This window comes from Bos taurus, chromosome 21 (assembly GCF_002263795.3).
Source record: "Bos taurus isolate L1 Dominette 01449 registration number 42190680 breed Hereford chromosome 21, ARS-UCD2.0, whole genome shotgun sequence".
In the NCBI taxonomy this organism is placed as follows: domain Eukaryota; kingdom Metazoa; phylum Chordata; class Mammalia; order Artiodactyla; family Bovidae; genus Bos; species Bos taurus.
The window spans coordinates 66,466,300-66,536,392 of NC_037348.1; the positions used below are offsets into that span (position 1 = coordinate 66,466,300).

General features: G+C 56.3%; 1 protein-coding gene, 2 long non-coding RNA genes and 1 other non-coding gene across 4 annotated transcripts; 2 read left to right on the forward strand and 2 right to left on the reverse strand.

The window, feature by feature from the left end:
- The first annotated feature begins 15,456 nt into the window (after positions 1-15,456).
- Positions 15,457-17,176, forward strand: LOC132343393 (uncharacterized). Its single transcript, XR_009492228.1, has 2 exons — positions 15,457-15,594; positions 15,790-17,176. It is a non-coding gene; the product is annotated as an uncharacterized lncRNA (long non-coding RNA).
- A 7,099-nt stretch (positions 17,177-24,275) lies between these two features.
- Positions 24,276-27,096, reverse strand: DIO3OS (DIO3 opposite strand upstream RNA). Its single transcript, NR_159950.1, has 5 exons — positions 27,003-27,096; positions 26,107-26,257; positions 25,367-25,563; positions 24,639-24,786; positions 24,276-24,477 (listed from the first exon to the last, which is right to left on the reverse strand). It is a non-coding gene; the product is annotated as a DIO3 opposite strand upstream RNA (long non-coding RNA).
- On the reverse strand, positions 27,068-27,145 carry MIR1247 (microRNA mir-1247). The gene has a single exon (NR_107770.1). It is a non-coding gene; the product is annotated as a microRNA mir-1247 (primary transcript).
- A 951-nt stretch (positions 27,146-28,096) lies between these two features.
- On the forward strand, positions 28,097-30,198 carry DIO3 (iodothyronine deiodinase 3). The gene has a single exon (NM_001010993.3). The coding sequence runs from the start codon at positions 28,237-28,239 to the stop codon at positions 29,140-29,142; it is 906 nt and encodes a 301-aa protein (NP_001010993.2). The 5' UTR covers positions 28,097-28,236; the 3' UTR covers positions 29,143-30,198.
- The last annotated feature ends 39,895 nt before the right edge of the window (positions 30,199-70,093 follow it).

The window sequence follows — 70,093 nt, forward strand, 5'->3', positions numbered from 1 at the left end:
AGGGAGGAGGACGCGAGGGAGGTCACTTGCTTCTTTCCCAAGAGCTCTAGTCCCGTGCATGAGGGCTCCACTCTCACAACCCAACCACCTCCCAAAGCCCCCCAGCCCACTTACACCATCATCCTGGGGGTTAGGTTTCAACATCTGAATTGGAGGGCGGGGGAGAGTCAATCCTAAAGGAAATCAGCCTTGAATACTCACTGGAAGAACAGATGCTGAAGCTGAAGCTCCAATACTTTGACTACCTGGTGCGAACAGCCAACTGTTTGTTTGGAAAAGATCCTGATGCTAGGAAAGACTGAGGGCAGGAGTAAGCAGCAGAGGATGAGACGGCTGGATGGCATCACCAATTCAAAGGAGATGAACTTGCGCAAACTCTGGGAGCAGGTGAGGGACAGGGAGGCCTGGTGCGCTGCAGTCCATGGGGTTGCAAAGAGTCAGACACTACTGAGTGACTGAACAACAACACTGAATATTCAGATCACAGCCTCATCCAAGTCCAAAGGCCTGGGACCCAGGGGAGCTGATGGAGCTATTCCCATCCAAAGGCCAGCAGGCCCAGTCCCCAGAACTGATGCTTCAGTCCCGGTCCAGAGGCAGGAAAAAGATGACATCCCAGCTCAACGCCTGTCAGGCAGGAAGAATTCTCTCTTCCCCAGGGAGGTTCAGCCTTTTGTTCCAGTGGACTGATTGGGTGTGGCCCACCCACCTTGGGGAGGGCAGTCTGCTTCACTCCAATTTAAAGGTTAATCTCATCCAAAACACCCTTACAGAAACACCCAGAATGATGTCTGACCAAATATCTGGCCACCCTAAAGCCCAGGCAAACACACACATAAAATTAAAGACACAGCGGCCATGGGCCGTGACGACAGACCTTGTACTCCGGGGTAGGGAGCCCTGTCTTTATCCTGAGGGCCATGGAGGAGTAATGACAGGGAGGCATTGGGAAAGACCTCGTGCTGTGACCGAAAGGGGAGACCCAGGAGGTGGTCCGAGCAGGTCCAGGTGCTGAGGGACGGGAGAGGAGGGGACATGTGGGTCCCCGGGGCAGGCATGGGCAGATGGCCATGGAAGCATAGGTCCCTTTTAGCAGGGGGTGACCTAGGGCATCGTGGCGTCGGCCCATCTCCGCCCCTTGTCAGCCCAGGTACCCATCCTTGGGATGTTCTCATAGGGCAGAGCCACACGGGGTGCCCACAAGTGCAGCCTCAGGAGATGGGGGCGTGCCCTCATGCCAAGCATGCACGCTGGAGTGACCTTCACTCCAGCCAACTCAGGGCTCAGAGGGCCCCCTTAACTCTAGCCCTGGGGGAGGGGCATGGGAAAAGCAACTTTTTTCACTGAAGAAAATGGAAAAACCTCACCTCACCTCAGCTGTAATAAGCTAATTTTCTCGTCTAAGTGGGGCGTAATCAAATTCAGCCCCATAGCCTCATTTCCAGGCAACTTTATTCATTGTTATTTTTATTCCAAGAATTCTCTGGCATTTTCTGGGAGCCACTGAAGGGTTTAATAGCTGCCTAAGTAGCAATGTACCCTGTTTGGAGCAAAACCCAGGAGCAAATAGTCACAACCCAGGAGGGCTGGGGGGTGGTTTCCTGGGAGGGCAGGGAAGGTCACCAGCTGGCTCGGCGGGTGGAATGCCAGCTGGGTCAGGGGTCTCTGAGTCCCCGGGTGGGGTGACCGGTCTAAAAAGGCCAGGAGCCTGCACAGAAGAAAGAGTCTGGGGTCTTGGGGTTGATGCGGACGACAGCAGGCAGAGGGGTCATGCCTGGGGTGCTGAGGGTGGGGCTCTTCAAGCCGGAGGACTCGGGTCCCTGGGGCCTCTGGCTTCCCTGCGACACAGGGCTCCAGGGACCCGGGGCTGGGGTGCCGGAGCATGTGTGTTCTGTCTCCCCATTAAACTGAGATTCACAGTCCACAGCCTCTTGGGGAGGCCCCAGCACCCAGCAAGGATGAGAGTCACCATCCCTTTAATCCACCTTCTCAGTGGCCAACCTGAGGATACCTTGTACCCAAGCGTGTCCCCAAGAGCTGGCCAGGGTCTCTGCATCTGCCCGGGGTCCTCTGTGTCCAGCACGGGAACCCCCGCAGGTGGTGGAGGGAGGCCAGAGAGAGGAGAGCCAGAGACCAATGAGGAGGCTGCCACCACGGTCCCCTGGGCTGGGGCCTGGGGACAAGGGACACACAGGATGGTGTACAGGTGGAGCCACCAGGCTAAGGGGCCGCGTGGATGCTGACACTTATACAGAGACCGTGGCAGCTGGGACTGAGGCTGGTACATGGGCGGGCCGGGGGCGGCGGGAGACAGGGTGTTGGGGATGTCAGTCCAGGGAATCCCAGTAGAAAATGGGGGTGTTTCAGAGGCCCGAGGGGGTTCCAGATGCTGGAGTTGGGAGAGGGTTTGGGTCGACGTTAGACTCACCTGGGGGTCTGCCCCGGCCACCCCAAGCTCAGGGTCCCCCAACACCACCAAATGCCTGTGTCCCACAGAAGGGCTACCCTACCCTCAGGACTATTTTTAGCTTCTCCGGGTCCCCTCGGTCCACATCGCACGTGGCCACCAGGTCCCTCCAGGCTTTGTGAGTGTGTGAGCGGTCCGAGGAGGTCCAGCCGGTATGTTTCCCATTTGTGTTGCTTAAATCACTAAATGGCTCCTTTGTAAGAGTCATTTGACGTTCAGGAAGTCTTTTGATGCCTTTCAAAGGGCTTTTTAATAAGTGTTTCTAATCCTTTTCTCTTAAAAACAGGAAGCTACTCTTTGTCGACTGTAAACACCAGAAGTTCTGAGTCTAGTCAGAGATGCACAAGCCACAGGCTCGTGACCGTTGAGAAACCCACCCAGGCCGGCCAGGCCCCGCACACGGGGCGCTGCAAACCAAGGATGGAGCCCGGAGCTTCTGCCCACATCCCCGCGCCCAGCACTGGGCCACAGACCACCATGTGGGGGACCCCTCCCCACGGCGGGGTGCCAGGACTCACGCCCGTCCTCAGCAGGGGCATCTCCTCAGGGAACGGCCCCACCACTGCACAAGCCAGGCACCCCGCTCATCCTCAGCGACCCCCTTCTTCAGCCCCGTCCCCCTGCTGCTACCCTTTCTACCCTGTAGATCCGGGCCCCTCTCCCCTGCAGAGACCCTCCTGGCTGCCCCTGCCCCGAAAAGGGGCCCAGAGACCTTGTTTGCCTGAATGGGACCCCTAGGATTGGGCTGGACCCCAACCACCAGCCTTCCCCCCTCTGCTCCAACATCACCAAACAGCCTGTGAGACCCTAACATCTCCATAGCTTCGCAAGCGCTGTTTCCTCTGACTGGAAAACTCACCTTCCGCTCTGCCACACAGACAGTGCCCCCATCCCTCGTGCCCTCCTCTCTGAAGGCCTTTCTGACTCCCTAAGCGACCCTTCCCCTCGAAGCCTAGAGCCTGGCGCTCTGCTTCAAGCCTCTGTGCAGTTTTGCAGGGTATACACTGCAAAAGTGATGTCGCCCTGCTAAACCCAAAACCCCTCAGAGATGGAGCTCTGTCTTTTTATCTCCGCCCACAGATAGCCAGCATAGTCCCAGGCTGTCCGTCAGAGGGGCTGTCCCCAGCTCGGAACTCAGACTCTGATTCCAGCCAAGGGCCTGGGCCTCCCCAGGGAAGGGATGGGAGTCCATACCTCCAAGCTGGCAACAGAAGAAGTTGGTAAAAGGAATTTGGCCTCTACGCACCTGTGCCCATACCAAACCCCCACCAGGAGACCAGGAGCTCTTGGTCACGTTGCCCAGCGCTATGCCTGCTGCAGCATCTGCTGGGTGGCAGCTCTGGGCAGTAGGAACCCACCCCTCACCGGGAGGAACCAGTCCTTTCTCCCCGAGAGCAGGATGCCAACAGATGCTGGGGTCTGGAGTTGGGCTGGGGCCAGCAGGGAAAGGACCCCAGGAACCCTGCAGCCCAAGGGAGTGGAGGAGAGCCATTCTGCCTTGGTAACGTGCAAACCCAGCCCGGTCATAGGAACACAGTGGACACTCAAACCCCAGCTGGATCTGAAGCTGTCTCAGCTCCCTTCTAACTTAGGCATTGATCATTCATTTATGCATTCATTCAACAAAGATGCTCAGCCCTGTGCCTGGGTGCTGGGGCTCAGAAATGGACCAGGGAGCATCCTGCCCTCCACAAACCCCAGCTCACGGGCAGATGCATCCGGAAACAAGCCAAGGCCTTCTCCAGAGTGTCAGGAATCATCCTGTTCACCGCTGCACCCTCAATGCCCGGCACAAGGCCCAGCACACAGCAGGTGCTCCATCCACAGAGCTTTGTGGACTAAGCGGGCTGAAGGCCCAGAGACAAGGCCCGCAAGGGAGTCGGGTGCAGCCCCTAAGACATGCGTGTGTTAAGCAAAGGGTTGGGGCCCCATCGAGGGTGCAGGGAGATCCTAGGTTGTGGGATCAAGGAGCAAAAAGGAGCCAGGTTTGTCTTCATGCAGCATGGGAGAGGCGCAGGGGTGGGGTGTGTTGGGCGGGGGGGCAGATGTTGTAGTAGAACTGTGTGTCACAGACCCCAAACGACAGTGGCTTCAGAAAAGAAAGGTTCCCTTCTCAGTTAGCTTCCCTGGTGGCTCAGGTGGTAAAGCGTCTGCCTGCAGTGCAGGAGACCCGGGTTCAATCCCTGGGTCAGGAAGATCCCCTGGAGAAGGCAATGGCAACCCACTCCAGTATTCCTGCCTGGAGAATCCCATGGACAGAGGAGCGTGGTAGGCTACAGTCCACGGGGTCGCAAAGAGTTGAACACACAACTGAGCGACTTCACTTTCTTTTCTCATTTAGAAGCCTGGACTGAAACTGGAGCTCTTCTCCACGTGGTCGTGGGGGTCAGCCTCCTCTCTGGCCGCTCTGGCCATGGACTCCTGCCAGCTCCAGGCCAGCCTGCCCTTGGCTGCAGGGGAAGCTGAGAAAGGCCATCTCCTGGGGCAGCCAGGTGCTGGAGGAGCGGCCGGTGGGGACAACTAGCCGGGTCTGCCAGGGCCAGTGATGAGGGGGAAATTTGTGCTTCGGTTCTGGAGAAAGGCAGGCGGCCCAGCAGAGAAGGGGGGCCGTGGGATAGAAGGTCCGTCGGAAGGAGCTGGGGTGGGGGCGAGGGCAGAGGAGGGGCGGATCTGGGCAGAGGGAAGGTGGCGAGAGACACCGAGGTGTGTTTGGCCATGTTGAGTGTGACGTGCCTGGGGGACAGCCTGATGAAGCAGCTCAGGGGACGCGGTGGGTGGGGGACACCCCCCCCAGGGAGAGGGCAGTGCCCAGTGGTGACTGGGCCAGAGACTGCACCAGATGGGGAAGGCCACAGGGAGAAAGGTGGCAGGTTAGGGTTAGGGTTAGCTTCCCTGGAGGCTCAGATGGTAAAGCGTCTGCCTGCAACGCAGGAGACCCAGGTTCAATCCCTGGCTCAGGAAGATCCCCTGGAGAAGGAAATGGCAACTCACTCCAGTACTCTTGCCTGGAAAATCCCATGGACGGAGGAACCTGGTGGGCTACAGCCCATGGGGTCCCAAAGAGTTGGACATGAGATATTACTTTGCCAACAAAGGTCCGTCTAGTCAAAGCTATGGTTTTTCCAGTGGTCATGTATGGATGTGAGAGTTGGACTGTGAAGAAAGCTGAGCGCCGAAGAATTGATGCTTTTAAACCATGGTGCTGGAGAAGACTCTTGAGAGTCCCTTGGACTGCAAGGAGATCCAACCAGTCCATCCTAAAGGAGATCAGTCCTGGGTGTTCATTGGAAGGACTGATGCTGAAGCTGAAACTCCAATACTTTGGCCACCTCATGTGAAGAGTTGACTCATTGGAAAAGACTCTGATGCTGGGAGGGATTGGGGGCAGCAGGAGAAGAGGACGACAGAGGATGAGATAGCTGGATGACATCGACTCGATGCACATGAGTTTGGGTGAACTCTGGGAGTTGGTGATGGACAGGGAGGCCTGGCGTGCTGCGATTCATGGGGTCGCAAAAAGTCGGACACGACTGAGCAACTGAACTGAACTGAACTGAGGACTTCACTTTCTTTTCTTTCTAGAGTTAGACAGGGCTCTGGGGTGGGAGGAGGGGGGCGGGGAGGAGGGCAGGAACTTGCAAAGGGCCCCATCCCCTAACCTGAAGGGGAAAAGATGCAAGCAAGTTGATTGGGAAAGGGGCTCCCAATCAAACTCAAGACTGACATGCGGCCTGAGAGTCTAGGCAGGAAGTGATGCTCCGGAAGCCGGAAGACCATGGAGAGTGCAGACAGCAGAAGACGAGGAGGCCAGAGGTACAGGGGCGGGAACAGCGCGGTCGCCCCAGCCCAGCCTGAGGACAGCCGCAGGGGTAGGGCGCCCAACCCTACCTGGGGACGCCGAGGCCCCGCCTCCAGGCCTTCCAGCCCCGCCCCTCCCCGAGCACACGTGGCTGGAGGAGGGGCTCCAGACCCGCTTCTTCTTTCCTCTGAGGGTGGGGGTGCCGTCCAGGGCCGGCGTCCCCCTCCTGTTTAGAAACCCGGAAGCGGAGGCCCAGAGAGGCCGAGGTCACCTGTGTTGGGCCTGCCTCCCAGGCTTCGGTTTCCCGGCGGGCCCCAGTGCAGCTGTCCCTTCAGTGACTGGAGTACAGAGTAGCCAGGACAGGAAGGGGAGACCCCGGGGGTGCCGGAACCCCGGGAAGGCCCAGCTGGCCTGGGAAGCCTGCAGGGGGTCACCCTGGGGACTGGGAGCTGGGCAGGGAATACCCTGCTCTGGAGCACTTTCTAACCTATGCCCCCAACCCCACCCCACACTAGCTAGGGAATCTTGGCTGCCCACCCCCCACTGCGGCCTGTGCAGTTCCGGGGGCTCGGCCGGCCAGCGCCCGGGCAGTTCCTGAAAAGGCTTGTGGTGGGACTCGTTGGCTCCCCTGCCCAGGTCACTGGAGCCCGCAGCAGGAGGAGGTCAGACCAGCAGCCTGGGCCCCCCTCTGGGGAGCATTCACATTTCCAGGAAAATTGCAAAACATTTGAAAGACAAATGGTCAGTTCCTCATAACCCTTCCTCATTTTCCTGAAAAGAGGTGTTAGGGGGAGGGAGTGTGCTGGTGGAGAGGGTACCATGAAGGGCTTCCTGGCCGCCAAACCATGCCCATCCCCAGGCTGGCTTGTAGGCAGCGGGGGAAGGCCAAAGGGGTGGGGGGAGCGGGGCAAGGAGGAGAGGAAATGGGAGTGCTGGGAGGTGCCAGCTGTGAAGCTCCAACACCTCTCCATAGCTGTCACCCAGGATGTTTTCATGCTCCCTTCTTGTCACCACTCCAAGCCATGACCCAGCACTGCCCAGCTTCAAAGGGGAGAAGCCGGGACAATGACTTCCCTGGTCCCATGAGGCAGGGAGCAGCGTCCAAGGACGGCCCCCATCCAGGGGTGCACCTCCTGTGTGAGCCCCTCCCCTGCAGGGCAGGCTGGGCCCCTGTGACTCATTCTCAGAACTGATGAAATGTCATTCCCACAACTGGGCGATGAAGGGCTGGCCTTCCACCTTGGGGGACTCTGCCGCTCGGGCCCTGGGATAAAGCAAGCTGCTGTGTTGGAGGGACCCATGTGGCCGAGACCATGTAGCCTCCAGCCATAAGCTCTCGAGGGCTCCTGCCAGCCGCCACCAAGGAAGCTTGGAAGCTGATCCTCCCCAGCTGGGCCTCAAGATCAACACAGCCCAGGCGACACCTAGATTATCGCTTGGGAGGGACCCCGTGCAGGGGACCCAGCTAAGTGATGCCCAGAGTGAGGGCATAAGTTTTAGGCACTAAGTTTTGGGATACTTTGTTACACGGTGATGGGTGACTGACACAGGTGGCGTCAGATAAGACAGGCAAATGCAGCGATCTGAGGCTGTGACCTTGAAATCGTCAAGCAGTGTCCCCCTCTGTAAACTGGCCATGCCCACCTCCCCACAGGACGCCAAGAAATAAATAATGCGATGCACTCAGGCACCCAGCCCAGCACCAGCCTCAGAATGGAGAGGTGTGCTGTGCTCACCTACTCCTCCAGGAAGTCCTCCAGGAAGCCCTTCACAATCCCCCAGCTGGATCTTGCCTTCCCTCCCTTGGGCACCCCGATGAAGTGGCTGTGTCTCCATCTGGAGTGCTTTGCTTTCTGCTGAGCTTCCAGTCTTTCGAATCCAGGTCTGATGCTCCAGTGACCCCTACCGCACCCAAGGGCTGTCATAGTTCTTCCCAGTCCAGCAAGAATGAGGCCTGAGGGTCCCACAGCAGGTATTCAACCAAAGCTTGCTCAGAAGAAAATGGGAAGACCCACCAGACATCCCTGTCTGTGAGACAGGACCTGGGATGGTGACCAGGACAGGCTGGGCAGGTGAGACAGAATCCCTCTGCTCATTACTCCTTATCCCTGAGCCCCTAATCCGGATTAGGTGGGGGTGCAGGGCCCTAGGGCATTGAGGATGAAAATGGAAGGTTGGGGACCCTGACCAGGCCAGCTGCAAATACTAGATGCCGCTGAAGGGCTCAACAGAGCCGTAGAACGTAGGACTGACTGGCCAGGGCAGGCTTCGGGCTAGAGAACAGTGAGACTGGATTCACTTCCCAAATCGCTCTGCCCCTGAAGTGCTCAGCCAGGAGGCAATGATGCAGGTGCTTGGAGGGCCGGAGGATGGTCTGGGCCACTGGTCAGCTGGACCACCGACTCAGGAATGCTGAGTCACATGACATCCCCTCATAGAGCCTCAGCATCTCTAGCCAGGTGGTTCAGGATTTCTCAAAGGAAGGCTTTGCACCTGTGATGGCCTATTGAAGCAGTTATTCATTCTGAGAAACCAACTGTGTCTCCAGAGACAGGAGACACCCCCACCAAGGGGCAAAGACTGTGATAGCTGTGTGTCCCAGCACCCAGCCCCCATCTGGAAAAAAAAAAGTGGTCTCAATGGGAGTCGCTGAATAAATAAAAGAGGGGCCCCCAGGGACCGTGACCTGTGCATCCGAACACCCAGTGAGCAGAGGGGCAGTCATGTTCAGAGGGCATGGAAGAGCCAGGAAAAGAAGACCAGGGTGGCACTGGGCTCCCCACCCTTAGTGGTAGGAGTCAGGACTGGGCGGCTGAGGGCAGCAAGTGCCAACACCGAGGTGGGGAGATGGAAGAGGAAGTGGGGAGGGTCACAGAGTGGGGCTCGGGCAAAGGCACTGCTGCTATGTGCCCCGAGGAAGGAGCCGTTACCCACCCCCCAACCCCCACAGTGACTAGGGCCCCTGGGAGATTTCACCGTCTGTCTGACCTCAGCAGCCAGGGCCTCTGGGGCCACAGGCTGGTTCAGCTCAGGGCAAACTCCAAGCTGGGAATAAGCAGCAGCCTTCCTCTCAGCTAGTGAGCTGGGCCCCAGCCCTCCTCAGGGGGATCCACCGCCCCACCCAGTCCTGGCCTGCCTACTTCCTACTCTGGACCCTAAGCATTCCTGTCGATAGGATGCCACTGGTGAATTCAAGCCAGGCTCCTGAGTGGGCCCCAGAGCTCACCCCATGTGCTGGCTGTTCCTGAACCCACTCCACGGACTGGGGCCGGGGGTTGGTTTCGGGGTGATTCAAGCTCATCATGTGTATTGTGCACTTCGCTGATAGCTCAGGTGGTAAAGAATTCACCTGCAATGCAGGAGACCCAGGTTCGATTCCTGAGTCAGGAAGATCTGCTGGAGAAGGGATAGGCTACCCACTCCAGTAGTCTTGGGCTTTGCTGGTGGTTTAGCTGGTAAAGAATCTGCCTGCAATGCTGGAGACCTGGGTTTGATCTCTGGGTTGGGAAGATCCCGTGGAGAAGGGAAAGGCTACCCACTCCAGTGTTCTTGGGCTTCCCTTATGGCTCACCTGGTAAAGAATCCACCTACAAGGTGGGAGACTCGGGTTCCATCCCTGGGTTCAGAAGATCCCCTGGAGAAGGGAAGGGCTACCCACTCTAGTATTCTATCCTAGAGACTCTATAGTCCATGGGGTCGCAAAGAGTCAGAAGGGACTGAGTGACTTTCACTTCTTCACTTCACTTCTTATTTCTATTATTATTGCATCAGGTCCACCTCAGATCCCTGGGCATTAGATCTCAGAGTTTACAGGCCACTGCTTTAAACCACACCACGGTGCAGGGGGGAGGGCCGCCCTGGGCTGGGCCTTGAAGGAGCAGTGTTAGTGTTCCGGGAGGAGAATGGGTGCTGCTGGGGGCTGGGCTGTCAGCTGTGAAGGTGCCTGTGATCCCCCCACCTCCATGGAGGGTATTTGGCCCAGCATGCCCTGGTCCCGTGGGCCCCACAGCTGTAGCAGCCTCCTGAAGGGATGTTTCTCAAGGCCACATCTGATCGCCACTTGCTTCTGTTTGACACTTTCAGTGGCTCCCCGTCACCATCCAGAAAAGGCTCAAGCCAGGAGTCAGCAGAATCAACGCCCCAAAAGATGGCCTTATCCGAATGCTGGGAGTCTGAGAACAAGTTCTCTCTGGCAGAGGGGGCTTCACAGAAGTGAATGAGTTAGGGATCTTGAGATGGGAATGGGGGGTGATCCTGGACTGTCTGGGTGGGCCGAGTCATCACCAAGTCATCACCAAGGTCTTTTACCTTTTAAAAAACTGTTTACCTTATATTGGAGTATAGCCAATTAACAATATTGGGATAGTTTCAGGTGGATGGCAAAGGGACTCAGCCACACATGTATACGTGTCCATTCTCCTCCAAGTCCCCTCCCACCCAGTCTGCGATGTGACATTGAACGGAGTTCCACAAACTACACAGTGCGTGCTTACTTGCTCAGTTGTGTCTGAGCCTTTGCAACTCTTTGGACTGTAGCCCACCAATCTCCACTGTCCATGGGATTTTTCAAGCAGGAATCCTGGAGTGGGTGGCCATTTCCTCCTCCAGGGGATTTTCCCAACCCAGGGATCAAACTGGGGTCTCCTGCATTCCAAGCAGATTCTTAATCCGCTGAGCTATCAGGGAAGCCCAATAGGCCTATTTTATTTTATTTTAAATATTTATTCATTTACTTGGCTGTGTCGGGTCTTAGTTGCGTCATGAGTGATCTTTCTTTGTGGCACATGGACTCTCTCATGGCTTCAGTAGCTGTGGCTCAAGGGCTTATTTGCCCAGAGGCATGTGGAATCTTGGTTCCTCAATTAGGAATCAAACACATGTCCCCTGCATTGCAAGGCTGATTAACCACTGGACCACCAGGGAAGTCCCTCGTTAAATAGTCCATTTTTAAATAGCTGAGGTCGTCTGAGTGAAGAAGCGGGGACAGGAGACTTGGAGCCGGAGTGAGGGCAGGTTGAAAGGCGGCCTCTAGAAGCTGGAAAGAGCAAGGAGATGGACCCCACTCGTTCTGCAGCCTCCAGCAGGAACCTTCCCCGCCGGCCCCTTTTGAGCTTCTCCAGTCCTGTGAGGTGATATATGAGATTCAGACATAAAGAAGGCTAGGCACCAAAGAATTGATGGTTTCGAACTATGGTGCTGGAGAAGACTCTTGAGAGTCCCTTGAACACCAAGTAGACCAAACCAGTCCATCCTAAAAGAAATCAACCCTGAATATTCATTGGAAGGACTGATGCTGAAGCTGAACCTCCAATACTTTGGCCACCTGATGCAAAGAGCTGACTCACTGGAAAAGACCCCGACGCTGGGAAAGATTGAAGGCAAGAGGAGAAGGGGACGACAGAGGGTGAGATGGTTGGATGGCATCATCGACTCAATGGACATGAGTTTGCGCAAACTCCTAGAGACAGTGAAGGACAGGGAAGCCTGGAATGCTGTAGTCCATAGGGTTGCAAAGAGTCAGACGCGACTTAGCAGCTGAGCAACAACAGTTAACAACAGCCCCACTCCGTTTGTAGTGATTCGCTGCTACAGCAGTGACAGGAGGCTCGTACAACCCCAAGCCCTCCCCCGGACCCCCAGGCCTGCCTGGCCATTTTCCACCCTGGAGACAGTTGCTCCCCTCCCCTACTGCCCTGAGCGCCCAGCCCCTTCGGCCTTCAACCACACTGTTTCTTCTGCCTGATACAACCGTCCTTGGCCAGATGCTGGCCACCAGCTCCCACACAGCACTCACCCCAGGGTCCCATCCTCGCTGCAGCCTTCTCGATCCTCAGGACGCTCTACCTTGAACAGGTGAATGTGTTGGAAGTTAGTGGGATCCATGGCCTCTAGCTCTTCGATGGGATAGCTTGGGGTTTCTAAGGGGCCTGAGCCTCAGGAATCAAAGGACAGTCCCTAGAGGGTCCCACCAGCAGGTGGCTTGGCAGTGACCATCCTCTGGCCTTGCGTTCCCCTACTAAAGACTCAAGTTCTGGCTTCATGGGCTTCCCAAGTAATGCTAGTAATAAAGAGCCTTCCTACCATTGCAGGAGATGTAAGAGACACAGGGTGGATCCTGGGGTGGGAAGATCCCCTGGAGGAGGGCATGGCAACCCACTCCACTGTCCTTGCCATAGACAGAGGAGCCTGGTGGGCTACAGTCCATGGGGTCACAGAGTCAGACATCACTGACACCATGTAACACACACACGACCACTTAGCACACCCGTATATGCCCATTCAGGTTCAAAATGGCATGGGACACTTAACTGCTGACCCTGATCTGAGGCCACAGAAAGGGCAGGAATTTTAGAATGAAGACTCAACAGGTGGCCCTGCTCCCTCCTGGTCCACCTCCCAGGGCTCAGTCACCCCCTGGCACCCACATGGCCCCTGACCCAGCCAGGAGCCCCTCAAGAGCAGGTGGCTGAATGCGCATCCCCTGCTCAGGGGACCCCTCCTCAGCCAGCGCACCTGCACCTTCCAAAGCAGGGCTCTCAGGAAAGCATCCAGACGTGGGTGCCGGCGGGGGAGGGGCACGTGGGGACCCACCTCCTGCCGCTGCAGGAGCTCGGGAGCCGAGGGCCTCCCCCAGGACGACCCCTAGCTGGACAGAGGAGCCTGAAGGCTGCACTCCCCGAAGGTCCCCACCCCGGACCCACAAGCAGCCTTGGAACCAGCCCGCAGCCTGCATCTCCCTTTACCCCTGTAAGAAGGGAGGCTCTGACACCGTGAAGATGGCTACTCAGAAATAAAATACCATGCATGCGTGTTCAGTCGCTTCATTGTGTCTGACTCCTTGCCACTCTACAGACTGCCGCCCGCTGGGCTCCTCGTCCGTGGGGTTCTCCAGGCAAGAATACTGGAGTGGGTTGCCGTGCCCTCCTCCAGGGGATCTTCTCGACCCAGGGCTGGAACCCGCGTCTCTTCTGTCCACCTGCGTTGTCAGGCGGGTTCTTTGCGCCTAGTGCCACCAAACAGCAAAGAGAAGGAAAAGAACAAGTGTGGGAGGACGTGAAGACACAGGAGCCCCCGTGTACCACTGGTGTGAATGCCAAGTGGGGCAGCCAAGGTGGAGAACAGGATGGAACTTCCTCAAAAAATAATCCCCAAACTGCCATTTGACACAGCAATTGCACCCGAAGAAACTGAAATACGAAGGAGATGTTTCAATGCATCCGTGTTCCTAGCAGCAGCATCCACAGCAGCCAAAAGGTGGAAGCTGCCCAGCACCTGCCAATGGCCAAATAGCAAGTGGTGTTTGCTAGAATGCGGCGTGATTATGTTAGATTTGGTCTGAAGAAGGAAGGAGCCTCTGACACAGGCCACGAGGCCATTATGCTGGATGAATCTCGAGGACATTACGCTGAGTGAAATAAAGCAGTCACCAAAGGACAAAGACTCTCTGCTTCTACTCCGCGAGGTTCATAGAGACAGAAAGGACAGGGGTGGTTGCCAGGGGCTGGGGGAGGGGGCGCGTGTCTCACGGAGACAGTCTCAGTTTTACGAGATGGATGTGTCGTGGGGATGGATGGTGGCCTAACCCTGCGAGTGTACTCACGGCTGCAGGGCTGCACACTTGAAAGTAGTCAGGGTGGTGCATTTTATGTGTCTTTTACCACAATTAAACTGGTTTAAAAGGGGGGTGGTGGCTTGGACCTGCACCATCTCCTCTCCGTTGTTTTCAAATCCTCTGTATCTTCTTGCAGCTGAAAGGGAAACCCTGTTCCCAGACCACAAGCAAACAGGGCTGCCCAGGTGGATGTGGGGCCAGACCCCCCTTGGCAGCACCCCCCCGACCCTCAGCACCTCCAGCATTAAGCGCCCCACTTGGTGCCTCCTCCAGTCCCTTCCAGGCTGGTGGGTCCTGGAGTCCAAAGTCCCAGAGATGGAGACAGGGCTGAGGGAAGCCTCTTTCTGACTTTGCTGGTCAGCGTTTCAAAGACCCTTTGGTCATACCTGGAGGTTGCCCAGGGAGCAGGTGTGGCCCGAAGGGCACCATACCGCCAGTGAGGGGTGGGCAGAAGCCTCCAAAGAGCCTCCTCTTCCTAAGGGTCAAGTCAGGACAGCTCCCTGTGGAGGCAGCCTTGGGGGCCTGTAACTCCACAATATTAAAAGCAGCTTCTGGAAAAGATTCTCCCCTTTCTCCTCTGCAGCCCTTTCCAGAGATTTCGAGATCATTAATTTAAGTGCAAGAGAAGTCCTGGTGGAAAATATTCATTGTTACAAGCTGAATGTTTCATGTGGGCTCATTAAATCCACCAGCCCTCCCAGGAAAATGCTGGGGGGGCGGGGGGCCGGAGAGGGCCGGGTGGAGTGCAGGGGAGAGGAGGGTGGTCACTTTGAAGAGGAAACGGGGAGGGCAGGAGGCAGGGCAGGCGAGAGGAGGGGTGACCCCTCAGCTCTCACTAAAGCGAGTTGGCTCAGCCCAGGAGAGGAGCCAACACAAATGAGCACCTTTGAAACTGGGTCCTTTCTGTGCGTCACCTCATCTCAGCCTCCAGTCACAGAAGAGGCATCTGAGCCGCTGGGCTGTTATGCAGACTTGTCCAGGGAGCCGCAATTACAACGGGTCACGGCCAGCACGCAAAGCCGTGGACACATCCCTCTAGGACCGCAGAGCGCCACATGCTCCGAAAAGCAGCCTCCAAGCTGAGGCCCCCTGGCCTGCAGCTGGTAATCACTTAGTCATCTTGCAAACAGTTGATGAACTTTCCTATCTGTGTCTCTATTGTTAGGAAACATTTTGGCTGTAATAAATACATATTTGCTGTAATAAATGCCAAAAAAACCACACTGGATTAAACCAGATAGAGGGGTTCCTAGGTGGCACTAGTTAAGAACCCACCTACCAATGCAGGAGACATGAGACATGGGTTCAATCTCTGTGTCGGGAAGATCCTCTGGAGGAGGCCTTGGCAACCCACTCCAGTATTCCTGCCTGGAGAATCCCATTGACAGAGGAGCTTGGCGGGCTACAGTCTACAGGGCTGCAAAGAGTCGGACACAACTGAAGCGACTTAGCATGCACAGAAGCCAAACAAGATAGAAGGTTGTTTTTCTTTCTCCCCCCTCTCATGTAGCAGTCTGAGCTTCAGCATTCTAGAGTCCTGTTGTGGTTACCCAGGCGCTTTCCGCCCTGTTGCTCTGTGAGCCTCAACACCCAGCTTCCATCATGTCCAGTCAAGATGGCTGCTCTGGCTCCTGCCATCACATCTGTCATCCAGCAGTGGGAGCAGAAAGAAGAAGGGGAAGCCACCTCTCTTCCTAGTGGGGGAAAGTCCCAGAGGTTTAACAGATCTTGATTTCTTATGTGTCATTGGTTAAATAGATACATATAGCTACCAGGGAGGCTGAGAACTTGAAAGAGTATCCATGTACCCAGTTCAAATTTGAGGTTTCTTTTACTTTTGGAAGAGTGGAGAGTGGGTATTGGGGAACAACTAACAATCTCTACCTAGAACACCCTCTCCCCTCCCTCCAGGGTCACAGTGAACCAAAGGTCACGAGTAAAAGGCCGTGCAGACTGCAGGAGAGGAGAGAGGTGATATGAGGAAGAATCTGAGGGGTCAATGTCTGGACCAAGGCTTGAGGGACAACTGGAAGACCATCTGGAAGGAGTTTCAGGAGAGGTGGTAGCAGATAGCGAATGGAGCACCTGTGCAGAAACTGGGCTTTGTTGTAAAGAGCAAAAACTCGAAGCTGGAGACAGGGATCCACGCTCAGATGCGGAGTCAGATGGAGAGGCGTCCCATCTCCCCAAGCCTTGGCTGGCGCCTCGTGCAAAGGCTGGTGGTCTCCATCACTGCTCACGGGCCTGGCATTCGTGGAGTTGTGGCTATGACACTTGAGTGGTGGGATCACTGGGTCAGTGTCAGACAGGGGCAGGCGCTGGACCGGAAGAGGGAAAGAGAGATCCCACCTGGAGGCCTCCAAGGCCAGGCTGAGTGGTTTGGATGTTACTCGGAAGCTGTGGACGTTTGCAAGTGGGACAGCATCCTGGGCAGAGAGAGGATTTTCAAACCCGGCTCTGGAGGATGGAGAGGAGGAGTGAGATCGGAGGTGTCAAAGCCTAACAGAAGGCAGCTACACACGGTGCCCGGAGAGAGACAGCGTGGCACAGACCTGCCAAAGTCAGGATACCCTTCAAGCATCTGGGAAGACTTCCTGGAGGAGGCAGCCCTGCAGCTGTGCCAGCCAAAGCAAGGGAAGGGGAGGGGGGAGGGGACTTGCCCCGGAAGGGACAAGAGAGGGAAGGGCAGATAAGCTGAAGCTTGGCAGTGCCCCCAGAGATGCTCCCAGCCACTCAGCACCCTGGCAGCTCTAGCTGTGCCTAGCAGTACATCCATGTCCCAGCTGACCCTCCCAGGAACCAGCGAGGTAGAGATCTTGCTCCCATTTACCAGAAGAGGAAGCTGGAGCCCAGAGAGAGCTGACCACTTCCCCGAGGCCACACAGCAGTCATGCCTGGAGCCCTCGGCACCCTTGAACCATCCTGGGTCCAATAGGATGACCTTCAGAAATGTTCTGACGCTATCTTCCTGGACTCAGGAAGGCTTTTCGTCCTGCTTTACCCGCATCCTAGCCTCCAAGCATCACTCGTGAAGCAGAGAGGGACCCACTGACTAGGAAGACAAACTGAGGCCAGAGAGGGCAAGTCGCCTTCCCGGGTGGCACTGCCCGTGATTGCCGGCCAGCAGGGTCTGCAGCCAGCTCCCTCCAGCTCCTCGTCCTGCTCCCACGATCCTGGCCTGGCTGGGGCCTTCCTCCCCTCCCCCAGCACCCCCGCTGTTTTCCTGGCTCTTTCTGTCTCCGGGAAGGGAGCGTGCTCTGAGTCTGTTTCCCTGGGAGAAATCCATTTTCAGAATCTGGAGGTGTTGAAATGTGTTCTTTTTTCCTCTCCAGAGAGCCCTTCTTGAGGACAGAGGTACCCCGAGAATCCCTCTGGGGCCACCACCAGCCGGGGAGGGCAGTCCATCAGGAGGGCCTGACCCCAGCCAGGGTCGGGGGGTGCCCTGCAAGGGGTCTGGGGAGGTGACCTATCCATCCTGGGACAGTGGGCAGCGGGGCTGCCCTGGACACGCCCACACCTGCACCCTGACTTCTGGAGACGCTCAGCTGCTACCCCCCAGCTGGGGCTGCAGCCCTTCTGGTCCCGAGAGCAGGGTGGCTCCTGAGCCCACCTGCCCGGCTCGGGGCGGGAGCCTCATCTGGGGAGGGTGGATCTTATCATCGTCTGCCAGTGGGGCCTGTGGAGGTCACAGAAGTGCTCGCTCTAAAGGGCTGTGAGCATCCGCTGACCCACGGAGCCAGCCCCCAGGGTCATGGGCACAGGGGGTTGCTGGCTGAGCGAGGTGGGGAGAGGAAGAGGGCGCAGGAGTGGAGGCGATAGAAGGGGAGACTGCAGAAGGGGAGGGGGGAGGGCGTGGCCCTCTGCCCCAGCACACTGACCACACCCGCCCAAGGCTTGCCATGCCTCCGCTTTCAACATCTGCTCCAGAACGAGGATCTGGCCTCGCCTTCCCCACCCTTGTCTCCGCAGGCAGCTCTGACCACACCTTCCTGCAGCTGACCCATCCCCTCCCCAGGGCTCCCAGGCCCTCCCCGGGGGCTCCTTCTGTCTGGTGGAGGCCTTGTATGCCGAGCACCCACTCTGGTGGTAGGCCTGGGGTCTTGGGGAGAAGTTCCTTGAGCTCCAAGAATGCACATCCCAAGTCGTGGACTCGTGGGCCACCCAGACTGAAGCCCGGAAGGGTCCTGGCAAGACCAGGCTGTCCACGGCCTAGCCCTGGGGCCCACACACCCGGGAGATCTCAGCCTCAGTTCTAAGCCTTCAGGACAGGAAGCAGCCTTGGCCAGGGACACCAAGGGACTTCAGGGAGAGGATGTTCAAGGACCCCCCACCCCCACCAGGGGAGTCTCCCCACAGGTGAGTCACATGATGATTCTGCCTGTCCCCGTCCAGCCCACAGCCAGCCCCACCATAGCCCTTATATCCCCAAGCAAGTCACCCTGAAACTCCAGCAGAGCCGTTTCACTGCGGGTCCCGGGAGGGCTGGAGGAAGCCAGGTCCCTCTGGGTTGGGCTCTCTTCCTCTGTCAGCCTCTGCGTCTTGGCCTGCTGGCCACAGGGTAAGGACCAGGTTTACCCAGGCTTGTTGAGACTTCCAGCCAGCCCTGGGCCAACCTCCAAACCGACCTGGAATTCCAGCTCCCACCCACAGACCGGAGGCCCTCCAAGGCAGGGCTGGGGTGGTCCTCAGAACAGCTGAGCGCTGCAGGTGCTGAATGAATGAATGAATGAACGAATGAATGGACACGCCACCCTGCACAGCATTGGCGGGACTCCCCCCTCCCTGCCACCTCCTCACCACGGCTGAGCACAGAGGTTCCCACCCCAGGACTAACACGTGAAAACACACTTGGCTTCGGGCCTGGCGCACAGTAGGGACTTGATGAAAGTTCCCCAGCATCCGCGCATCCCTGTCCTGTGTACAGATGGAGCAGCCAAGGCAGTGGGTACTCTGCTCCTCGGAAATAGAACAGACTTTGCACAGTCCTCCTGGACAACTGTACCCTCGGCGTGTTGAACTGCTTCGCAGTAACAGGCTCCTGTCCTGGATAAAGCCCCCTGCCCTACCAGGAAGCACCCCCAGGCAGGGAAGGGAGGCAAGGTATGGCCCCTAATTCTGAAGGACCCCAGCCTCACCTCCAACCTCCCTTCTGCCTTGCCTCTTTTGAGAAGCTTCTGCATACCCCTTGGTGGGGGTGATGGGTACAAGGATGTGTATTAATGACCCCTTCCGTGACACTGACAACCCCACCATTTGCCTATCAGCTGGCCTGCTGGGCAGGTCCTTGGGCAGACGGGAGTGTGGGGACGGGGTTGGGGGGCCCTCTGAAGCAGGGGCCATACTTTGCCCTGCTTCCCTGGGTTGTCAGAGTCACAGAGACAAATATCAGAGGCAGAGGCGAGGCCTGCCCCCCAGGCTCCCTGTCTCTCTCTCGGTCCCTGTCTCTCAATGGCACTCCCTCACCCCTACTGTCTCTCTCCCTGAGACCCCCTGCCCCCAGCCCTAGATGGAAGTTCCTTTACAAAACACGGAGCTCATCCTCACCGAAGAGATGAGAACAGGAGGCCCATGAGAGCGGGAATGGACCCCAGGTCATGCAACAAGGTCAGTGTCCAAGCAAGAAACAGGGATACCCCAGGGACTCGCCAGGTTCATCGGTGAGCCCTTGGGGCCATTCAGACCACAGGAAACGGGTCCTCCGAGAAGGCTGCTGACCAGCCCTCCAGCCTCATGCAACTGCTGCAGTGGAAGGGCAGGGGGTGGATCTGAGACCCTACAGAAATGCATCTTCCCTCGACATCACACTTCAGAGTCAGGCTGGGTCTGGTCCCGCTTGGGTCCGGCTAAACCTTGGGCCAGGTGCCAGGAGGGCTGGGCTGAGGGTTCAACCAGCTGCAGTCTGAGGCTCCATCCTGGTAGGAGACAGTCCGTCACACTCCCGGTGCCCCGAGTTTCCCCAGGAGCTCGGCACGCCCGCCCCTGACGGGGTGCCCTCTCTGAGCTGACGGGGTGCCCTCTCTGAGCTGACGGGACGGGAGCAGGCACAGAACAAGCAGGGGCTAAAAACGAGCCACGCGTCAAGACCGCTTCCTTTCTGTGCCTCTGCCATCCCCGCGGGACCCAGCCAGGCGCACCCACCAGAGCAGGAGGGGCCCGTGGAGCAGAGCATCCCAGACAGCCGAGTCTACTCTGACACCAGAGCATCCCTGGGTCAGCTGAGACTGGTGGACACCCAGGCACGCCAGGGAGCCTGCCAAGATCAGGAAGGCACCCCAAGCCGCCCACAGGAGGTGAGGAACCCTGCTCGCTGCTGTGTGCCTGTTTGTTACCAGGCGCCGGGCGGCAGCGAGGGGCTGACAGAGCCTAACTCACCAGGAGCGCCATCTGCTCTGAGATGCGCTAGCAGACCCCCCTCAAGTCACCGGGGCTCAGAGAGGCCCAGGGACTTACTTGAGTTCACCCCGGGAGTGGGCTCAAGTCCAGAAGCTCTCTGGGGCTCCACCCCACCATGCGCTGGCCAGGCAGACCGCTAAGTCAGTCCGTGTGCCTGCAGGGAGTCCCTGGTCATCGAGGGAGACACGGGGGAACGGAGCTCTCTGTATTTGGGGGGTATAAGGAGAAAGGGCGGCTGTGCCAAGCCCCAGAGGAGGAGACTAGCTTCTGCAGCTGGAGAAGGAGGCGGCAGAGTGGGCCTCCTGGGTGGGCAATCAGCAGGAGCAAGGCAAGACCCTCTCGGTCCACTCCAGCTGCATGGCCATCGCCACCACCACCCCACAGAGCCCTGTGACCCCACGGTGCCCGTGGACTTCACCCCCCTCGGAGCTGAGCTGCCGCCAACCCCCTCCATCAGATACGTCAGACGCCAGCCAAGGAAAAGCAGCCACATTTGCACAGCCGCTGCTTGTCCGGCCCCTGTGTGCCAGGCACGCCTCATTCACGCTTCCCGGGCTCTCCATCAACCCCCAAGCAGAGGGTACTGACACCCTCGTTCACAGATGAGCTCAGAGAGGGTCAGGAATGTGCCCAGCGCCATACAGGAAGTGGAGCCAGGATTTGAATCAAGTGTGTGAAATCCCAGAGATCCCAAAGGTCAAGTGACCCGTTGGATGGAAAGGCTCGGTCCTTACGGGGACAGCCTCGGCTATGCCACCCGCACCTGCCACCACCGAGGGCCCTGGAGACGCCGTCCTTAGAGAAGTGTTTTCACTGGCCAGGGGCCAGCATCCCAGCACCCAGCTCTCTCGATGCAGGGTTAGCTGGCTTCGAGACCGTGGCTTGTCAGCAACCATCTTTCCCCAACAGTGTGAAATTCCAAAAGTAAAGCTTTATTATGCCCACAATGCCAAGGCCCACCCCTCTGCCACCCCCCATCCCAGTCTAGTGCGGGAATCTTCTCCTGAGACCTGCAGACACCGCCAACTCGGTGTGTCCCCAAAGAACGAGGCAGACTCCCCTTCCCCGGAGTTCCCATCCCTCTGAGAAGCCAGGTTACCCCCAAGCCCTTCTCCCAGCCTCCCCACACCCCATTCTGCCCCCAGTGTCACCCCACTAACCACTGAGCATCTCTCATTAACTAGTGAGGGTGAGTTCTGGAATCGGACACTAGTTCTGTGTCTTTAGGCAAATCATTTCTCTGAGCCTCAGTTTTCTCATCTATAAAATGGGGTAATAAAAGTTGCATATAGTCAAAGCTATAGTTTTTCCAGTAGTCATGTACAGATGTGAGAGTTGGACCATAAAGAAGGCAGAGTGCCAAAGAATTGATGCTTTTGAATTGTGGTGTTGGAGAAGACTCATGAGAGTCCCTTGGACAACAAGGAGATCAAACCAGTCAATCCTAAAGGAAATAAACACTGAATATCCATTGGAAGATCTGGTGCTGAAGCTGAAGCTCCAATACTTTGGCCATCTGATGTGAAGAACTGACTCATTGGAAAAGACCCTGATGCTGGGAAAGACTGAGGGCAGGAGGAGAAGGGGACGACAGAGGATGAGATGGTTGGATGGCATCACTGACTCAATGGACATGAGTTTGAGCAAACTCTGGGAGATAGTGAAGAACAGGAAATCCTGGTGTGCTGCAGTCCATGGAGTTGCAAAGAGTTGGACACAACTGAGCAACTGAACAACAATAACAACCTCCTTAAATGGTGGGGTTGAATGATCTGCCCATTTTACAGATGACTAGATGGAGGCACGGAGAATTCAAGTGACTTGCCCAGGATCACACAGCTCGACCATAGTAGAGTGGCACACGGAGGCTGCTGGGACACCCAGAGCTGCATAGACCCTCCTTTCCCTGCGCCTTCCTGTCTCCTGCCAGCTCCAAAAGATCTCACTGAGGACCAGGGCCCTTTCCCAGGGGCCTGGCCAGTCTCGGGGGCTCCTGAAGGGTGGACACCGAGCCTGATGTACTGTGAGCCCACTGGGAGCCTAGGCTAGACAAGGGTTTGGGGGTGGGGGTAAGGGGTCAAAGCAATTCAGGAGGGCACCCTCAGCAGACAGCAGAGCTGAGACCCTCGCCGCTTTGTTGGCCATCTCTCAGCCTCAGCAACGCCAGGCGAGGGTCCCTCTCTGCTCTGAGCTCCTACACGCTGGCAGCCATGAGCGTAGTGGCATTTAATCTATACACAACCCTGGGTATCTGCACCGATGTGACCCCAGGTTCAGAGACGGAGGCTGACTGGGTCAGAGACGGTCATGCCGGGATGTTGTCCAGTGCAGGCACACCCACAGCTGCCCATCTCGGGCAGCTGGACAGTCATTTCATCTTCTGGACACTGGGAATCACAGCATCAGGTCTAACTACCAGGATGTTGGAGGCGCAATGGGCCCGTGGCCCACGAGGAGGCTGCTGGGGTGGCCCTGGGTCCCCAGTGAGGAATAGGTCCTTCCTCACGGTTCCACTTTTTCTTCTCCCCTGTGGCGCCCCCTGCTATTCCACGGCTTCCTGCAAGAGGCTTGACGTGCACTTCAGAGCAAGGCTGGGTATAAACAGATACACCCACACGTGCCCTCGTGTAGAGTGGGCACTGCCCGGCATAAAGAACAGGGCAAATACAACGCGGTCACAGCATCACGCGCACCTCTCGGTCAAGGAAAGAGAATCGTAGAAGCAAAGCAATTTAGGGTGCCAGTCCGCTGGCTGATCGTACCCTACCTTCTTCCAGAGACAGTAAGAGATGGACAGGACAGACTGACCCAAAGCTGGCTCTCCAGCCCGCTGGAGGCCTCAGAGCAGGGTCTGCCTTTCATATGAATGACCGAGCATCCAACATCCCTCCAGCCCCAGGCAGGCCGCGCCCGCAGGCAGCCTCCCGTATGGGCCTCGGGGAAGGAGTCACCCGCCCTCCGCAGGGGCCTGGTCTGGCACCAGGAGGCGTGCAGAATGCTAAGTTGTGTCTGTGCTCAAGGCAGGAGCCAGTCAGAGCCAGGCTGGGTCTGAGAGGTAGGACTGGGCCCACATACGAGGCTCTGAAGGGGCAGGCGAAAGACGGGCCAGGAGCAGTTCCATCGAGCAGGGGTTCTCGACAGCCCCAGAGCGTATTGAGACCCCAGCCCCAGAGCAGCATCCAGGTAAGGACCTATAGCCCTCCTTGAATCTTCTGGGATCGTGGAGGCGTAGCACAGGGAAGGCGTGGAAAGCAGCCACCCAGTCCCCATGCAATACATGATGAGGCCGGAGGGAGGGCGGGACACGCCCAGGTTACCCACTAGGTAGCCAGGGCTTCACCTCCAGGCCTTCCCTTCTCTTTGGCCGGAAGCCCCAGACCTCCCCCGGCTCAGGAACGCTGCCAACACCAGCTCCATGCAGGCCCCAAGGCCCCAACAAGCTCTCCTGGCTGGGCTCCCAGGCGGCCAACCACCCCAGAGCCCAGCCGGCAGCTCCCGGGAGGGTGCCCAGCCGAAGCATGTCCTGTGAAGATGGACAGAGACCTGCTGGGTCAAGGACACCTCTAAGACCCCTAAGCCCGGAAGCCGCTGAGCCCGCAGCCGCCACCCACCAGCAGCGCATCCACCCTGTTGAGCCGAACCGAGCCGAGTCGGAAGAGGTCGAGTCAGAAAGAAAAAAGCGTCTTTGAAGCAAAAGCAAAGGGTGAGCACAGCCCTCCCCCCGCCCCGCCATGGGGGTTCTCGGGTCCCCGTGAGAGGACTCCCAGGAAGGTCAGCGGCCAGGGGGATGAGGGGGTTCGCCAGACGCTCTGCCCGAAGGGGATCTCCCAGGGACTGTGTGCCCCCGGGTCCCAGGTCCTCGAAGACCTCACTCTGCCCGGCCGCGGACACGCCCTACCTTGCTTAGGGCTGCCCGCCAGCGTGCAGAAGGGCAGGATGAAATGTTTGGAAATTAGATGTTTCCAATAAGTCCACACTGCACTCGGGTAGCTGGTTTCACAAAGATTTATTGGATTCCTCGGGGGCGCAGGGGGCAGGCTCGTCACTGCGGAGGATCCTGGCTGGGCCGGCCTGGGAGAGGCAGAGTCTGGGCAGCAGCTGACACAAGACCAGTAGTGAGAGGTGCCCGGCCCTCGGCCACGAGGAGGGAGACGGTGGGGGTGGAGCAGGCCTGACCCAGAGGGAGGTGCAGGCCGAGGAGAAGGCCTGCGGGTCCCAGGGGAGGGAGGAGGCAGAGGGAACAGTATGCACGGAGGCTCAGAGGCAGGAAGGCAGCTGGGATTCCCCCAGGGCCCCAGGAGGCCCGGGGAGGGGGCTGGGGAGACGGAGCGCTGAGGCCTCCGGACAAGCTCACGGCCAGGACACACCTGTCACTCTTCAACACGCTTGGCCAGGTGTGTGGGCTGCCCCTGCTCCCCCCCTGAAGCCCCAGGGGGGCCCTCCTGCAGGGGGGGCCCTGAACACCCCACGGGGAGTCTCAGCATCCATCTATCTGGCAGCTGGGAGCTTCGTTACCTGGGGGTAGACACAGGCCGGGAGGCCCCTCTCCCACTGCCCGCACAGGGCAGTGTGGAGGAGGGGCCGGAGAGGAAAGTCTGGGGAGCATGGTTTCTGGGGAGCAGCGACGTCCTCCCTGCCCTGCCTGGGGGTCCCAGCCACCTGTCCAACCCCCTCCCCACATCCAAGTTGCTCCTGGATACCCAGGAGACCCAAGCCAACTTGTCCATCCCTTTCTTTCCCCGGCCCGCCCCCTGCTGGAGCTGCCGCAGGGCAGGCAGGAAGGAGGCAGTCGGCCTGGCCAGCCCACTGGCGTGGGCACAGCCCAGGCTCCGACTCTGGTCCCCCAGGGCCCGAGGCCCGGCTCTTCCGGGTCCCAGGTAAGACTTGGCCTCGGGCGAGGGCAAGTCAGGACAAGACGTGGGCAGCTAGGAGAAAGCGGCCCGGGGAGGCGGGGAAGGGGGCAGGGGCTGCTTGGGAGGGAAAAGGGTTTAGGAGACGGAAGAGAGGGAGGGAGGACCGGGCAGAGGCAGAGGAGCAAGAGTCTCCGCACGGGGCCTGCGTCCCAGAGGCCACTTGGAGCTCAGGCTGTCCTCACCTGCACAAGGCGTGGTGGGAGCCAGATGTCCGATGTCCCGGAATCCAGAGACGCGGGGTGGAGCCGGCTGGCCCGAGGAACAGAAGCAGATCCGCCAGAACGGCCAACAGTCCGGAGGACAAGCGCTGCTCACCTGAGCCTCCCTGGGGCCCAAGGGCCTATGGGTTGGTGGTCTCCCTGGGCTGCCCGCAGAGGCTCTGGAGGGACCAGACTCACCTGTGCTCCAGGCCACTCCTTCCCCACACCACTGCCACTACCACCTCCCCAGGCAGCGCCAAAGGCCCTCCCAGCCAGGCGACGTCCCTGTGCCTGGGGCGGCAGCGTTGGCTTTTTGATCTTCCGAGACTAAATGTGGGAAGGGGGTAGGGAGGACAGCCCCATGGCTCCGACCCGGCTCCTGTGTACGTGCGGTGGGGACAGGGCACAGGTCTGAGACTGCCCCCTCCCAGAAATTAAGGAATCAGGGCTGGAGAGTCTGTCCAACAAAAGTTGGGACTCCCATGACCCCTGCAGGAGGGGGCAAACTCAGGGCCCCAAAACGTCCTTCAGGGACTAGCCAAGTAGAAGGCTTCTCTTCTCTTCTCCCCCCAGCCACGACCCTGACTCCCCGGCCCAGCAAAAGATAAGTCAAGGAACCACCGATTTGCCAGCTCAGAGATGCTCTGCGGCGGGGTGGGGGAGCAGGCAAGGGGGACGCCCCCCATTCAGGTTTTGGGATCAGGGAGAACCCCCTAACTCACCTAAAGACCCCTACCCACGGTGCTGATGGGCAGTGCCGGGGGCGCGGAGAACAGCGGGGTCCGGGATGAAGCGGCCTTTCCTCTGGGTGGGAAGTTCCCGGGCTCTGCAGCACCCAACGCCGCCGCCCCAGGCCGCAGGGGCATCGCCTGGCTGGGAGAAAGAGAAAAGGGTCTACCTTCAGGCCCCTGACCTGCCTTCCACTAGGGATCTTGACCTGCCGGAGCCGCGGTCCCAGGTGGGAGTTTGCAGGGCAGAGGGTCCCGCCAGGGTCGCGAAAACCGGAGGAGAGGACCTCTGCCTGAAACGCGCATCTCTCTCCGCGCCCGCTGGGGCCCGCCGGGTCCTGGGTGGGGGCTCGGTGCCCTAGGTTGACTCCCCGAGACTTGTTCCCTCGCCGCCGCCGCCGCCGAGAGCGGTGCCCTCGCCGAATCCGGATCAGCGAGCTTCCACCTCTGCCCGGGATGCGAGCGCTGTGTCCGTCCCGGGAAGAAGTTAGGCGGCCGGTCCCCAGGCGGGTAGCGAGCGCACGGGACGCCGGCGGTGGCGGCGCCGGACTCGGGCTCAGCCACCGCCGCCCCAGACGAGTCCCCACGACCGCGAGAGCGTCCCAGGCGGGCTGGACTCCCCCGGCATCAAGATCGCTCTCGACCCGGTTCAGGCCTCGCCTCAGGGGTCAAGGAGGCCCGAGGCGAGGCGACCTGGCTACCAGCTTCGGGGACCCCCCAGGTCACGGTACTCTGCGCCCCGCCGCCCCAAGTCGCCGACCCCGCGCCGCGCGCAGCGAGTCATCAGATCTCTGACGCGGCGGCAGAGCCGACCAGGGCCCCCATGGAGTTGGGGAGTTACCCCGCACCCCTAAAAGCCTCCACACACATTCCCCGTTGAGAGTACGCACTTCCCCGCGTCCCAGCGCCTCCGTGGTGAGTCGAGCCGCAGCGCTCTGGGTCGGTGAAGGTGGCTCAGCGCGGGCGCTCCAGTCCCGACGTTCCCGGGGCAGACAGCGACGTCCGGGGACGCACGGGACGGGTGCGCCCGGCGGCCGGGGCTGCGCCGGCCGAGGCAAGCGGCGAGAGGGGAGCGCTCCGGCGTTCAGGCAACAGCTACCCCTAGTGGGAGAGCCGCCCGGGGCCGCCGCCGCCCCGCGCCCGCCGCCCCGCGCCCGCCGCGCCCAGCGCCCAGAGCGCTCCCGGCTCGGCTAGGGCGCAAGGACGGCGCTGCCTTCCCCGGGCCTCCGCGTTTCTGGCGCCGGTCGCCAACCCTCCCGCTAGCCCTGCCCTCCGCACCTCCCCGCCGGGACCCGGAGGCCGCTGACCCGAGAGCTGCGGCGCAGAGCCGGGGCGCGATGGGACGGGGCGGGCGTGACCCGCGCGGCGCGCGGCAGCCTCGGGCGACGGCGGGGGGCGCCGAGCGCGGTGTGCGTGGCGGGGCGGTGCGGGGGGCGGCCGTGTGCGAGGCGCGAGTGTGAGCGCGCGCGGGAGGCGGGCGGGCTCCGGGAGGCGAGCGGCGCCCGCGGGCGAACGCGGCAAGCCGCGGGGGCCCAAAGTTGCCTCCTTGCGGGCCAGCGTCCCCGGCGGGGCAGGAGCCGGGGCCAGCGAAGCGGCGGCCGCCGACCCAGGCTCCGGCGGCACCTGGGCAGCGGCCCCGCACGAGCAGCAGCGGCGGGGGCGGCGTTGGCGGCGGCGCGCGGGAAGCGAACCGGAGCTCCGGCGCGGCGCGGCTGTCCGCCGGGGATCTCCGCTCAGGTGCGCGGCGAGGGGCGCGCGCGGGTCGGGGCTGGGACGCCGGGATCGGGGCCAGCTTGGTGCCTGCGCTAGCCGGAGGACCTCCGCCGCGGACTCCCGGGTCCCTGGTCCAGCTGTCTGACCCGCGCCGCCACCGAGGTCCTGATCGCCCGTCCCGGCGAGCGGGCTTCGGGGCCCAGCCCCGCCCCTCCGGCCCCCGGGCCGGGCCGCCCCGCCTTCCAGCCGCTGGTGCTCGCCCTCGGCCGGCGATTTCTAAGGCCCTGGCCGCGCCGCGGGGTGATCCCTTCGGGCTCAAGTTGCAAGGGGGCGGGCCCCGGCCGGAGGTGGAGTCTCCCGCCAATTGATGCCTCGGCTATAAATTGAGCTCTCCGAACAGCCGAAGCCCAGATGTCTCGCCAGGCTGCCCCGCGGTGGGTGGTGGGGGAAGGTAGGGGGACTTTGGGGGGCGCCGCCACCATGCTGCGCTCCCTGCTGCTTCACTCCCTGAGGCTCTGCTCCCAGACGGCCTCGTGCCTCGTGCTCTTCCCGCGCTTCCTGGGCACGGCCTTCATGCTCTGGCTGCTAGACTTCCTGTGCATCCGTAAGCATTTACTGGGCCGTCGACGCCGGGGTCAGCCGGAAATCGAAGTGGAGCTCAACAGCGATGGCGAGGAGGTGCCCCCCGACGACCCGCCTGTCTGCGTGTCCGACGACAACCGCCTGTGCACCTTGGCGTCGCTGAGGGCCGTCTGGCACGGCCAGAAGTTGGATTTCTTCAAGCAGGCGCATGAAGGCGGGCCGGCGCCCAACTCTGAGGTGGTCCTGCCCGACGGCTTCCAGAACCAGCACATCCTCGACTACGCCCGAGGAAACCGTCCGCTGGTGCTCAACTTCGGCAGCTGCACCTGACCACCGTTCATGGCGCGCATGAGCGCCTTCCAGCGCCTGGTCACCAAGTATCAGCGCGACGTCGACTTCCTCATCATCTACATCGAGGAAGCTCACCCTTCCGACGGCTGGGTCACCACAGACTCTCCCTACAGCATCCCGCAGCACCGAAGCCTGGAGGACCGGGTCAGCGCCGCGCGCGTACTGCAGCAAGGGGCTCCAGAATGCGCTCTCGTGCTCGACACGATGACCAACTCCAGCAGCTCGGCCTACGGTGCCTACTTCGAGCGCCTCTACATCATCCAGAGTGGCACCATTATGTACCAGGGCGGCCGCGGCCCCGACGGCTACCAGGTCTCCGAGGTGCGCACCTGGCTGGAGCGCTATGATGAGCAGCTGCACGGCCCACAGCCCCGTCGAGTGTAAACAACCGATGGACACGTGACTGAACTTGGCGGGCCATGCCTTCGAGCCTTCGAAGCCCACGTGCAAACAACTCCCAGACAGGCTTGGCGTGGGCCCAGTGACACAGCTGAGCTGAGCCATGCATCGCAGTCTGAGTCTGCCTCTCAGCCAACACCTGAAGATTCCCTTCCACCTCCCCAGACTCTGCTTTCAACTGTCCCTCGCCTGTACTTGCTTGGCTTGCTCTAAATCCCCTTCTGAGAGTGGAGGCAGCGCCGCCCTTGCCTGCGTGCCCCTGGACTTGTGCTCGCAGAGGCCCCCTGCCACAGCTCTCACACGCCCTCCCCAGAAGAGAAGAGCCAGCGTGCCTTTAAGCAGGCGCGCTGGCCCGGCGCAAAGAGACTTAGGCTGCGCCCGCGCGCCCTGGGCGCAGCTGGGTTCCAGCAGCGCGAGCCGCTCGCCTTAGTTGCCTGGCACCCACACCTGTCGCGCGCGCGCGTGCGCGGGGAAGGGATACCCTGCTGCTTTTGTATCTATGTCTTGTTCCTGCCTTGGGGGAGGATGCTTGAGGTGGGGAAGGGTGGGCAGGGTTATTTCCCCCCCTTATTTTGGGTGCTCACGAGCCCCACTGCTGATGAAGAGCTGTCTCTAACTGGCCTCGACCACGAGCTGGTTCTGATTTGCAGGAGGCTCGCAGCAGCACCTAAGACAAGAGGGGAAAGTGCTCTGGGTTTCCATGAGGAAACCACATCAACGGGGTGGGAGAGGGAGGTTGGGGGACTGCTTAGGGACAAAGGAAGACCGCTTAGGAGGCGGGGTTCACGGCGCCCCGGGCAGAGGGAAGGGGCCGGGGCTCCTGCGACCCGGAGTTCGAGTGGTGGAGTCCGGAGAAGAAAAATGAAGGGAGAGCCTGGGAACCCCGAAAGAGGGGTCTCCCAGACAGAGCTGCCGACTGCGGGGCCGGAAGGGGGGGGGGGGCCTGATGTGAAGGCTATTTAGTGAGTGTTTTGCTGGAAACGTTCCCTGTATATAAACTTCTTTTACACTACAATAATAAAGGCTTGAAGTAAATTGCTTTCGGGTTGCCTTTGGTTCCTTTATTTTTTTCTTCTCTCTGAATAGCGGCAAGAATTAAACACAAATCTCTCCCTCGCGTCCCCATAGTGACCCTAGGGGGAAGGGTGGAGAGAAAGAGCATCCGCCAGCGGGGGTGCGGGAGGGGAATGAAGAAGGAAAGGGGGTTTGTGCCGATGCCCGGGATGCGCACAGGCCCGGGGTGGGGGACCCAAGGTGATGAGAAGAGCGGAGATGTGGAGCCCGGCGGGGTCTCTAGGGAGGCGGTAGGCGGCGAGGCCCGCACTTGCTGCCGCGCGCGCGTGCGCGCGCGCACGCAAGCTGTGACAGCTGACCCTGCAGCCGCCCATCTAACTTCTCCCGGCGACCGTCGGTGTGGAGGCGGGGAGTACGGAGCGAGGCAGGGCCCTGGGGCTTTGGACCAGGTTGGGCCGGTCTCCCGCCCACCGCGGGCGCTTCAGCACACCTGGCTCCTCCCTAAGCCACTTCCAGCACCTCCTTGCTCCCTCGCGCGCTCCTCAAACCCGCAAAATCGTCTCCCCTACCCCTCCGATCCCCGCCGGTCTGCTGGGGGGTCCCCCCGGGAATCGCCATGGAAAAGCGCAAGGTGGGGGAGGGCGGGGCGACCGGGGAAGGAGAGGCGGCCTGCAGCGCCATCACTCCAGCAGCAGCTCCTACCGCGGGGCGGGGGTGGCTGGAGGGCGCCCCCCCGCCCATAACACCCCCTCCTCCGCTTCCCCAAGTTCGAGCCAAACCTCATCACCACCACCCCAAGGCGCTCAGTGCTGGGAAGCGGAGGAGAGCGAGGTGGCCGAGCCGAGAGAGACGAGAGAGGGATGGCGGTGGCCGGCACCCGGGCTGGGAGAGGAAGGGGTCTTGGCGTTTGGCACAGAGCCCCCGCGCCCCCCGCATTCCGGGCCAGGCGCCCCCTCGCAGTCCCTGCCCCCACCCACCCACGCACCCCCGGCTCGCGTGTTGCTCGCTAGGTGAGGACGATGCCGGGAGCGCGAGGTTAGCTGGTCTCCACCTCCCTGTGCTGGTGACGCCTAGAGCAGAACAGTGGGTGGGGGGCGGGAGAAACAGAGAAAGGAGAGCTGAGGCGGGAGCCCGGGGACCAGGAATCCGGGGAGCCGAGCCGCCGCACTTCCCCATCCCCGGGACCCGGGACAGTCCCAGGCCCGGGATGCGGAGGCGGGCGTTGGGGGCGCGGTTTCTGTGAGCGCCTGGGTGTCAGTGCGCGCGCACGTGAAGGGGGAGCCGGGGAAGGGCAGGGCGGGACGGGACGGGGAGGGGGGGTGGTCTGCGGGACAGAGGGTCCAAGCAGGCTGGAGGCAGGACGGAGCCCCAGCTCCACCTACGCTGCCTCCAGTCCCGCGCCCAGCCCCCACGCCGCTCCTCCGTGAAACTTTCTGAAACTGACACCTTGAGCTGGAATTTTTTTTTTTTTTTTGCTTTAAAAGTATTTACATTGAAAAAGCTACCTTTAAGAAATAAGAAAAAATTGGCACAGATGGTGTTTCTGCATCTCCTCCCATCCCCCTCCTCCCGAGCTCTTCGTCTCACCCCGAAACCCCCAAGAATACTGAGCCAGCGGCGGGGTTACGGGGTGAACTCCGACGCGCACGGCCGGAATGAAGCGCAGGGAGACCCCGGACGGCGCGGCGCCGCCGCAGGGGCCCCCCTGGGAGCCGGGGTCGCTGTCGGCCCCAGTCCTCTACCTGGGGATCTAGCAGGAGGCGCTGCTCGCTCCCCTCCGAGCCTCCTCCGGCTTCTGGCACCAAAATCCCGAGTGCGCGGCGCTGGGACCTGCGGCTCCTGCCTCGGCCCGCGCGGCCTGGCGCGCTCGCCTCTCCTGGGCGCCCCAGCATCCACTCCTTCCTTTCTCTTCTCTAGTCTCCCTTCCTCCCCCTCATCTTTCCGTTTCCTTCTCGCTCTTCCCTTTCCCTCCTTTTCTTGTTCCTTTCTTTTCTCCCATTTCCTTTAAAATCTCCCGTTCTTACAAAAAGAACGCACGCTCATTGCCAAAAACAGAGAAGTCCCGAGAGTCAACCCTAGGTAACCTCCCGGTGTGTGCACTTTCTAACTTGCCTCTCCCATTCACCCACCCTTGTAAAACCAGCGAAGGCTTATCCTTTTATAGGCTGGCATTAACTGTTGACTCCCTGGCACCTCTCTCTCCAGGATCCCTGCCCCTTTCGACGTCAGTAACTGAGTATTGGGTGACCTCAGGCCAAGGATGGCTCCATGGGTGCCCCAGGTCAGGGATGTTGTTTCATTTTATAAACATTCTTCACGAGGTGCTCAGGGCTTTACTCCCCTCTGCCCCATGAGCATATTTCTTAAAGTGAAACTGCTAGACACACCCGTGTCTGTGTCTGTTGTGCCACATTTTGCTAAACTGCCTTCCCGAAAACCTATTTAATTTTATTGTTTTGTATTTTCCCAGTGCTCTCTCTCTCTCTTCCTTATTTTGAACCGAAAACTATGAAGAAAAGACATAAATGTATCTTCAATATTAAATTTTAAATACAGGGGAACATACAGCACAAAGTGTCAGGCTTGCTTAGAGCAAGCGGTCTCAAACCGCATTTCAGATCCCAGTGGCGGCTCATGAAATCAACTTACCAGATCAAGTCAGCCATCTTTGAAATGGAAGACATGCAATGTAAATACCAATGTTCACGTCATCTAAGTTAACTGTGGCTTCCTGAAACCTTTGTGCGCGCGCGCGCGCGTGTGTGTGTGTGTGTATGTAGACACGCACGTGCAATGTGGCTGGTGTGAAATGCGGCTCTCCAGGGGGATCTACAATGTTTGGGAAGGTTTGACAACCACCCCTGAGCATCCCAGGCCCTCCTCCTCCTCGGGACCGCCCCTGTGATCTGTTTTGTGAGCCTCCTTCCAGGCCCCACTTCACCTGCTGACAGCCCTACCTGAGCACATCTTCAGCTCTAGTCTCCATCAGGCTATCATAGGGATCACGCCGCGGCGTGTTCGGTGATCACCCCCACCCGCCCCCACACATTTCCCATGCCATTTCCTATCCTGGCATCCTCGGCCTGGCCATCCGTCTAGTCTGAGCAGGTCTCTGCCTGCGGAGTAACTTGTGCCAGGCACCGTCCGGATGTCTGAGTGCCCCCCTCCCGCCCCCAGAAGGAACTCATCTCAGCCTTCAAGGAATGCTCAGACGAGAGGGGAGGAGGGGAAGGAGACAGTCATCTAACCATCACCAGCCTCCTCATCATTAGTATTTTCAAGGTCTGTGTCAGCTTAGCACACGGTTTAGCCCTAAGCAGGGGAGGTGGGGCATGATAAGAGATGTAGAGGGTCTTATTTACTCCTTTGAAGACACAAATGCCTCCTCCAGGAAGACGAGGAAGGAAGGACATCCTTGGAGGGTACTTCCAGTGCAAAGCCACGGAGGCTTAAAAAGTGCAAATTGTGTTCAGAACACAATACCTCCTGGTATTTACCGGACAGAAATAAACTGTTGGGCAAAGGGCTAGGTAAGTACCAACAGGTCCATGGCCTCCTGTTGAGAAGTGGTCCTGCAGAGAAGTGACCTTCCCAGAGGTGGGACTACCCACACGTACCACAGGGAGAAGTGACATCTGTGTGTTTGATCTAGGGGCCAGGCACTGGGCTAAGGGCTTCATCGGAATTATTTGATCTGGTCATCCTCATCTCCCTCTTTAAAAAAGAATGTTTATTTATTTATTTGGTGATGCTGGGTCTTCGTTGCCCTGTGGATTTCTCTAGTTGCAGAGAGCAGGGCTACTCGCTACTTGCAGGGGCTACGCTTCTCACTGTGGGTTCTCTTGTTGCAGAGCACGTGTTCTAGGGTACTCAGGCTTCGGTAGTTACGGTTCCCAGGCTCTAGAGCACAGGCTCAGGGGTTGTTCAATCATTAGCCCCATTTCAGTGATGAAGAGATTGAGACTTGGCATGGTTGAAGCAGGTTGGCCCGGTGTGTTATGGGCTGAATTGTGTCGACTGCCAAAAGTCATGTGCTCAAGTCCTGGCCCTAGTCCCTCAGAATGTGACCTTATTTGAAGACAGGATCTTTAAAGATATAAGTGAGTATGGGCTTCCCTGGTGGCTCAAACTGTAAAGAATCCACCTGCAACATAGGAGACCTGGGTTCAATCCCTGGGTCGGGAAGATCCTCTGGAGAAGAAAATGGCAACCCGCTCCAGTATTCTTGCCTGGAGAATCCCATGGACAGAGGAGCCTGGTGGGCTACAGTCCATGGGGCTGCAAAGAGTCAGACATGACTGAGCGACTTACACTGACTCAAGTTAGTACGGGGTCATTGGGGTGGGCCCTCTTCCGATCTGACGGGTGTCCTTATGAGAAGAGGAGGTCGGGACACAGACAGGCCCGGAGGGACGACCACGTGAGGATGGAGAAAGAAGACATCCATCATAAAGCCAAGAAGAGAGGCCTCAGGAGAAACCAGCTCAGCTGGTAACCTTCGTCTCAGACTGACAGCCTTCAGAACTGTCAGGAGCAGAGATTCCTGCTGTTTAAAGCCTTCGGTCTTCGGTACTTGGTGATAGCGGCCCTAGACATGAGAGACAGGGCCGTGGACTAGAAAGCAGCTTTGACCACCGGCCTCCCTGACCCTGGGGTCTAACATCAGACTACACAGAGTCCCTCTCTCGGTGGCTAAGTGATCCAGGACCTTGACCCTCCCCACGCAGACTGTTTCTTCCCTCTGCGGCGACAGGAACACGAAGCTCTCATAGGACAGTGGGTCTGAATTGGGCTCTTTTTTTTAAATATCTGCAGAGAAACACACGCATGCAGCTCTGGAAAAATCTCCCCCGAGGAATTCACAGTAGCTGTCTCTGTGTGGGCGAGATTATAAGTGTTTTCTTACTTTCTTCTTGTTACTTGTCTGGAGCCTGTGATTTTTCTGTAGTGAACATGTATTGCTCTTATGACAGAAAAATAGGGTTTAAAACAGCAAAAACAGTGGCTGTAGTGAGGAGAAACCCAGAGGTCAGGGCAGAGAGGAGTTCTGGGTGGAGACGGGGAGTCCTGGACCAGACCCAGGGGTGGGAGGTGGGGATGCTGGGAGGGTTTGGTGTGGGGTGGTGCTGAGAAAACAAACATTTGAAAGGGAGAAAGGGAATGGGGTTGCTGAATAAAGGACATCAGTTAATTTGAATTTCAGGTAAACAACAAATAATGTTTTAGTAAAAGTATGTACCAAATAATGCATGGATATACTTATACTAAAAATATTGTTCATTGTTTATCTGAAGTTCAAATTTAACTGGACATCCTGGGTTGTTTGTTTTTCTAAATTTGACAGTCCTGGGACTTCCTCAGTGGTCCACTGGTTAAAACTTCATGGCCCCGATGCAGAGGGTGTGGGTTCTAAGATCCTGTGTGTGGCGCGATGCAGCCAAATAATCATTTTTAGGACTTCCCTATTGGTCTGCCTGCCAATGCAGGGGATACGGGTTCAATCCCTGGTCTGGGAAGATCCCACATGCCATGGAGCTGCTAAGCCCATGTGCCACAAGGACTGAAGCCTGTGGGCTGCAACTACTGGAGCCCAAGCTCCCTAGGGCCCTTGTTCCACAAGAGAACCCCCTGCAGTGAGAAGCCCCCATACCGCAATGAAGGGCAGCCCTCGCTCACCACAGCTACAGAAAGCCTGCGTGCGGCCAGAAGGACCCAGTGCAGCCAAAAGTAAAATAAGTGAATTAATCTTTAAAAATAGTAATAGCAATAATATTTCTTTAAAAAAACTTTAAAAAATTAACTTGGGGGAGGGAGGTGGTGACAGTGATGCTGACAATAATGCAATCTCTCTGGGCCAGTCAGGGGCAGACTCAGAGCTCAAAGGACTGTTGGTGAGACTGTGGTCTCTGAGACCTGGAGTTCCACCTTCCACAGCCAGCTGGGACTCTGTGACCAGACAGGGGCTCCCAGATTCCCCACGTACCTGGCAACCTGCAGCCAAGGAAGAAAGGACCAGCAGTTCCGCCAGCTGGGTCATCTGCAGGGCCCAGAGCAAAAGGAAAATGCGGAACCCTTTGTTCAAAACGCAGAAAGCTTCGTGCCAGCTGTTGTTCCGTCGCTCAGTCGTGTCCGACTCTCTGCTTCCCTGTCCTTCACTGTCTCCCGGAGTTAAGGCACAAAATAACAGGCTGTTTCCTTTCTTCCCTGGCACCTCACCGTGTGGTGTTTATTTGTTACTTAATGTCATTATCAGTAAAGAAAAATTAGCTATTTGAATTGTGTGCTATCTGGGTTCTCCAGGGAAATAAAGCCAAGGGGAGAGAGGGAGAGAGATTTAACTATAAGGAATTGGCTTATGTGATCATGGAGACTGAGAAGTCCACAATTTACCACGGGCAAACCAGAGACCAGGAGAGCCAGTCATATGTTAAGTTCTAGTCCAAATCCGAAGGCTCAAGACCCAGGAGAGCTGATGGAGTAAGTCCTGGTGTGAGTGTGAGGATTCTGAAGGCAGAAGATGGATGTTCCAGCCCCAGGACAGTCAGGCAGAGCGAGTGGATTCTCCCTCCCTCCATCCCTTACGTCCTGGTCGAGCCCCCAGCTGATCTGACATGGCTCACCCACGCTGGGAGAGCAATCTGCTTTTCTCAGTCCATTCAGATTCCACTGTGCCCCTCATCCAGAAGCACCCCACAGACTCACCTGGAATCACGTTTGGCCAAATGACTGGACGCACCACAGCCCTGTCAAGCTGACGGATGAAGTTGGCCTTTTCAAATTTTAAGCATGTTTACCATTCATTTTTCCAGTTTTAAATGCAAGTATCAGAGCACTTGGGGTTTCACAGGTGGTAAAGAACCTGCCTGCCAATGCAGGAGACATAAGAGACACAGGTTTGATCCCTCGGCTGGGAAGATCCCCTGGAGGAGGACATGGTAACCCACTCCAGTATTCTTGCCTGGAGAATCCCACAGACAGAGGAGTCTGGCGGGCTACGGTCTATAAGGTCACAGAAGAGTCAAACACAACCGAAGTGACCTAGCACTCGGGTACCCATCAGAGCATTTAATTCGTAACACACAAGCACTGAAATACCCTTCTCCAGGGGATCGTCCCATTGTAGGGATCAAACCCAGGCCTCCTTCTTTGCAGGCAGATTCTTTACCATCTGAGCCACCAGGGAAGCCCTCTTTCACTTTCACATGTGTGTTAGTGGCTGAGTCATCTGCAGCTCTTTGGGACCCCATGGACTGTAGCCCACCAGGCTCCTCTGTTCACAGGATTTCCTAGGCAAGAATCCTGGAGTGAGTTGCCATTTCCTCCTCCAAGGGATTTTCCTAACCTAGGGATTGAACCTGGGTCTCTTGCTTTGCAGGCAGATTCTTTACCACCTGAGCCACCTAGGAAGCCCTCTTTCACTTTCATAAGAGCATTTAATCCACAACACACAGTCACTAAAATTACACAATTCTTATTTCGTAGCTCAGACCTGCACCTGTGTTTCATCCTCGCCCGCTCAGTGGAAATACTGCGCAAAACTGACTCAGCCGTTTGCATCTCGCTTCGTGCCCGTGTTTGAAGGACAGGCTGCTGCTGAGGAAGGCAGGGTGGCGGGGAATGGAGCTGCGGGTGCCCGATCGCCCACTCCCCTCCAGGCCATTGTTTTCAGGGCAAGCGGACAGCTTCTGAACACACGTACCGGCATTCTCCTTGCTCTGAGTGCGACTCTGCCCCCGGGTGCTGCGGCCCCTGCCATCCTCCGCCCCCTGCATCACGAATGCTGCATGGGAACTCGGCGGCAAGGAGCAGGGCAGCACTATTACCATTTCCTCTGCTCGCCCACGCTTCCCAGTCCCTTCCAGTTTCACTGACAGTCAATATCTTGAATAACCTATAATGGAAAATAATTTCAAAAATAATATATGCGCATAGGTATAACTGAATCACCTTACTGTGCACCTGAAACATTGTAAGTCGACTATCAGATCAGATCAGATCAGATCAGTTGCTCAGTCGTGTCCGACTCTTTGCAACCCCATGAATCGCAGCACGCCAGGCCTCCCTGTCCATCACCAGCTCCCAGAGTTCACTGAGACCCACGTCCATCGAGTCAGTGATGCCATCAAGCCATCTCATCCTCTGTCGTCTCCTTCTCCTCCTGCCCCCAATCCCTCCCAGCATCAGAGTCTTTAATGCAATGCAAAGACAAAAATGACTTAAGAATGTCAGCTTGTATCTTTTTCTAGATTTCATTTGTAAGTGATGTCATATGATATCTGTCTTTGTCTGACTTACCTCAGTTAGTATGATCATCTCTAGGTCCATCCAGCTTGCTGCAAATGACATGATTTCATTCTTTTTAAAGGCTGAGTAATACTCCACTGGGTATATGTGTGTATATGTCTGTATACATATCACAGCTTCTTTATCCACTTTGTCAATGGATATCTGGGTTGCTTCCATGTTTTGGCCGTTGTAAATAGTGCTGCAATGAACACTGGGGTGCGTGCGTCTTTTTGAATTATGATATTTTCCCAGATATGCACCCAGGAGTGGAATTGCTAGATTGTATGATAGTTCTATTTTTAGTTTTTTGAGGAATCACTGTACTGTTCTCCACGGTGGCTGTACCAATTTACATCCCCGCCAATACTGTGGGAGGGTTCCCTTTTCTCCACACCTTCTCCAGCATTTATTATTTGTAAACATTTTGATGATGGCCATCTGACTGGTGCGGGGTGATACTCATTGTGGGTATCACTTATTTACAAAACAGAAATGACATAGAAAACAAACTTATGGTTACCACAGGGGAAGGGGGAGGAGGGGTAAATTAAGAGTTTGGGATCAACAGATACATACTACTATGTACAGAATAGGTGAACAATAAGGACCTACTGTAAAAATCAGGGAACTACATTCAATATCTTGTACTATACTATAATGGAGAAGAGTCTGAAATACACATAGACACATATATATTCATTGATGTATACGAGTCACTGCATCACTTTGCTATATACCCGAAACTAACACGGCATTGTAAGTCATCTACACTTCAATTTAAAAAATAAAAAGAACTTCAAAGCAGTGACCACAGAGCCTTGAGTCCAGTGTGGGGCCCTTTGAACAAGGGGGCCCTGCCTAGGACCTGCGCCCGGGAAGGGGATCCCAATGGCCAGAGTAAAGGGCTCTGAGACCCTCCGGGCCAGCCTCCTCATTGCACCCTGGCCCAGACCTGCACACGCTCCTCTCATTGGCACACTCAGACACACACAAGCCACATGCCCACACTCAGACACACAAGCCGTGGGTCCCGGGAGCGGGGTTGGCTGTTCGGAGTATAGCACAGTGGACCGAGTTGCAGTTGCGCCCAGTTCTCCGGGAGGAGAGTGGAGCTGGGAGAGGTTAGATAGCGTCCTGGGGACACACACTTTCGATCCCCCTGCACTTGGCCACTTCTCCGGGGACCAGCCCTATGGGGTGTTTGCTCACCCCAGACCGGGCGCTGTGAAGATGGCAGGTGGACACTCGCCATCACGCTGTGCTAGGACCCCACTGGCTCAGGGAGGCCTCAGGCTGAGGCAGAGCCAGGTGGGTAGAGGGAGGGGTGTCAGGGCAGGGGGAGGAACCTGTGCAAAGGCCAGGAAACTGAGCAGCCCCTCGCTCAGCCAGAAACGCAGGGCAGGTGTGTGTGAGAGTGTGCGAGGGTGAGCCACGTACCCCCACTCTCCAGGCCCTCAGTGAGCCCCCCTGTGTGAGGCCTTACGAGGCACAGGGAAGGCCTAGCCCCACCCTCACAAAGCCATCAGGTAAGTGGCAGAAAAAGAAACCAACAACCAGCACTGAAAGCCTGGGAGGCAGGAAGCCCAAGGTGGGAGATCAAGGAGGGCTGCCTGGAGGAGGTGTATCATGAAGGCCTGGGAGCTCAGGCAGTAGGTAGGGGATGGGAAAAAATGACGTGTGCGGAGCCTGGGCAGCAAGGACAATCTGGCAGGTTTGAGAAAAGGCAGCAAAGTCCACAAAGCCAGGAAGTTGCAGGCAGGGATGAAAGCGAGGCTGGAAGGCCTTTTGTGACGCTGATGCTTTACCTGGAGGCCCTGGGGAGGGACAGGGAAGTGTCACGTGGTGGGCCGAGGGGCTGGGGGGACAAGCCTCCATCCAGGACCAGGACTTGGGATGGCTGTCTTTGGAAAAGCATCCTGGCACAACCACGGGAATAGAATAGAGCAGCTTCCATTGCTGTGATCACAAAAAAAGTAAGACGACACCCCAGGAGAGACCAACAGACCCCAGAACCCAGAGAGAGGCTGGTGTCCTGGGGGGCCATGGCATACACTGCAGGGGTGTGTGCAGTCAGTGGGTCCTCAGGATTGTCCACAGGGTTCTCCAGGCAAGAACACTGGAGTGGCTTGCCATGGCCTCCTCCAGGGGATCTTCCCCACCCAGGCATCGAACCCGTGTCTCATGTGTCTCCTGCATCAACAGGTGGGTTCTTTACGGCTGAGCCACCTGAGCAGCCTGTCCCTGTTCTGCACCTCCACAAAAATGAGTTGCCCATGGGCTAAAGGTCAGCATGGAAAGCAGAGTTACAACTTTTGGAAGAATATGTCTCTGCCATAATAAGATGCCTCCTCACCCCCATTAGCATGGCTACTATTTTTAAAAAAGAAGAGAAGTAACAAGTGTTGGTGAGAGTGTGTGGAAATTGGAATCCTTGTGCTCTGCCGGCAAGAATGCAAAATGGTTGCAGCCACCATGGGGAACAGTACAGCACGTCCTCAAAAAATTAAATGCAGGATTACCATTTGATCCAGCGATTGCACTGCCGGGCACACACTCAAACAAACGGAAAGCAGACTCTTAAGAGATACTTGTACTCTCGTGTTCAAACCAGCATTATTCACAGTAGCCAAACGGCGGGAACAACCCAAGTGTCCATGGATGGGCTTCCCGGGCGGTGCAATTGGCAAAGAGGCCACCTGCCCACGCAGGTTAGACAAGAGATGTGGTTCAACCCCTGAGTCGGGAAGATACCCACGCAGGTTAGACAAGAGAGATGCGGGTTCCGTCCCTGAGTTGAGAAGACGCTCTGGAGGGGAGCATGGCAAGCCACTCCAGTGTTCTTGCCTGGAGAAGCCCATAGACGTTGGAGCCTGGAAGGTTGCAGTCCATGGGGTCACAAAGACTCGGACACGACTGAAGCAACTTAACAGGCAGCTGCATGGATCCAGTTCAGTCAGATTAGTCGCTCAGTCGTGTCCAACTCTTTGCGACCCCAGGAATCGCAGCACGCCAGGCCTCCCTGTCCATCATCAACTCACGGAGTTCACTCAGACTCACGTCCATCGAGTCAGTGATGCCATCCAGCCATCTCATCCTCTGTCGTCCCCTTCTCCTCTTGCCCCCAATCCCTCCCAGCATCAGAGTCTTTTCCAATGAGTCAACTCTTCACGTGAGGTGGCCAAAGTACTGGAGATTCAGCTTTAGCATCATTCCTTCCAAAGAAATCCCAGGGCTGATCTCCTTCAGAATGGACTGGTTGGATCTCCTTGCAGTCCAAGGGACTCTCAAGAGGCTTCTCCAACACCACAGTTCAAAAGCATCAATTCTTCGGCGCTCAGCTTTCTTCACAGTCCAACTCTCACATCCATACATGACCACTGGAAAAACCATAGCCTTGACTAGACGAACCTTTGTTGGCAAAGTAATGTCTCTGCTTTTGAGTATGCTACCTAGGTTGGTCATAACTTTCCTTCCAAGGAGTAAGCGTCTTTTAATTTCATGGCTGCAGTCACCATGTGCAGTGATTTTGGAGCCCAGAAAAATAAAGTCTGACACTGTCTCCACTGTTTCCCCATCTATTTCCCATGAGGTGATGGGACCGGATGCCATGATCTTCCTTTTCTGAACGTTGAGCTTTAAGCCAACTTTTTCACTCTCCACTTTCACTTTCATCAAGAGGCTTTTTAGTTCCTCTTCACTTTCTGCCATAAGGGTGGTGTCATCTGCATATCTCTCCTGGCAATCTTGATTCCAGCTTGTGTTTCTTCCAGTCCAGCATTTCTCATGATGTACTCTGCATATAAGTTAAATAAGCAGGGTGACAATATACAGCCTTGATGTACTCCTTTTCCTATTTGGAACCAGTCTGTTGTCCCATGTCCAGTTCTAACTGTTGCTTCCTGACCTGCATATAGGTTTCTCAGGAGGCAGGTCAGGTGGTCTGGAATTCCCATCTCTTTCAGAATTTTCCACAGTTTATTGTGATCCACACAGTCAAAGGCTTTGGCATAGTCAATAAAGCAGAAATAGATGTTTTTCTGGAACTCTCTTGCTTTTTTCATGATCCAGCAGATGTTGGCAATTTGATCTCTCATTCCTCTGCCTTTTCTAAAACCATGGATGGAGGAACAGATAAACAAAATGTGGTCTCTACTGAAATGGAATATTACTCAGCCTTAAGAAGGAAGGGCTTCCCTGGTAGCTCAGTTGGTAAAGAATCCGCCTGCAATGTGGGAGACCCCGGTTCAATTCCTGGGTTGGGAAGATCCCATGGAGAAGGGATAGGCTACCCACTCCAGTGTTCTTGGGCTTCCCTTGTGGCTCAGCTGGTAAAGAATCTGCCTGCAATGCAGGAGACCTGGGTTCGATTCCTGGGTCAGGAAGATTCCCCTGGAGAAGGGAACGGCTAACCACTCCAGTATTCTGGCCTAGAGAATTCCATGGACAGTCCATCGGGTCGCAAAGAATCAGACACGACAAAGTGACTTTCACTTCATTTCACTTCACTTCAAGAAGGAAGGACATTCTTCCTTCCTTCCTGTGGACACGGGCCACAGCATGGATGAAACTTGAGGTCATTATTCTAAGTGAAATAAAGCCAGTCACAAAAGGACAGATGTTTTCTTTCATTCGTATGATGCCCCTAGAGGAATCAAATGTATAGACACAGGAAGTAGAACGGTGGGTGCTTGGGGCTGAGCGGAGGGATCAATGGAAATTGCATTTTAAGAGGTACAGCGTTTCAGTTGTGCAAGAGGAAAAGCGTTCTGGGGACGGACGGTGGGGATGGTTGCTCATCACTGGGATTGTGTTTAATGTCACTGAATTACACGCAGGAAAATGGTTAAAAATGGTCAATTTTATGTTATGTATGCTTTACCGCAATTTTAAAATATGCATATAATGTATTGTTGTCGTTTAGTCCCTAAGCCGTGTCCAGCTCTTTTGCCACCCCGTGGACTGTAGCCTGCCAGGCTCTGTCCAAGGGATTACTGAGACAAGAACACTGGAGCGAGTTGCCATTTCCTCCTCCAGGGGCTTTGCCAACCCAGGGATCAAAGCTGTGTCCCCTGCATTGCAGGTGGACTCCTTACCACTAAGCCACCTGCCATTTTTTTTTTAAAGAATATCTTTATGCTCTAAGGATAGAGAAGATTCTCCTATTTTAAAAAAGATAAAGAAAGCATAAAGGAAATATTGCTTTATGGAAAAATTAAAAAATACTCTCTGTAACCGAAGGTGCCGTGAACAAAGCTGACCCTTGTCTTGGTGTTCATGCCTCTCCCTCCAGACCTCCATCACGGCCGCAGTGAACTCCCTGCCAGGGGCTGAGGCTGGGAGACAGCATGGTTGTCTTGGGAGGGCTTTGTCCACCCAGCTCTGCCTCTCTTTGCCCCTTAAGGCCTCAGGGTGGCAATGGCTCCTGGTGCTGACAGCCTGAGGCACCCCACTATTCCCTGGCAGTTTCTTTGCACCCCAGTAAATAGTCCTCTGATTTGGGGGTGCCCGTTGTTTCCTGCTGGCACCCTGGCTGTTTATTAAAAAAAAGGACAAAGCAGGCACTGAACCTATTTGTGGCCCATAGAGCCAAGAGAACACAGACAAGGAACTTCCACCTGCAGTAGAGAGCCGGACAGAGAGAGGTGACTGGAAACTGCCCGAGTCGGAAGAAAGACGGCAGCGACCACCTTACAATAACGGGGCAGAGGCCACATTATTCTGCCCACCACTTGTCTCCGTGATGGGCAGGATAATGCTCCCAGGGGTGCCCACGTCCTAAGCCCCAGACCCTGTGGATTGGTCCCCTTCCATGACAACGCAGACTCTGCACATGTGATGAAGTGAAGGACCTGGAGGTTGGGGAGATGATCCTGGACATTGTCTCACTGGAGCCAAAGTCATCACAAGGTCCCCACAAGGGGGTCAGAGGAGAGAGAGACTGGAAGATGCCAGACAGCTGACTTTGAAGAGGAAGGCAGGGGCCCTGAGCCCAGGAGTGCAGACATCTCTAGAAGCTGGAAAATGCAAAACCAAAGACGGTCTCCACTAGAGCCTTTGGAAGGAGCGCAGCCCTGCCGACACCTTCATCTCAGACCAGTGAGACCGGAGCCAGACTTCCACCTCCAGAACTAGGGGAGGACAAAATCGCAGTTTGGGGCCCCTAACTGTGGTCCTGCCATAGCAGCACTAGGAAACTGTGCATCTTCACTAGGAGCCAGGGAGATGAAACCAAAACATGAAAGCCACACCCCTTCCCGCCTAGGCTGTCCACACGGAAACGTGCCCCGAGGACTCGTGACTGGCTCACTGGTGTGTTGGGAGACAAAGGTGATGACTGCCCAGCTCTGCGAATGCGATAAAGTCACTCAAGTATGCACGTTAAAATGGTTGATTTTATGTTATGTGAATTGTATCTCGATTTTAAAAAATGGTGTGGAACTTCCCTGGTGGCCCAGTGGTTAAGAGCTCACCTGCCAACGCAGGGGACGTGGATTAGGAAGAATTCCACATTTCATGGGGCGACTAAGCCCTTGCACCACAACTGCTGAGCCTGTGCGCCCCCGGAGCCTGTCTCCGAAACAAGAGAAGCCGACGCGATGAGAAGCCCACGGACTGCTCGCTGTAACTAGAGAAAGCTGGCGTGGAGCCATGAAGACGCAACACAGCCCCCCTCCCCCAAAAATGATGTGGACTGGAAAAAGCAAGTGGCGGAGGGTGTGTACAAAACCTCACCGTGTATATGAAATGTGCGCAAATGGTCTAAGATAAACTTGGGGACACGCACACATAGACACAGTGAGGCCACACGCACATGCTCAGGAGAGACGAGTGGACTTTAAAAGGGCATCCCCTCTGGGGAAAGCTGGCGGGTTGGGTTCTGGAGGAGGGCAAAGGCGATCTGGCTGTAATTAATGTTGATTTCGTGTTTAAAAGTCAAAAACAAAGGTTGCTATGTGTGGAAACCGGCCATGGCCGTGGTTCTTTTTTTCTCTTTATTTTTCATAATTTAACATGAAAAGCAGAGCACACGCCCCCCTGCCCTACTGCATTTCACTTCTTAAAACAGGTGAAAGAGAAATAAGTCCTCAGCATCTAGGGGGCCTGAGATGGGGTGACATTGGTCTCTTGAGAGGCCATCCCTGGGGACCCTCCGGATCCAGGGCCTGGCTGGAGCAGGCGCACAGGAGCCAGCACATAATGGCTGAGCACCTCTAGGTACCGCTTTGCACAGACTCCCTAAAAGCATCTTAACAGCGACACTCTGAAGAAGACCTGATTATAATTCCCATTTTGCAGGTGGGAAGGCTGAGGCTCCATTGCCCAGCTAGCAAGAGGCAGAGTCGGGATACTACCCCAGGCTGTCAGGCTCCCAGGGGTGGGCTTCCCTGCCTTTACTACCCTGTCTAATGTACCTGAACATCACCCCATCACATCCAAGTGACCGTGGGCTGGGCTACTCTAGCCCCCCAAAATACAGACCACACTCCCCAATACTTCATTTCTACAAGCTTCCAGCACCCAACCTTGGAGGAGTCAAAGAAAAAGGGAGGTGAATGCCCACATATAGCATGGCTCCACTGCACTCTTGACACTGGTCCAGACCGCTCTGCACCGTGACCCCCAGGCACCCTGCGCTAGGGTGATACCACACACAGCCGTGGGTAAGGGGGAGTTTCAGTCCACTTCTCCAAACCTGGGGGGAGGCCCACTGAGCTGCATGGTGAGCGTGCACTGCTTCCACCTCTGCCACTGGCGAGTGAAGTGGTCCCCCGATCTCCTCGGAGGAAAGAAAGCCGCCCGGGGCTCAAGACTCCAGCGGGGCCCTGGGTGGGCATCAGGGATGAGCCGGGTGTGGGGACAAAATGAAACAAGGGCCTCCGCTTTCGAAGCCCCCAGCACATCTGCACAAGCTCAGGATGAAAATCTCAAGGAGCAGGTAGTTATCATTTCCCCAGACCTCAGTTTTCCTTCTTGGTGAAATGGGGTGGTATGCCTGCCTCACTGCCTGGGTTTGGATAGAAGGTGCCTGTCAGAGGGCCAAGACTCAATGAATGGTGATTGGTGGTGATATCTTTAGATGAAAATACCTAGGTGATATTTCTAATCTAGGATAGGGACTTCTTTGGAGGTCCAGTGGTTAAAATTCCACGCTTCCTATGCAATGGGCACAGGTTCCATCCCTGGTCAGGGAACTAAGATCCCACATGCCAATAAATAAAGACATAAAATAATTCAAAATAAATATCTAGAATAGTAAATGAATAAATAGAATCCTGGGTTGGTCACACAAGCTTTTGCCACCACTAACATCAGTCTGATGAGCTCCTTTCTCCCCTAGACTCAGCGTTTCCATCTGTGCAAGGGGTGGGCACACATCCTGGAGCCAGAGGCGCTGGCATCCCCTTCCCCGGCTGGACCAGCTGCCCCAGGAGCCCCAGGGAGCCTCTTGGCTAGAAACACATGCTCTTGGTTCCGAGCCTGTTGTGGGGGCGCATCTCCAGGGCAGCTCTTAGAGAGCTGGGTGTCCTGGTTTAGGAGACAGGGCAGCCCCAGGGGCTTGGGACAAGGGCCACAGACCCAGACCTGGGGTCTCGGCCCGCAGACAACCTTGCAGCTGCCCCCATCAGCAAATAGCACAGAGCCCTGGGGAGCAGGGCTCCTGCAGTGGGGCTTCCAGCCATGAAGTGTGGGGGCTCAGGCCGCCGGGAAGCGGCAGAGGTGGGACTTGAACTCGAGGCTGTGGACTGCCCGGGGCCAGCCCTATCCCCTTCAAGTCACCACCGCCTGCAGGCTGCCCCAGCATTGACGAACAGTGTGACCAAGGAAGCACTGTTTTCTCCCTGGGCCTGTTTCCTGATTTGTAAGAAGCATTTTTCTATTTGTAAAGATGACATCCCTTATATGTGGAATCTAAAAACAAATGATATCAACGAACTTACTCACAAAACCAAAAGAGACTCACAGACTTAAAGAACAAACTTCTGGTTAGCCAGGGGGAAGGATGGAGGGAAGGGATATTCAGGGGATTTGGGATGGACACGAACACACACTGCTGTATTTAAAATGAATAACCAACAAGGACTGACTGTATAGCACAGGGAACTCTGCTCAATGTTATGTGGCAGCCTGGATGGGAGGGGAGTTTAGGGGAGAATCAGGTCAGGTCAGTTCAGTTCAGTCGCTCAGTCATGTCTGACTCTTTGCACGCCAGGCTTCCCTGTCCATCACCAACTCCCGGAGCTTGCTCAAACTCATGTCCATCGAGTAGGTGATGCTATCCAACCATCTCATCCTCTGTCGCCCCCTCTCCTCCCGCCTTATCCTAGGGGATAATGGATACATGTATATGCATGGCTGAGTCCCTTTGCTGTCCATCTGAAACTATCACAACATTGTTAATTGGCTATAGCCCAATATAAAATAAAGTTTAAAATATATGTATATTAGTAAAAAAAATTATCTTTGCTAAAAACTAGTAAAAGTAGCACCTACATCAGAGGGTTCTTGTGATGGAGTTGATGAAGCTAGGTGGCTGCGACAGCGCCTGGACACAGCGCCTGGGGGGACACTGCTATTTTGTGCCTTCAGGGCTATTGCTCACAGACAACCCCTCCCTCCACTCCAAATAAGTCCCGTCTTGCCTCAGTGAGACCCAATTTGAACAATATGGCCCAGGTCTAAAAGCTTCCGGATTTCAGAAGTGTTTGCAATTGCCATGACACCTCTAGAAAATAAATCACTTACAGAAGGAGTCTTTCTCTCTCTCTCTTTTTTTTTATCGCCTTTCATTCTTTTAGATATTACACAGGCCACTTGAGAAAGAAAAGCAGCCGGCGGGTATCAGCAAATAATTCCTCGAGTTATAAATAGTCTAGATGCCTGAGCAGAAGGAGGCACCGAGAAAAATGCATTCGAGCTCCTCATCCATGAGCCGAAGAGCAGGGTTGCCCACCTGCCAGGAGGCGGCCCCAGTTCCCAGACCCCCGCTCACGGCTCTGCATGCCTGAAGCCCTTCTCGGGCAGCAGCACTCAGGGTAAACCATCCATAGGTGGGATTTTTCTAAAGCTGCAGGGCAGGAGAGGGGCAGAGAAGTCACCCAGGGGCTGCGTCCATCCGAAGGGCCAGCACGTAGCCAGCTTCATGAGAGTGAAGGTGACATTCCCAGAACTCGGGAAGAAGCCATCATGGGGTTGGGGAGCAGTTCTCTCCCCTCACTGATGGGAGAGTAAGGGGCCTTTTCTTAAGAATTTGAAAAAGGATAGATACATGTGTATGTATAATTGAAGCACTTTGCTGCACACCTGAAATTAACACAACATTGTTTATCAAGTATGCTCTGATATAAAAATTTTTTTTTCAAAACAGAGCTTTTCTTTACATACCAGCTTTGTCTCCATGGCCATGACGTGCCGTCTTCATGGAGACAGGTGCTGCTGCCCTGCGCTCAGTCACTCAGTTTTGTCCAACTCTTCGCAGCCCCATGGACAGGAGCCCGCCAGGCTCCTCTGTCCATGGGGATTTCCCGGGCAAGAATACTGGAGTGGATTGCCATTTCCTCTTCCAGGGGATCTTCCCGACCCAGGAATGGACCCCGAGTCTCTTGCACCTCCTGCACTGGGAGGTGGGTTCTTTACGACCGTGGAGACAAGTACCCAGGTAAGCCTGGGAGTTTGGGGGGCTCCTAGATCCCGTCTCATACAGCCAGAAGGGGAGAGCCTAAGAAAGCAACTGGGGAGTACAGCCTGAGGGCGGGAAGGTGGGCGCAAAGCCCACCCCGGGCCCAGCTCCTGGCTGCGGGACACTTCTCTGTCCGTCCACACTCGCCTCCTTGGAGGCTGCTCAGGGCCAGCCTGATCCTGCCCAGTTTCTCCCGGGCACCTGTGCCTGGCCTGGCACTGGCTGTCAGTCTCTGTCAGAGCAGTCTTCACCTGGAGCCCAGGAGGGACAGCATAGGTGTCTTCACCTATGGGATGGTCAGGGAAAGGGGGGAGCAAGAAAAGGGGCTGCAGTTTGTGAGTCGGGACACATTCAGGGGGCAGGAGATGGTAGGGGGCATAGCTGAGTTGTTCAGATATAAATTCAAATCTATGCTCCACCTGCAAATCAAAACTACCCCTCACACCAGTCAGAAGGGCCATCATACAAAGTCTACAAATGACAAAGGCTGGAGCGGGTGTGCAGGAAAAGGAACCCTCCTACACTGTCGGTGAGAAGGTAAATCGGTGCGGCCACTGTGGAGAACAGTACGGAGGGTCCTTGAAAAAAACTCAACATAGAATTACCAAACGAGCCGGCAGTCCCCCTCCTGGGCGTATATCCAGAGAAAACTCCAATTCACAAAGGCACATGGCAGCTCCATTTTCATGGCAGCAGTATTCACAGCAGCCAGGACACGAGAGCAACCTGCAGGTCCACCAACAGGTGAATGAGTGATGGGCGTGGTATGTACACAGTGGGACGTTCTGTTGTTTAGTTGCTTCAGTCGTGTCTGACTCTTCTGTGACCCCATGGACTGCAAGTCTGCCAGTCTCCTCTGTCCGTGGGATTTCCTAGACAAGAATACTGGAGTTGGCTGCCATTTCCTTCTCCAGCAGATATTCCCAACCCAGGGCTTGAACCCCTGTCTCCTGCATTGGCAAGTGGATTCTATACCACTGAGCCACCAGGAAAGCCCCGCAGTAGAATACTCAGCCATAAAAAAGAATGAAACAATGCCATTTGCAGCAACGTGGACGGACACAGAGATGCTCATACGAAGTGAAGTGAGTCAGACAGAGAAAGACAAATATCAATGACACCACTTGCATGTGATGTAAGGATGATACAACTAAAAATGATACAAATCAACGTATTCACAAAGCAGAAATGGACTCACAGACCTAGAAAACAAATGTATGGTTACCAAGGTAAAAGGGGGTCGGGAGGGATAAGTCAGGAGCTTGGGATTAGCAGATACAAACTATTATATATAAGACAGATAAAGAACCAGGACCTGCTGTATAGCAGTGGGAATTATGTTTGATACCCTGTGCACGCGTGTTAAGTTGCTTCAGTCGTGTCCGACTCTGTGCAACCCTATAGATTGTAGCCCGCCAGGCTCCTCTGTCCACGGGATTCTCCAGGCAAGGATACTGGAGTGGGTTGCCATGACTTCCTCCAGGGGATCTTCCCGACACAGGGATCAAACCTGTGTCACTTATGTCTCTTGTACTGGCAGGCAGGCTCTTTACCACTAGCACCACCTAGGAAGCCCCAATATCCTGTAATAAACCATAAAAAAAAAAATCTATGCTCCAATTCTGTGACTGTGTGACCTTGGGCAAATGACTTAACCTCTCTCTTATTTGATTTCTTCCCTGAAAAATAGGGTTGTAAGTGGCACCTCACTGCTCAGGTGACTACGGGCACTCCTGGTACACAGCGCTCACGCAGCCAAGCTCACTGATGGCTGTTAGCTCTTACTGTGGTGGATGGCCTGCCTTGGCCTCTTAGCGGGATGTCCCCACATCTAAATGGGGCTTGATCATAACCCACTAGAAGGTTCATTCCGGCTGCAGTCGGTGGGGCTGGTGGGCATCTGGCATCTGTACAGAGGCCCGGGTGCCTTGCTGTTGCCTGGAAGTTTGGGGAAACTGAGTCAGGGAGAGCCAGGGCTCCAAGACAGCGATGAGAAAAAGGGCGGTGGTCTACAGGGTCCCCGAGGAGAGAGGATCCCCAGGACCCAATACGCAGGGGATCAGTCAGATGTCCTGGACTGAGGGGTGCCATTGGGGTGGGATGGCAGGGACCCAGGTCCTCCCAGAGCCGAGAGGGCTGGAGCTGACGGCAGAGGCCACCCCCATCCAAGCCCCAAATGCACCCCATCTTCTCTCCCAAACTGTCCTCCTCTGTGGCCTGGGAGGGGTGGGAGCACTGACTGAGTCCTCCTGGCGGCGTCCAGCACGGCTTCTTGTTTCCAAGAAGCTCAGAGACACTCCTGGCGGCACTCAGGGTGCAGAGAACCCTGGTTACTCAGACGTGGTGGACCTGAGATCTGCGCCTTCAGAGCCTTGAAGAGCGTTTCTGTTTCTGTGGAGCCGCCCTGCTGGAGCGGGCTGTGAGGGTGCCGTGTTCCAGGAAGATTCAGACGCCTGGACCCCGCTCAGGTGTGGCTTCTCACCGCCGTGCACAGAGAGACACGCACACACAAGCACGCACAGACAGCACATGGGCAGGTGTGCACACGTGGGCGATTCTACCCAGAGACCCAGGCACACACGCTTGCACACACACCCTGGTGCACACACATGTGCATGTCTACACACACAGCCCCAGGCTCCCACACTCAGTCCCCTCCAAGGATGAGGGGAGCCAGTCCGCCTCTGCAGGCTCAGCGACGCACTGTGACCCGGGGGAGCCATTCCCACAGAACACAGGCCGCCCCCCAGGGCTGCAGGATGCTAAGACCCTGGAGACCCTGGAGCCCCATTTCCTAACGTCACCACGAAGCCTAATTTCTCACCCAGACATCCTGCCTGGCACTTCCCCAGCCGTGTCGCTGAGTCTGCCTATGTTTCTCAATCCTGAACCTCATAAACAGTTCCCTGATTCCTGCTCCCTGTCCTGGAATTTACTCCTGGAAGAAGTCTGCCCTGAATCAGGAGCTCAGGACTGAATGGGCAGGGGGCATGTCTGCCCAGGCGCCGCATCCCGGCCCCTCACTCTCTCCTCCTCCCACTCCCTGCTCCCCAGCCTTCTGGAAGAGGGTGTCGGGAGGATCTGGGTGAGGTTTTTGGGCCCTGAGCTGGCATACAGAATCCTCACTGCCCCCTCTTTGAGAGCTGCTAGAGCCCAGGGTGTAGGGGACCACTGAGTTACCTAGGAAACCCATGTCTTCCTTGACTAGAGGCAAAAATGCTGGGCTTCCTTGGAAGAACGAGAGCCCAGTCTGAACACCTGCTTCCCCAGATCAGGAAGCTCCACCTGTCTCTCCAACCATCCAAAATCCACCCACTCATCTACCCATCCGTCCACTCAGTCCAACAGTTTATGGTCTGTAGCGGGGAAGACCATCAATTCAACAGTTATTTCAGTGACCTCTCAGTGTGCACTGGGCCCTAGGACTGAAATCATTAACAAGACCAAGCTTACCCAAGCCTTCCATGTCACCCAGCCTCTCGGTCTCCTCCGAGCGTAAATAACCCAGAGTCCTGGAGAAGGGTGGGCTGCAGCCCTATCAGGTCTGTGGTTTCAGCATCTGTGCAGTTCTACGAGAGTCGGTAAGGAACGTTCCTTTTACACAACTCTAGTGGGTAATTTGGGGACCCCATCTGTGCAGCAAAAACGCTCCACGCACAGCCCCGTGCCCCAAGGAGGAACAGGTTTACAACTTCCGGATATGCGACAGAGCTGTCAAAAGCTCATGAACTCGACTGGCAAGTTGTGAAACATACATCTCAGTTCTGTTCGGTGCCACAGAAAACACGACAACTGATATCAATTAGAGTGGTTTCGGCCTCCAGTCACAGCTGTTGTTGTTTTCAGTCACTAATTCCTATCCTACTCTTTGTGACCCCATGGAATGCAGCACGCCAGGCTTCCCTGTCCGTCACTATCTCCCAGAGTTTGCTCAAACTTACGTCCATTGAGTCGGTGATGCCATCCAACCACCTCATCCTCCATCGTCCCCTTCTCCTCCTGCCCTTAATCTTTCCCAGCATCAGGGTCTTCTCAAATGAGTCAGCTCTTCACATCAGTTGGCCAAAGTATTGTAGTTTCAGCTTCAGCATCAGTCCTTCCAATGAATATTCAGAGTTGCTTTCCTTTAGGATTGACTGGTTTGATCTCCTTGCTGTCCAAAGGACTCTCAAGAGTCTTCTCCAGGACCACAATTTGAAAGCATCTTTTCTTTGGCACTCAGTCTCTTCATGGTCCAACCCTCACGTCCGTACATGACTACTGGAAAAACCATAGCTTGACTATACAGACCTTTGTTGGCAAAATGATGTCTCTGCTTGATAATATGCCATCTAAGTTTCTCATAGCTTTCCTTCCAAGGAGCAAGCAGCCTTTTAATTTCATGGCTTCAGTCACTGTCCGCAGTGATTTTGGAGCCCAAGAATATAAAATCTGTCTTTCCACTTTTTCCCCACCTATTTGCCATGAAGTGATGGAACTGGATGCCACAATCTTAGTTTGTTCAGTGTTGAGTTTTAAGACCTTTTTTTTTTTTTTTTAATCACAGCTGACTCTTATTCAAATGGGTTTCCTGACCATTAGCCAGCAACAGGGAGGGCTCCATGCAGGCGCCTTAAGGGGAGGGCCCCCAGGGCTCCAGGTCCACCTCCTCTCCCTGCTCTCACACCCTCAGAGCTGGTGGCCAGATGGCAGCAGCCCTTCTGGTGTCACACTCAGGCCCGAGAAGGCCCAAGGAAGAAATAGGAGAGAGGAAGCATCTCTCCCCAAGGGACTCTGGGGGAGGAGGGAATTTCCCAGAGGCCCCCAGCAGAGCTGGTCAGCTGACTCCCCAGAACCAGTCAGCTGCAGGTAGGATTTCGGGATGACAACGATGTACTTCATAGAGGCTGGACTGGGTTTAGGGCTTGCCGCTACAGACACCTCAGAAAAATCTATTACTATTCCTTCCCAGCCATCTGTGCCCTAACCGATCTATAGGTACAGGATGTGGTTTTCATTTCGTCCATCATTCCTACCCCTCCTTTGATAATGAATCCCTCTTCCTATAGGGAAAACGTTCAGTGTGGCTCTAGGAGGCTGAGCCCTGCCAGCCACAGGACGAGGTCCATGATCCAGGCCCAGCCTTCCATTTTTCCTGGACATTTGCTGTATGGACCTGTGAGAGGTCTCTCCTCTTTGGCTATAATCATAAACTATAACAAAAATACAGTTTTAGGGCCTTCTTGTCCCCCTCTGTGCAGAGAGCCAAGACAGAAGCAAACATGGGGATGAAAAGAGACACTGAGTCCCACCAACATGGGTTGAGCTCCTGGATCCAGCTATTCCTGAAGCCAGCTTGCACACGGACTTCCTCATTGGGGAAGCCATTTTTTGTTTAAATCAATCTGAGTTGTGTTCCTGTTGTTGGCAACAAAGAGTCTGTCTGATACATTGTGGCAATGGCTACTCTTAAAGAGATGGGAATACCAGACCATCTTACCTGCCTCCTGCAGGTCAAGAAGCAACAGTTAGAATCAGATGAAGAACAATGGACTGGTCCCAAATTGGGAAAGGAGTATGTCAAGGCTGTGTGTTGTCACCCTGATTATTTAACCTATATGCAGAGTACATCCTTGATGAAAGTGAAACAGGAGAGTGAAAAAGTTGATGCTCAACATTCAGAAAACTAAGATCATGGCATCCGGTCCCATCACTTCATGGCAAATAGATGGGGAAACAGTGACAGACTTTATTTGGGGAGGGGCCTCCAAAATCACAGTAGATGGTGACTGCAGCCATGAAATTAAAAGACACTTACTCCTTGGAAGAAAAGTTATGACCAACCTAGACAGCATATTAAAAAACAGAGAAGTTACTTTGCCAACAAAGGTCCATCTAGTCAAGACTATGGTATTTGCAGTAGTCACGTATGGATGTGAGAGTTGGGCTATAAAGAAAGCTGAGCACCAAAGAATTGATGCCTTTGAACTGTGATGTTGGAGAAGACTCTTGAGAGTCCTTTGGACTGCAAGGAGATCCAACCAGTCCATCCTAAAGGAAATCAGTCCTGAATATTCATTGGAAGGACTGATGAAGCTGAAACTCCAATCCTTTGGCCACCTAATGCGAAGAACTGACTCATTTGAAAAGACCCTGATGCTGGGAAAGATTGAGGGCAGGAGGAGAAGGGGACGACAGAGGATGAGGTGGTTGGATGGCATCACCGACTCAATGGACATGAGTTTGAGTAAGCTCTGGGAGTTGGTGATGGACAGGGAGGCCTGGCGTGCTGCAGTCCATGGGGTCACAGAGTCGGACATGACTGAGCAACTGAACTAAACTGACTTGGGGGCCTTTGATCCTAAGATCTCACCGAAGCCCTGTGGGCTCGAGCAGCCGCCCCCAAGGTGGGGGCTTCCCGCCTCCCATTGTACTCCCAGCTGCACTCCCGTCCCTGGGCCCCTTCTGCAACAGAGCCTGGCACCCAAGCTCTGTCTCAGGCTCTGCCCTGGGGAGCCTGCTCCAAGCACACAGCCTACCACCCCATCCTATGCTGGTGCCACTGAAGCTTCTCTTCCTGACTATGCCCAGGTGGTCCCCCGCCCCTGGAGAACCTGTGTCCGTTTCCTCGTCTCCAGCTGCAGGCAGCCCTGGAACAAGTTCAAAAAAAGAAAGGGCCTCCCTGCGCCCCTGGGAAGTCACCTTGTGCCCGCGAATGTCGTGGGGTGACTGTGACACACTGGCCTATTCCCGGGGGGGGACAGGTAAATGAGGTCTGTAGGTGCATCAGGCTGTTTCGGCCTAGGAGAAGCATCTGGAAATACCCCAGGCAAAGGCCTGGGGGCGGAGGGGAGCCTGCAGGGGGCCTACCCCCAGCCTTGCTGGCCCTGTGCTAGGAACCACTGGCCTGGGACCTGCAGGTGGGAGGGCCTGGGGGAGACGAGGTGACAGCCTGCAGGCGGGGCCAGTGCGGGGCTTTGCACAGCCTGGAGAAGACCTTGGACGTTTTCTCGCCAACTACTGGAGCTCAAACACAGGCCTCGGAGGTGGTAGGCAGGGTGGTCAGTGTTGGAGGCAGGAGGCAGGGGCATCGGGGGAGTTCAGAAGAATCCAGAAGGATTATCCAGATTGGGGAGCGGGCACTGGGCTCAGTAATGTGGCTGCTTTAAGTAATGGAGATTTGTCGTCTTCTGAGAATGCTAATATGATAAACGGGCTCACTGCTAAAAGCCTTCTCCATGCTGTCGAATCGTCCTCAGCGATGATGCCAGAGGCCTGGGCACCGGAGCAGCGTTTCAGGACTGCTGTAAATACCCGCTGTGCCCGTACACTGAGCTGCGGAGAAAAACATGCGTGTGTTGTCGAGCTTTGTTGGGTGTACTGGTTGCCTGGAGTCAGATGAATGCTCGGCGGCCCCGAGGGGGCGCGGACGAGAGCTGGAGGCAGGGAGCTGGCTGGCCGGGGTTCGTCCCAGCCTGGCCAACTCTGGGCCCTGGGCGAGCTCGGCGTTTCTGAGTCATCCACGGGCAAGAGCCCCTTCCCCGCCTGCCCTCGTGGATGGGGTGACCTCAGGTCACCCCATCCACCCCAGACCTCAGCTTTCTCTTCTGTAAAATGGGAGCCGTCATCTCAAGAAAAGCCCCCATGCTTGGAGACAGGACACGGAGGGAAAGAGCTGTCACTGTAAAAAGCGGGGATCAGCGCATCCTCCCCCGGTGGTGGGCAGTGTCTGTGGGCCGCCCCTGGGCTCTCTGGGCACCTCAGTGACTGCCCCGCCTCAGACATGGGCCAGGATCTCTTTCTGGCTTTCATGGAGCACATCAAACTGGGAACTCGTCTTTCTTTCTGTTTTTCTCTTTTTTCACTTTTCTTTTAACCTCAGCTGCAAGAGTTGGACATGACCGACGCGACTTAGCACACACGGAAAAGGTGAAGCCACCGTCCACGTCACAGCACACAGGCCATCACGGATCCACACGCAGGGCCTTGGCTCGCAGCTTGGCCTCCAGGCCCCTCTCCTCCCTTCCCCTGCCCCCCGGCAGAGGGCAGCCCTCCCGAGCGTTTCCCGGACACCGTCCGATGGCGTGTGCTCAGGCAGACCGGTCCTCTATGTTTTGTCTGCATGTCATTTCAATTAACATAAACAGCGCTGCGTAGTAGCTCATGTGCTTTCTCTTACTTTTTCCATTCGGCTCGGGGTTTGGAAGACGCATCTGCACGGCTATTTGGTTTGAACCGTGGCTGGGTTTCTAACCCCCACACCCCCGCCCCATCCTACGCCCCCGCGCCGGCCCCCACCCCATCTCTGGCCATGCCCCTTGCAGCGGGGGTGCTCAGAGCCCCGCTGGGCTGTTGCAGGCAGTGATTGCACACACACAGGGTGGGCACCCAGGTCAGTCGGCCGACGTCTTCCCAGCACGGCTGCTCCAGTCTGCATGCCCACGCGGAGGCCAGGAGGAGTGCTGTAGACACGTCCCCACCAAGGCTGGCCGTCCTTTTGCACAAGTGACATGTGTGATGACAACAAAAGTCATGCTTACACCAGCAGCTGACCCCCAGAGAGCCCACGGGGCGCCGGGCACGCGTGTCGTCTCCTTCAGCAGCCCTGGAAGGCAGGCCCTTTGAATCCCCGTGTCCCAGCTGAGGAAGGCCAGGCTTGTGCAGTGCTTCCCTGCACCGCTTCCCTTGCAGCTTCCCTTGGTGAAGAATCTGCCTGCAACACAGGGGACCTGGGTTCAATCCCTGAGTTGGGAAGATCCCCTGGAGAAGGGAAAGGCTACCCACTCCAGTATTCCAGCCTGGAGAATTCCATGGACTGTATAGTCCATGGGGTCGCAAAGAGTTGGTCATGACTGAGCAACTTTCACTTCACTTCACTTCCCTGCACCCCAGGTTCCCAAGCCAGAGAAACTGACGGCTTGGGAAGAGAGCTGGTTTGCAAGGCCACTGGTGAGCCATATCCACAGAACAGCAGCCAGCAGCCACCTCGCTGCTCTCTGAGCATGCCCCCGGCCCAGTGAGGATGGAGGATGGGTTTTAAAGCCTAGAAAGGGCAACACTTCACCCCAGGCTCTGGGCACCGCAGTGGGGCCTCCGCCTCCGTAGCTGCCTTCTATCTGTCCACACCCACCCCTTCCAAAGCACTGGCTCAGCACCCCACGCCCCCTCCCCATTTCAGGGCAAAGGAGAACTTACACTCTTCCCAGGCAAACCTCTTTCCCTGCAAAGAATCGCACCCTTCCCCTCTTACAGTACTGGCACCACTGTGGGCCGGAAACTAGCCTGAGATTTTTTCAGGGTTTTCTTAGTGGAACGGGCATTACTGGCCCCAGTTTATAGATGAAGCTGCAGAGAATTGTTCAAGGTCGCACCGGGAGGGAGCCAAGAACCGTGGAGGGTTAGGGTAGGTCCACGGAGCCTCTGGAACCAAATCAGCTAGCCTCTCTGCGGGACCAGACCGGGGTGACAGGAGGCACCTGACCCAGAAGGGAAGCGCTCTGTGCCCGAGACCACCGGCTGTGGGGGCCAGGTGGGAGGTAGTGGCAGATCCAGGAGAGGAGGTCAGCCCACAAGCCAGCTCCACCAGGGTACGGCGTCAGGGGACACAGAGGTCAGATCCCCAGACAGGCCACCAGGCCTCCTCCACATCCTCCACCCCTCAGAAAACCCAGTGCGTCATCCCAAAGGTACCGATATTCCAGCGTCCAGACCACAGTCCCCAGTGCGAGGACCAAACCCCTCCGTGGGTGGCTCCTCCTGCTCTTGGACCACAGGGATCCAGTTTGGGTTCAGGGGTCTTTCAGAGACAGTCTGCAGCTGAGGTTTGCAGCATCTCCTGAGGACAGACACCTGGGCCCAGGGATGAGTCAGGGGCCATTTGCAAAGAGGGGAACCTGGGCGCCTGACCTGGCCTCTATGGCTGCTGTGGGTGGTGGCCTTGTGACAGGAAGGTCTGGGTCTCAGGTTTCCCACCTGTAATGTGAGGATTTTCTTGGGCTCCAAAATCACTGAAGATGGTGACTGCAGCCATGAAAGTAAAAGACACTTGCTCCTTGGAGAAAAGCTATGACAAACCTAGATGGCATATTAAAAACCAGAGACATCACTTTGCCGTCTAGTCAAAGCTATGTTTTTTCCAGTAGTCATGTATGGATGTGAGAGTTGAACCATAAAGAAGGCTGAGCACCAAAGAATTGATGATTTTGAACTGTGGTGTTGAAGACTCTTGAGAGTCCCTTGGACTGCAAGGAGATCAAACCAGCCAATTCTAAAGGAAATCAACCCTGAATATTCATTGGAAGGACTGACGCTGAAGCTGAAGCTCCAATACTGTGGCCACTGATGAGAAGAGCAACTCATTGGAAAAGATCCTGATGTTGGGAAAGATTGAGGGCAGGAGGAGAAGGGAATGACAGAGGATGAGACGGTTGGATGGCATCACTGACTCAATGGACATGAGTTTGAGCAAGCTCCAGGAAATGGTTGAAAGACAGGGAAGCCTGGCGTGCCGCAGTCCATGAAGAGTTGGACACGCCTTAGCAATGGAACGACAACGACCACACGGGCTACCTGTACCTGCTCTCGGTGAAAGGTGAATGAAATCATGCAGGCCATGCAGCCAGCCCAGAGCAGGTGCTCAGAGCTGCATTCAGCACTGTTCACTGAGCACCCCTTCTGTGCTCAGCACTGGAGACACACGCAACAAGACCACCAGGATGACTGTGCTCGGGGAGAGGATGGTCAAGGCCAACCAAGCACGTGTGGCTCAGCGTGGCAGGAGCTTCGACAGAGGAGGACCCGCTGCAGGGGGTCGGGAGAGCGCACACCTTGCAAGCTGACACCAGGTGGGTGAGTGGTGGCCAGTGGACTTGGCGGAAGGCATGTGCAGAGGAAGCAGGGTGACAGAGGCCGGGCGGGCCCACTGTGACGCGCGGTCCCCACGCCCCTTCCACGAAGGACCACCCCCTCCCTCGGGCAGTGTGTTCAGCACCCTCCAGCCGCTGCTCCCCTGCCCACCTGCCCCGGCCCCACCTACAGGCAGCCCACACCCAGGGCCTGCCTCTTGCTCTAAACCCACCTCTTCCCCATCCCTTGCACAGGTACCGACCCCGATAACCATCTGGCACCCACACCCATCTCAGCATCTACCTCCAGAAGCCAACCCGAGCCAGTCCGCACCAGGTGCAGCCCCAGAAGACAAGGAGGAGGGTCCCTCCACGCCCAGCCCCCCACCGCCACCTGGCACTGAGGCCCCCAGCTGGCGGCAGCGGGTGCAGGGGTGCAGGTGCAAAGTCACTGGGGAGAATGGGGTGGGGAAGCGTTGAGGGTGTCAGTGTCGGGGTTCATGTATTCGAGTCACATGGGGGACAAAAGCTGAGGTGAGTGACGGGCCACGGCAAGCCTGTGTGAACCCCAGGGGCCTCTCTGAGGCTCTCCCCTCCCGGGAGGGCAGGTCAAAGGGATGCTGCAGACCAAGCCCGGGGCCCAGGAGTCTAAGTGGCTGAAGTTCAAGGGAGACATAACCCGACCGAGATGGGGCTGTCATGTCAAAGCTGGGAAAACTGGGACTTCCCCGGGAGTGGGTTAGGATTCACGTGCTTGCACTGCAGGAGGCACGGGTTCGAGCCCTGGTTGAGGAACAAAGATCTTGCATGCCAGGACTCAGAGCCAGGAAAAAAAAAAAAAAAAAAACAAGGACCCTGAGTTATGGGATGGAGACTCACACCCTGCAGGTTCTCACTCCCAGTGACTCAGCCCTAGGGTCCTTGGATGTGGCCCCAAGTAGGAGCTACCAGTAGACAGGGACAAGGCAGAGGGCTGTCCCCCTCAAGGCAGCTCGCACCCCACCCTGCCCCCCGGGCCTCCGACGAGAGTCAGGGATACAGTGTGGCTAAGGGAGGACTGTGCCCTGGGGGGCTCCTGGCTAATGAGAGCGGGAACACAGAGCTGCCTGGGAGGGGCCAGCTCCCTCGGTAGCCTGTCCCAAGACGTGAGGTCAACTCCAACATGGACCCCAGGGCACAGTGCAGACACCCAAGGGGACTCCCGGAGCCCGAACAGGTGGCCGCCACTCTGGTCGAAGCTGAAAAGGCAGGACGGCTGTGGCGGGCAGTGAAGGGACTCGAAGGCTCGAGAAACGGGCACCTGGGGTGGACGTGCTGCCAGGCCGGAGAGGTCTGGGGAAAGGCCCGGAGGACAGAGCGGGTGCGGAGACAGAGGGGCTTCTGCACGACCATAACAATCAGGGTGGTTGTTCCCCGTAAAGAAGGCAGGGCTGACGGCAGGCAGGACAGGCTGTCATGAACCCAGCCCGCAGATGGCCCTGGGGAAGTGGGACCCAAGCGCACAAGGCCAGGGGATGGCTCTTTTCCCCCAGGGGCCCGGACTTTGCGGTCATCGTGATGAGCAGCCAGGCTGGAGGCCGGCCCCAGAGTGAGGCCTGCAAAGCATCCTGACTCAGCGTAAGGAGACGGGACAGACAAGGGCACTTCTTAGTTTGTGCCAACAGAAGAAATCAAGTACAGATGGACTGACGGCTGGGGGAAGACCCAGCAATAAAAAGTCACGATCCCCTTGTAAACAAATGCAGGTTCAGCCACTCGCCCCCACTCAACAGCCAATAAACTGAAGGGCAGGCTTTGGTGGAGAAGCAAGGACTTTATTTAGAAAAGCCAGCAATCTGGGGAGATGGTAGACTTACGTGCAGAGACCCCGCTGAAGATTCTGCTCAGCCGTGACGATTTTAAAGGGAAAGGGGGGTGCTATCTCAGTTAATCATTAAGGCAGAAGGTCAGATTCTTCATTATTTTTTCATGGCACGCAGGCCAGCTGACTTCCCTGATCTTCTCTAAACACTGTCTTGCCTACGTGGTCAGCCTGCAAATTCACTAAGGGGGAGCTGGGGAAGAGAGTCAGTCTTTCTTTAACTAATTGATTTCTCATCCCTATTCCTTCTAATCCAGGAAAGGAATCAACAGGGTAGGTAAGACCCCCTCTACCAGTTCTCCCAGCCTCTTAATAGCTCATCCAGTCATTGAATAGAAATGCCATCAGGACCTGCCCTTGGGCCCCCAGGATGGGAGTAGGTAGGTTTAGACACTAAGTCGTGTCCAGCTCTTTTGCAACCCCATGAACTGTAGCCTGCCAGGCTCCTCTGTCCATGGGACTCTCCAGGCAATAATACTGGAGTGGGTTGCTATTTCCTGTTCTAGGGGATCTTCGCAACCCAGGGATCGAACCAGGGTCTTTAACATCTCCTGCATTAGCAGATGGATTCTTTACCACTGAGCCACCAGGAAAGCCCACTGCAAATGTTTAGAAAAGAAGAATGTGAAATGTTGCCTAGTGAGCTCAACTTTAAGATTAAGGTCTAAGGAAAACAGGGATAAGCAAACAGAAAAGGTGACACAGGGGCTGCTGACACGCCGCAGCCCAGCTCCCACTCCTGACTCAATCTTCAGACTCAGGACTCACTGACTGAAGAGTCAGCTGACTCCCAAGGAGGAAGGACCCCACAATATAACAGCAAGTACACGTTGTAATATTTTCCCCAGTGCTCCTCCAAAAGGGACCTTGTCCATTTATTCAGCTAATAACCCAAGGGGGAATGCAGAACATCCAAACATCTGGAGGACTGTTGGACACTGGGCCTGAACTGGCTTGGACACCAGGAACATGATGTCTCATGAAGGCACCTGCTAGACAGGGACCTACAAACACCAGGTAATAAGGGCAGTCCCGTCTGAAGTCCATCTTACACAGAACCACGGGTTCCGCAGACCCATCGAGGAGTGAATTCTCTGACCCCCAGATGAAGACCGAGGTCGTCATACTTAGCAGTCGGTGCCCTTTCCACGTTGGTTCTGCTCTCTGGGATGAGAGCAATGGGAGAGACTGGAAGGCTTTGAAACTAACCCCTCCTAAACCAACATCACGAATCAGAAGCAGCATCACATCCCAGGAAAGGAGGCGACAGATCAGTACCACCTTCAAGGAGATAAAGGATGATAAAGGTGTTGGTCCCACCATGCCTCAGGGCAATTCCTGAAGGTCCTGGAGGAGGACGCGAATCCGCACAGGCCCCACCAAAGCCAGCCTGGGTCACAGGGCTGTGCCAGTGGGGGTGGTCTCTGCCGGAGCAGACGAACAGAGTCCACAGACCAGGTATGCAACCATCAGAGCAAACGCATCCTTTCCTAACCCGAAAAGAAGGATTAGCAATAACACACATCCAGGACTTCCCTGGAGGTCCAGTGGCTAAGACTCCATGCTCCCAACGCAGGGGGCCCGAGGTTCAATCCCTGGTCAGGGAAGTAGATCCCACATACTGCAACTAGGAGTTTACATGCTACAGCTGAAGATTCCGCATGCCCTAACAAAGACTGAAGATCCGATGTGCTGCAACTAAGCCCTGGCACAGCCAAGTACAAACATATTTTTTAAGAAAGAAAGAATGCACACCCCCATGGGAAGAACGACAATATATATCTACAGCCCCCTGGGCGGCGCCAGCTCCCCCGGCCTCAGTCATCATACAGCCCAGAGAGCCTGCGTCTCCACAGCAAATCACAGGGGTCAGCTTATCAACGGCACGGAGCTGACTGGGCCAAATAAGCAAGGCGGAGCCAGACCACTGAAGGCCTTGGGGAGACACACACATTCCAGGGGCTGCCTCATCCTCCCCCCTTCTTAGAGGCAGCAGTCAGGGGCGCTCTGGACCACCCCCCCCAAGCAAAGGACAAACTGTTGCAGCGTGCGCTCCCGATGACAAACAAGGAAGCACCGCGCCTGATGTTCAGATTCTAGAAGCAGCAGCCTCTGACCCCCAACGTCACCACCCCATCCGCGCCCCGGACGCCGCTCCACCCATGTCCTGGGTCATGCAGATGCCGCCAGCTCTGAGTAGGGCTCGACCAGGAGCAGGCTCCACGGCATGTCCCAGCTGCACCCTGGGCCCCAACAGACTCCACTGAGCAGAGGCACCCGGGGCAGGAAAAGATGTCACTGGAGTTTGTGGCAAGCTGGGGGGCAATCACAACACGGGCAGGCAGGCCATCTGCAAAAGAGGTTATACTTTGGGGGAAACAACCCCCAGAGTACTGTGTGGTCCTAATAAAGACAGGACCGGCTTCCCTGGTGGCTCAGCGGCGAAGTATCTGCCTGCCTGTGCAGGGGACCCAGGCTCGATCCCTGGTTCAGGAAGATCCCACACACCATGGAGCAACGAAGCCTGTGCACCCCAAATACCGAGCCCGTGCGGCCCAGAGCCTGTGTCCTGCAGCAAGAGAAGCCACTGCAGTGAGAAGCCCACACACCACAATGGCAGCAAGGAAGACCCAGCACAGCCATAAATAAATAAATAAATTTAAAAAAAGAAAGGAATGACGGCCGCCTGGCCAGCTCGGAGGACAGAGAGCAGACGCGTGGAAGCAGCGAGGGCACGCGATCCGGGTCAAGACGTCGGGTCCGCTGTGGAAGGAAAGGGCGTGGGCGATGTCAGGTTTGTACCTGGTGGAAGCAGCCGTGCCACTGACTCACGTGCACGCTCGGCGCAGGGCGGACAGGGCAGGTGACAAGCGCAGTTTCCTGGGTCATTCAGGCGAAGGTGTCCCTGGGCAGCTGCCCTGCAAGCCCAGAGCTCTACGCTTTAGCCGGTCAGCAGGGTTCCGAGTGATGGGGTGAGGGATACGAGAGCCACGGGGTAGCCGGGCTGTCCAAGGACGTGTGTTGAGGGAAGGCAAGAAGGCATGAGACAGAGCTGGAGTGGCTGCAGCGTTTGCACCCGAGTCTGGGAAGAGCTGCTTTGCACCTGGTGGGTGTGACCAGTTGAACCCCACGGCACCCACTGACTGTACAGTCACAGAGCGCCTGTGTGCCGCGCCCTTGGTGGGGAGCGGTCAAGGCAGAGCAGCGAGGTCCTGGACCAGAGGCCTGACCCGGGACATGAAACAGGCTGAGGAAGCCAAGCATGGGGGCGCCCCAGGACCACCTGCTTTGAGGATACACGCTGGCCAGGTCACGGCTCGTGGTCCCACACTGGGGGTCCTCTGTGGTCAATGAGAGCACGTGGCCAGTGCCTATATCTGAGGGCACACCTCAGCACTCTGCAGAGTTGGGACCCAAGACAAACAAAACACTGCAGCCAAGGGGGAAAGGACAGCAGGGCTCAGGTCTCTGACCGGCCCACCCCCAGCCCACCAGGCACCCCTCCCCTACCCCAAGGCATCTCTTGAACAATGATGTCCTCCACTCACGTCTCCCCATCGGGCATCTCCCCGGCCTCCCCTGTGGACCCAGCTCTTCCACAGCTTCCAGCAGTCCCACTTGGGTGAACTTGAAGTCTGAGGCCAGAGCTCATGTGCAGAGTTGCAGATTCCTGCTTCCTGCACACCCAGAGAGCAGCCCTCTTCTCCTCCGTGAAGCCACAGCTTTGGGGTTGCCTGCGTTCATGGGCACCCCGAGATCTTCCCAAAACAGAGGAGGGAAGGTGCCCACCCGGCCCCATCTCCATAAAATAAGACATCTATGATGGGAAATTTACACATATCAGGACATTCTAGCCTTTCCAGAAAGTTGGGTTGCCCTCATTTCTGGGTTTCCAGAGGTCCATGGGGTGGGAGATCCTGCCCACTCACTGGTGCCCAGTCAGACAGAGGAGGGCATCCTGAGGGCATCCAGGAGGAGGTGGGGGGCAAAGGGAAGAGGTTGTTTGGAGCCCTGGATTGGGGAGCCCCGCCATCAGCATCCTTGGTGAGAAGAGAGATCTGGGGTGAGGAATATGAAGAGGAGAAAGAAACACCATGTCTTGGCCCCGAGCTGGACCTCACAGAGCTGACTCTCTCGGGGCAGGGGGATATCAGGACTCAACCCCCTGGGACCAGGAGCATTTCTGGGGAGGGGAATTTCAGGACTCAGCCTCCAGGACCAGGAGCATTTCTGGGTGACATCCCTGGCCCCATTCCTAAGAGCTGCAGGTGCTCACAATGGAGGCGGCTCCCAGGAGTCCACAGCCAAGTGTGACTTTACCAAACTCCAACATCAGCAGAACAGCCCCCTCCAGCCTACTCAGCAGAGGGCCCTACTTTCCTGTGATTCTCAGAAGAACCCAAGCGGATAGGCTTTTCCCCATCTTGTAGATAAGCAAATGAAGCTCACCTTCTGTGTCCCCAGGCACCTATGAAGTCAGAAAAAGCAGAACAAGAAGAATAAAGATGTAGATAAATGAGAGCAGAAAGTCAGTTAAGGGTACAATTCTTACAACTCCCATGTTGGCACGGAGCTTCCTAGCTGCCAAAGCAAAAAATACATGCAGTGTGTTTTAAGATTTATATTGACCATGGTATGGAGCCCTGTCAGGGTCTCATGGCTCCCAGGAGTGCAAGCTGGTGGCTGCAGATTAGGCATGTGCACATTTCCAGGTTGAGACAGAGAAACAGAAAGTTGTGCCGGGGATTCCATGCCAAGCAACGAAGACAGCCCTGTCTGCTGCAGACAGCAGGCTTCTCTGCTTTAAGCCCCTGGGCCTGATGAGGCAAGCAGAGGATCTCAGGGTTCCCTGGCAGCCACACGACTCTGTGGGACAGTCAGAGGGAGTGAGCAGACTTAGCTCAAGTCTGTCCTACACTGGGGACTCTGCCCCAGGAAATGACCCCTTAAAATGAAATTAAAAAGTCACTAGAGTGGGCTTAACAATAGTTAAGCCCCAACCATAAGATAGGACCACAGAGTAGAGTAAATGGGAGATAACTCAGCCCAGCCCCAGGGGCACCAGGGGTACTCTCCAGGGATTCCCACCTGAAGGGTGGCTCTCCAACGTGACTCACATGTGTCATGCGATACAAGAGGATATGTGTGCAAGAAGGTCAAGAGGAAAGGACAACACAGGGGTGGAGGCACAATGGTGCAGCCACAGAGACCTCAGGAGTAAATTTTCTCCTCAGGCTGATCCAGCCTAAAAGGAACTTATCTCCCACTCTCACCGCCCCAATCCATCCCTCTCCTCACATGTTCTGTCTCTGGTAGAGTCATCCAGCTCTCTTTTTTCCCTTTACACTATAGAACCCCTGATTTTTGCCAAGCATATGCTCACCCAGAATAAAGACTACATTTCCCAGTGTTCCTTGTGGCCAAGTGTGGCCATCTAATTTCTAGCCAATGGGATGTGAGCAAAGTGAACTCTATGTTCCACTTCCAGGTCATGCTCTTAAAGAGACAACACGGTTCTTCTTCCTTTTCCTCCTCCCCTCATCCTGGAGAATGCAGACCTGATGAGAGCTACCCTGGACCATGCAGAGGAGGGCAAGATGCCAGGGATGGCAGGGGCCACGGCAGCTTCACGGAGCACAGCTGGCCCTACAACCCAGACTTCTATGGGAGAGAAATGAATGTCCACCCTGTTTGTGCATGTTATGTGTGTTCAGTCACTCAGCTGTGTCCGACTTTGGAGACCCCACAGACTGTAGCCCACCGGGGTCCTCTGTCCATGGAATTTTCCAGGCAAGAATACTGGAGTGGGTTGCCATTTCCTTCTCCAGGGGATCTTCCCGACCCAGGGACCAAAGCTAAGTCTCTTGTGTCTCTTGCATTGGCAGGCAGATTCTTTACCACTAGCACCACCTAGGAAACCCCGTTTAGTCAGTTATTTTGAGTCTGTCCTGTGCAGCCCAATCTATGTCCCAACTAAGAAACCATCTCGACTGATGGTCACTCTGTCCCCTCATCTCCCAGGCCAGTACCTGTGAGTCTCAATAGTTAAGCCCCAACCATTAAAAATAACCACAGCTGCCAATTCCTTGGTTTCTCCTCACCCATATTTCTTCATGGACCACCCTTGCCCCCCAGAAAAACAACATCACAACTCCAGATTTACAGCTGAAAAAAAAAAGGTGAGACTCAAAGAAGTTAAGCAATTTGCCAAGATCACACAGCTGGTAACCCGGAGGACCACTATTCAAAGACCATCAGACTGGGAAATCCATCCTCTTAGGGTCTCCCCCAAAGCCACGCCCTCCTCTCCATCACCCTGGGCCTGGCTGCCAAGTCCATCCCCTCCCATCTCATGGCCTCCACTCTCCTCCCGACAAGGCAATCTGAGGGCATCACCACCACCCTGATTAAGTTTGCTATGGCTCCCCATTGCCTCCAGGCTAAGGCAGCTGCCTCACCACACAATGATATTTAGGGGCCCTGGTACCCGGCCCCAGACCACTCCCTCCAGGCCACCCTGACCCACACTGACTAGCTCCTTCCCACTCCTGACATTTCCTACTTATCACACCAGACACCCAGAGCCCCTGCCATGGGGCTGGCACGATGCCAGGCCCTTGGCCCCACCAGAGCCCAGAGAGGGTGGGGCTGCATGCCCATTTTACAGGAAAGGAGACTAAAGCTCCAGACGATGGGTGACTCACCCAGGGGCCCACAGTCGGGGGTCCCTGGAGCAGGGACTCAAACCCACGTTGTCCATCTTGCATGTCTCTTCACTTCCCATGTGTCTAATTCAGGAGTGAGGCCCCAGCTGACGTCAGGCTGTAGCCACACTACGTGGTGGGCAGGGGAAGTGGGAATACTTTGGTCCCAGGACACGATAGAAGGCTCAGAGAGGTGAGGTGACTGTCAAGAGTGCACAGTTGGGGAGCACCCCAGAGGGCTGAAGCCAGGAGCCCAGACACCCCTGAATGAGCCCCCCTTGCACCGCAGGAATCATACTGCACGTGGAAAGTGCCAGGCTGCCCCTTCTTCCTGCACAAACTTGGTTGAGTCCCAGCAGCTCTCAGAGCTTCAGTTTCCTCCTCCTGCACACGAGGGGGCCCGGACAGGTACACGTGGAGGCTGGCAGCTCTGTGCACCCTCTGGGCCTCCTGAGGGAGGAGATGTCCCAGGCAGGGCACTGTGTGTGCGGAGGGTAGTGGGCAGGGAGCACCAGGCTGGCACCCTCTCCACTCAGCACTCAGCTCCACTGTCGGACCTCCAACCCCTAAAGCATCCCCACTTTCTGGGCTGAGGGGTCCTGCTCCAACTTGCAGTCAGCCCCACGTCACATGCAAGGAATGGATGCATCCATCCTGGCCACGTGCCCAGGCACCCCAACCCCCACCCTGCATAAGAGCCTGGGAGCCGGGGGTGGACAGGGAGCCTGGGGTCAGGAGGATCTATGCTCAGGGCCTCTGCGAGCCAGTCCTGGGCAGACATTTGACCCCCAGCCTCTGTGTGAGGAGGGGACTGTCGGGAGGCACAGACCCCACCACCTCCCAGCTCCTCCCACAGCTCAGGGTCCTGGGGGGTCCTTTGCCCCTCTGGGCAAAGAGTTGGACATGACTGAGCAACTAACACACACACACACAAGTAGCTTCAGTTGTGTCTGACTCTTGGCGACCCCACAGACTGTAGCCCACCAGGGTCCTCTGTCCATGGCATTTCCCAGGCAAGAACATTGGAGAGGATCACCGTTTCCTTCTCCAGGGGACCTTCCCAACCCAGGGACGGAACCTGAGTCTCTTTGTCTCCTGCACCGGCAGGCAGGCTCTTTATCACTCGTGCCACCTCTCTGAACTTGGTTCACAGCAAATGCTTCTCAATCCTCCCTTCTCTGGAGGACAGGTGGTGCTAAGCACCTTTTAAGTCTTCTCTGGAAAGGCCCTGGAGTGTTTCCTTCTCTTCAGGGATGTGCCCTATTAACCAGGGCGGGTAGGTTTGGGGCCTGGCGAGGGCAAGGTGGGGCTGCAAGCTGCACCTATGATGACCCTCATCTACTCAATGATTGCTGTGCCCACTCCCCCTGGGGAGGCAGGGACAGAAATCTGCTCCTGGAGCTCAGCATTCTAGGCCCACTGCCTGAGGTCAGCCAGGCCAGCCAGCCAGCCAGCCAGCCATGTATTGAATCAATAAATATTCTCTGAGCACCTGCTCTCCCCAGACCATTCCAGCCCCAGTAGCTTCAGGGCACCAGGGACACACAGAGATGTAGTAACATGGTCCTTT